This window comes from Gadus macrocephalus, chromosome 17 (assembly GCF_031168955.1).
Source record: "Gadus macrocephalus chromosome 17, ASM3116895v1".
Lineage (NCBI taxonomy): Eukaryota > Metazoa > Chordata > Actinopteri > Gadiformes > Gadidae > Gadus > Gadus macrocephalus.
In genome coordinates this window covers 10,695,634-10,766,045 of record NC_082398.1, presented here as the reverse complement: position 1 = coordinate 10,766,045, position 70,412 = coordinate 10,695,634, and the positions used below count along the sequence as shown (strand labels likewise).

Sequence of the window (70,412 nt, the reverse complement as noted above, 5' to 3'; positions counted from 1 at the left end):
GATTTAAACAAACATATAACATCTATCCATATCACGGTTTATGTTTATGATTGATAATAATCTTTTAGAATTTATTTGACTATTTTCTTTGATGGGAATTCACCCACAAGCAAAACGGGGTCAAAAGTAATTTTCCCATTGTGGAACAGGTAGGGATGATGATCTTCTTGCTGAACGATGCCCACAGAGAATCACCACACAGAGAAACACGCCCACTCCTCAACAGTTTACCATGAGCGACGGTCATAGTGAAACCTGCAGTTTAGGTTTTAGCTGTATCAAACAATCAACACCCTGTATCGTTAGGTGGAAGATTACCTTTGCCACACGTTTCGCATTCTCACACTGAGCTTCCTCAGATCAAGATAGTTTGCTCATTGACATCTGCGGACAAAAACATGCATCCGCAAAAGATCTACACACACACACATACACTGCCCACACACACACACACACACACACACACACACACACACACACACACACACACACACACACACACACACACACACACACACACACACACACACAGGCGCAACCATATTGCGCTCAGAGTATCAGAGAACATCAGTTACTATATTAAAATACTTTATTCACAGTTACATACAATCAATACTCATCATTAATCACATCTAATAAGCTATTTCACAGTTAATGTATGACTTTCAATTAGCTTGTTTATACACGGGTACCTGACACTGTCAGAGACGAAGAGAGGGAGAGACAGAGAGAATCTCACCCCTTCTCCCTAATTTATTTATCTATAATGAGTATTAGCTTCCTTACATAATAATCATCAAAAAATAATTATATATTCATATACATGAGTTTACAATATGATACAATTCATTACCACCTGCGTATTTATCTAATAATATTGTCAAGTTATCTTTTAATAATATCTAATTAAACATTCAATATTATAAAATTATTGTCAAATATATACCAATATATACATACATGAAAACATACACACTATGTTAAACACCTTCTTCATCCCTGTACCTCGTAAAAATCAATTCTTTGTATTTTATTTTAAACTGGTTAATGTTTGGACATTCCTTGATCTCCCCACTCAAACTGTTCCATAGTCTTACACCACATATTGAAATGCAAAACATTTTCCTGGTCGTACGGACGCTGTTCACTTTGAAATTTAATTTTCCCCTTGAATTATAACCCCCCTCACGATCACTGAATAATTTTTGTATATTTAAGGGTAATATGTTGATTTTAGCCTTAAACTTATCTGTGTGGTCTGAAATTACACCAGATCTGTGAATTGTAATCATTTTGACCGTATGAATAATGGGTTAGTTTGATCCAGATATCTCACATTGTGAATAATGCGAATGGCTTTTTTTGGAGAATAGTAAGTGAATGTAATGAAGTTTTGTACGTGTTGCCCCAGACTTCCGTAACTAAGGTATGGTAAGGCTAGTGAACAGTATTCGATGACAATGGACGTCGCAGACATGTTCTTCAGTTCCTGTCCATGACCTCAGTACTTCCTGCATAGAGCCTCTTCTTCACCACAAAGAGAAACACGCCCACTCCTCAACAATTGACCATGAGCAACGGTCATAGTGAAACCTGCCTCTTGTTTAGGTTTTAGCTTTATCTAATCAAACAATCAACACCCTGTATCGTTAGGTGGAAGATTACCTTTTTCCACACGTTTCGAATTCTCACACTGAGCTTCCTCAGATCAAGATAGTTTGCTCATTGACATCTACGGACAAAACATGCATCCGCAAAAGATCCACACACACACACACACACACACACACACACACACACACACACACACACACACACACACACACACACACACACACACACACACACACACACACACACACACACACACACACACACACACAGGCCTTGTGGAAATAAAGGCCAGACCATATTGCGCTCTACTGTTCCATAGCTGAAGTATAAGAGAACATCAGTTACTATGTTAAATACTTTATTCACAGTTACATACAATCATCACTCATCATTAATTACATCTAATAAGCTATTTCACAGTTAATGTATGACTTTCAATTAGCTTGTTTAAAAACAACATGGATGGACACAGAAGATGACGTAATGTATCAGAGATATTTACAAAACCAACAAGGGAAAGAACCGATTGAGACTCCTTCATCCACCGCCCTTGCTTTCCACCACACGCTCAAAGTAGTCGAAGGACTCATACACGGGTACCCGACACTGTCAGAGACAAAGAGAGGGAGAGACAGAGAGAAAGAGAGACGGATTATGTAATGTTCATATGCATAGAAGATAGTTTAAGAACTACTATGTATTCTCTGGGGATTTAATCCAACATGTTACATCTATTTATTTTAGATGTAACATGTTTATTTGACAATTTTCTTTGAATGGGAATTCAACCACAAGCAGCACGGGGTCAAAAGTAATTCTCCCATTGTGCAAAACAAGTCATGATACGCAAGGAGAAGTTTAGTCCGATTTAGGTTGTGCTAGGGGTGTTGGAGAGTACTGCTTCATAATGCGTGCTGTGTAAAGAGCACAGTCAGCAACATCAACTCCCCTTCCACCAAAAACTTGTGTTGGACGATGGACGTATTTTTATCCAGAATCTGACCAAAGGAGAACACAATGATGTAAGTTTTCCAACTCCTCCGATTATTGTTTTTTCGTTGCGTACGAAGCAGTACTGTTATATTAGTAACTAGCGAGCGTTGTGGTTTCTCTTTGAGGAACAGGTGTTATGATCTTCTTGCTGAATGATGCCTACAGGTTAGACTGGGGACATTGGGGATCAAACCCGGTACTTCCTGGCTGGGGGTGGAACCCCCTAGCCCTCCGACAGACTCACCCACTGGGAGGACCCTTTGGACAAGCTGGTGCTGGTTCCGTCCACCTCAGAGTCCTCGTGGGGAACCTCATAGATCACCCTTGCTGCTCGGTCCAACCCTAACACACACACACACACACACACACACACACACACACACACACACACACACACACACACACACACACACACACACACACACACACACACACAAACACAGACGCGTACATAAAGACACACACACATATACACAAAAGCATACATAAACGCACACACACAAACCGTATAAAATGTTTCCATGGACACAAAAATTAGCATTAAATGTTTTCGGAATTCATGATAATAAGCTGAAATCCGTTGACCACCTAGCATTTTTTTTAATTAGTTTTCAGACGTTTCCTTATTGCCAGGGTTATTATAAATAGTCGTGGGTTCATGCTAACAGGCTAAAAGCTACTGCACTCATAACATGTTATAAAAATATCCGCTCTTTCGGTTGTAGCGTTTTGTACCTCGTCTCTTCCGCAGCTTCCATAAACAGATCCGAGTGACGGGGAACGCGGCAGCCATTACTATAGCCAGTGAAACAACGACTGGGACCAGGGGCCACAGTGACGCGTCTATAGTCGAGTCTTTGGTCAGACAAAGGGGTTGAAAAGGGATTGACAATATTAGCCTTTAATCCATGGTCATCAAACACAAGCTTTTATCCAATGATATGTTAGGGTGCATCTTGCTCAAGGATGCCAACAGGTTAGGCTACGGACATTGGGGATCAAACCCAGTACCTTTCGGCCGGGAGTCGAACAACCGAAAACTCTAGCCTATCCTGTCATGTATTAGAATAGAAGACTAAACTCTGGTACCTAAGGAAAGTAAATATACTTTTGGTTTGGAAGAGAAACAAAACCAAACTTTGAGGTAAAGAAAACCTACTTTCTTGTGTTGTGCCGTTGGTGGGGCTCCGTCGTTCTGTGACGGTGATCATCGTGCCGTTTCCCCCAAACTGAATAAACATGGGCCTCACTTTGTTCACCTGGCAGATGTAACGCCCAGTGTGGTTGCGGGTGACATTGGGAAGGGTCAGGGTGGCACAGCCACAGGTACCGTTGTTCACAGGTGACAGGGCCGAACCACAGCCCTCTCCGTCATACCTCACGGCTGTCGGTTGGTGAGGAATTTTAACCTCACTTTTCAACCATTTCACTCTATACTGTTGATGGTTGACGGCTGTCCAGCAACAATGGAGTGTGACGCTGTCTCCCTCGATGACCTCCAAATCTGCCGTCTGATACAGCTTTATGTCCTTCCCTTGTACAATTTCTGGAACAAGACAAAAGTAGAAGGACGTATAATTGTATTATTTAACAAGTGTTTCCCAACCTTTTCTGTCTTATACATACCCCCATATCCTGATCAGCAAGATTCTGCATAATTTTTTACCAAAACTGATTTGTGGGTGCAATAAAGTAATATCTCAAATCTTTCCAGGTACCCCCTGTAACTGCTTACGTACCGGGCGTACCCCCAGTTGGGAATCCCTTTTCTTAAGGTCTTCATAGCAGCGGGAGGAAGATGAGTTATGAGCGGTACTCACCCCGAGCCAGCAGCGGCCCCAGAGAGAGAAGCAACATAGTCTTCAGTGGAAACTCCATCCTCCACTGATGCACCACTCAGCTCTTGTGATCGCTTTCTTACAGACATCGTACCTCCCACTTCCATCAGACACACACACAGACACACACAGACGCACACACACACACACACACACAGGCACACACACACACACAAACTCTTTCTCGATCAAACAGTCATACGTGAACGTACATGTAAGAGTCAACACGTCTGTATACGTTGAACGTCACCAGTTTAGACGTTGAACGACATAAGTCTTGCTTAGAACACGTTTGGAATAAGCAAGCATGGATGTGATTGAAATATAACCACTTCTTATCACGATGTGTTGCAAAGGATGCAAGTGCAAATTCTTTGAACTTTTTAATTTTTTTTAAAGAAAAGCCAGTCGACCACCAAAGGTAGCCTAGATGTCGACATTCGATTAGAACTACCAACATAGACATGTTGTTCACTTCCTTTCCCTGGCCTACTGCATTTAGCCTCTTCTTAACTGCACAGAGAAACACACAGACAGACACACACGCAAACATAGCAGAAGTAACAGAGAACATAAGTGACTATATTAAAAATCTTTATTCACAATTACATACTGTACAATAATTTTTAATTAAACCTGGCAAGGCTTCTTTGCTATTTCACAGTTAATGCATGACTTTAAATTAGCTTGTTTAAAAAACAACATGGATGGACACAGATGACAGAACGTATCAGAGATATTAACAAAACCAACAAGGGAAACAACAGATTGAGACTCCTTCATCCACCGCCCTTGCTTTCCACCACACACTCAAAGTAGTCGAAGGACTCATACATGGGTACCTGACACTGTCAGAGACAAAGAGAGGGAGAGACAGAGAGAAAGAGAGAAAGAGAGACGGATTAAGTCATGTTCATATACATAAAACACAAAGTTTAAGAACTACGATGTATTCGCTCTATATAAGCTTTTAGAATTTATTTTGCTATTTTCTTTGAATTGGTATTCACCCACAAGCATCACTTGATCAAAAGTAATTTTCCCATTGTGTAAAACATGTCATGATACGCAAAAATAAGTTTAGTCCAACTTAGGTTGTTGAAGGGGTGTTGGAGAGATCTGCTTCATAATGCGTGTTGTGGAAAGAGCACAGTCAGCAACATAAACTCCCCTTCCACTAAAAACTTGAGTTGGACGATTTTTATCCAGAATCTGACCAATGGAGAACGCAAACCAAATCCAAAACTAAATCCAATGATGTCAATTTTCCAACTCCTCAGATTAATGTTCTTGTTTCGTGCAAGGCAATATTATATTAGTAACTAGCGAGCGTTGTGGTTCCTCTATGAGGAACAGGTAGGGGTGATGATCTTCTTGCTGAATGATGCCTACAGGTTAGACTGGGGACATTGGGGATCAAACCTGGTACTTTCTGGCTGGGAGTGGAACCCCCTAGCCCTCCGCCAGACTCACCCACTGGGAGGACCCTTTGGACGAGCTGGTGCTGGTTCCGTCCACCTCGGAGTCCTCGTGGGGAACCTCATAGATCACCCTTGCTGCTCGGTCCAACTCTAACACACACACACACACACACACACACACACACACACACACACACACACACACACACACACACACACACACACACACACACACACACACACACACACACACACACACACACACACACACACACACACACACACACACACATACAGAAATGGACCAGTTAGGAATTCCAACACATCCAAACGGAAAGAAATGCACAAAATACACAGACTGACACAAGTGCAAGGAAATATATGTCCATGCATACAAAAAATACTATAAAAGGTTTTTTGATTCATGCTAATAAGCTGAAATCTCTTGAGTACTTAGCATGTTTTAAATTCGTTTTCAGACATTTCCTTATCTGTTTATCAGGGTTAGTCTCAAAAGATGTGAGTTCATGGGAACAGGCTGAAAGCTACAGGACTCATAGCATGATGTAAAATGTCCGGTCTTTCGATTCTAACAATTTGTTTTGTACCTTGTCTCTTCCGCAGCTTCCACAGACATAACAGAGTGACAAAGAACGCGGCGGCCATTACTATTCCCAGCGAAACGATGACGGGGAATTGCATTGCAGCGTGTTCAGCGGAATCTTTGGTCAGACAAAGGGGTTGAAAAGGGATTGAGAATATTAGCATTTAGTACATAGTCATCAAACTGAAGCTTTTATCCAACGATAATTACAGTAAATTCAGATACATGCCAATATGGAGCAGGAAAAGATAAAGGGCATCAAGCTCAAGGATACCCACAAGTTAGGTAATGGACATTGGGGATCAAACCCAGAAACGTTCGGAAGGGAGCTGAATAACCTGAACCCCTTGCCCATCCTCTCTGATATTACAATGGACCATTAAACTCTGGTACCAAACTAAACCAAAAATATTTTTTGTTTGGAATATAAACTAAGCCATAAGTTTATAAAAAAAATATACTTTTTTGTGTTGTTCCGTTGGTTGGGCTCCGTCGTTCCGTGACAGTGATCATCGTGCCGTTTCCCAAAGACTGAATAAGCATGGGCTTATCCATGGTCACCTTGCAGATGTAACGCCCAGTGTGCTTGCGGGTGACGTTGGGAAGGGTCAGGGTGGCACAGCCACAGGTACCGCTGTTCGAAGGCGACAGGGCCGAACCACAGCCCTCTCCGTCATACCTCACGGCTGTCGGTTGGTGAAGAATTTGATCCTCATTTTTCAACCAGTTCACTTTATACTTTGTGGGGTTGACGGCTCTCAAGCAACAATGGAGTGTGATGCTGTCTCCCTCCACGACCTCCAAATCTGCCGTCTCATACAGCTTTATATCGTCTTTGGTAAAGGTTTCTGGAACAAGACAAAAGCGGAAGCAAAAGAGCAGCAATAGAGTGCAATTTATTTCACTATTTACCAATTTAAAAGCCATTCCGGGATCGAACACGGTATCTTTTGTCCAAAAGTCAAACGGGTTACTAATACACTACATATAATCCTCATTTGAATTTACTCAGGAAAATGTTAATACTATTTTATGATGTTTTAGGATTAAATTACATTTTCTGTTAAATTGAAATATATACTAGCGTTTCCCAATCTTTCTGTCTCATATGTACCCCCATATCCTGATCAGTTACCCCCTCATCAACACCAAAGCACAAATGTAATCCTTAAGCTGATATCATATCTTTTAATTTAGCATTATGGTTCATATTCATTCATTCAGCAATATATTGAACACATTTCAACCTATATTGTAATTCTATAAGAATAAACATATAAAATTATATGTTTATTCTTTTTACCATTTTTACCAAAACTGATTTGTGGGTGTAATAAAGTCATATCTTAAAACTTTCCAGGTACCCCCTGTAACTGCTAACGTACCCCCCGAGTGCGGGTGTACCCCCGGTTGGGAATCTCTTTTCTTAAGGTCTTTATAGCAGCGGGAGGAAGATGAGGTATGAGCGGTACTCACCCCGAGCCAGCAGCCCCAGAGAGAGAAGCAACATAGTCCTCAGTGGAAACTCCATCCTCCACTGGTGCACAGCTCAGCACTTGTGATCGCTTTCTTACTGACATCGTACCTCCCACTTCCCCAATACACACACACACACACACACACACACACACACACACACACACACACACACACACACACACACACACACACACACACACACACACACACACACACACACACACACACACACACACACTATATTCCATATCCACCCACAACCAGGAACTGACAAAGGTCGTTCTCTCTCTCTCTCTCGTCAAATTATCGCATTTACAGATCTGTCACTGTCTGAAGAATGTGCCTTGTTCACCAAGCAGCCATCTTCATTCTAAAGGTGGGAACCAAATGTGGAAATTGGCCGCCCAGTCAGAAGGGCAATGAACCACCCTTCTCCCCCCCTCTGAGAATATATGTTCCCGGATTCTATGTTGGGAACCATGGGCCCAAACGATTGGCACGATGGCAGCCCTCCAATAGTGGAAAGCATCCAAAATAAAAACAAGTAAATATAGGTCTTTCAAATATGACCTAGAAGGTCTGGCCCGCCTTGTGCAGCTATCTTCTTAGTTAGCCAGCTTTGCTACAGCAGGCCGGCACAGCAACCAAGGCTGCTAAAGCATAGCGATCCAAGCAGTGCTCGACGGGTGACCGGTACTCACCGGTACGCAGTACCGGCACTTCTACATTTTACCCTTTGGCGTACCCGGCACTTTTTCTTGCGTACCGGCACTTGTCACAGGCTGCCGGTACTCTACTCTGTTTAAGTGCCTTTGCAGAGTTGGGTAAATAGCCGGTGGCTCTACTACCACTTGTTGAAAAGGCTATAGCGCCAGCTAGCATATCGGTCGGAGTCAGCCATACTCTAGCAATATACTAAAGTGTGACGTCACGTTTCCATAGCAACTGGTTCTACACAAACCAAATTAACAAGGGGAAATCTTATCCTATGCCACACAAACCTTTTAAAATGTATAATCGTGTGGCATAGGATGCTTGCCTCGGCACGTTAGCCTATCATAGCAAGGTGATGATTGAGCTATGATGTTTGTCCATTTATCTACACAGTAAATTAAGAAACGGGAAAGTAAAGTAATAAGTAGTGAAGTTACTTTTCAAATGCAGTAACTAGTAAAGTAATCTCATTAATCTCATCTCATTTTACAACTTTTTTAATTAGGTTAATTGTTTTATAATATTTAGTCAGTGCACAATCTTTTTTCTTGTTTTTAATCAAGATTGACATTCAATATTTCTGTTAAAGCTACAATTTTTGTTTACTTATGTATTTGGCTGTGAGTTAGTTATGGTTTATTAATTTACCATTAATAGATTACCTCACTGAATTCATTACCAAATTCACAGCAAAGTTATTGTCTACCTCTGATACCTTTCAGCCTCTCCCTGCAAAGGCAAGGTAAGATGAGGATGAAACAGCAGCTCCAGAACCTGAAGTTTAACCACAGAGCCTATGGTGCCATATGTGAACTAAAGCGAGTGTACTCCAATTATTGAAATGGTTGTCCCTTTAGTTTTTGAAGCTCAGCATTACCATTTTTTTTTTATCTTCTTATTTTTAACTGATTTGCACACGTCGCTTATATGTGAATAAGGGAGTACTGGCACTTATTTTTTTCCACTTCAAGCACTGGTTCCAAGGCATTGGAGAGTGCATCAATCGGAGGTCCACCTAGATGTACAATGGATAAAGTTAGGACTGATCACTAGGACTGGTAGACTTATCCATCCACCATACATCTGGCAGGGAACTCCCACTTGAGATGTCAGTAATTCCAAGGCCAGGGCAGAATTTTTAAATGAATAATAACATTGGGGCCGTTTAAATTACAACCTGTTAATATATTGGCTAACACCTGAGATGTTACGCTAAATCCAAGTGTTATTTAAATTGTACAGTGTGCTGGTGCAGTGCCGGTTCAGAACACACACACACACACACACACACACACACACACACACACACACACACACACACACACACACACACACACACACACACACACACACACACACACACACACACACACACACACACACACACACACACAAACACTTTTGTTCGATGATTTATGCAGGCCGATTTCGTCGTTATAAATCCATGCTGCACTACTGATCAGGCTTGCAATGCGTATCACTAACAACAGATGGCAGTCGTGCATCAGCAAAAGGAAAATATGACGCTTCAGATAGAACCAGGCTTGTTGGTCTGCCTGAAAATAAATGTCTGACAAAACAAACCCATTCAGTGTTTTTTGGCCAATTACCTACGGCAGGTGAAGCCCTTAAGTTCCCTTTTTTATTTGGAAATCCATTATTCCGGATGCTTTAAGTGTTAAACAAACAAAAGAAAAAAGCCAATGAGAAATGAGAAACAAGCCAATGAGAAACAGAGGGAGGGGCTTGGCGTAGTGTGGCAGCATCAACTACGGCTACGCGATGGATTACGTGGACGTCGCCGATTAAAATGAAGAGTCTACATGACCGCCCTCGCCACACGTGCGACGCGCGAAGAACACTCTTCGCTATCCGAATGCAAACGCGTCCCGGGTTTTTCCGATTCTGTTAATGTTATTGTAGCCCGGTATCGTTTTATTTTCTTGTTCGAGGTTACCCTGGATGTGTACACCGCGACATGACAACACAGTGACCGACACCCCTCCCGGATCCTCTCAAAGGTTAGTGCTATTAATGAATACGTGGTCCCGATGCTCTTCATTGTCCGGACAGCTTCGGCGAGTGGGCTGGTGGGACCTCTTGGTATTGTGAGACCACCGCATTTCAATAGTGCAAACCTCTAAGTCGTGACCCCCCAATGTCTCGGAGCATTTGAGGGTATCACCGATACCGGCAGGTGTTATTAGGGTGTCTCTCTCTGAAAGGACCGCAACCTGCCCCATTGGTTATTACCGCAATATAACATAGCCCACCCCACGCCACCTCAACCGTAAACCACTGCAATAAAACGATTAAAAGATATGTGCGTTGCTGTCGTTTTCTTTCACAGCCCCATGTTCAAGCCATAGCCACGCGTGTGTTCTGGTGGGGTATAAAGGGTAGTCCGCCTTCATCAAGGCCTATAAATGCGACATCAACGATTTATTATTGGTTGAGATTCAACATGGCATCTGTGGTGGAGAGCACATGGCTGGCATGGAGTTGTGTCAATAGCTACAGACGTGTTGCCTGTCTTGCATGCTGCAGTCTAGACTGCTTCTTGTTTTACAACATAATCACGGTACATCAATTCATAAGGATCTCTGTTTATTTCGAATGGTAAACACTGATTCATAGATGTAGAATTCTAAAGTAAATGGATCATGTTTTGAAACCTTGATCAATGTAATTCCAAGACTGGCCATAACATTAGGATGATCATAATAATATGAGAAAAAAAAATTGTACAGCATTTTGAAAATAAATAACGTACTTTAAAATATGTTTGGCATGATAAAATAATAAGTAGATTTAGTATAGTCAGACATAGAGGTCTAGATATAATATAATGTGTCATTCTAATTGCGTGGATCCAACTCTTATTTATTCTCGCTCTGGCCTTTATGAATTCGTTATCTTTACAATAAATTGACAGGTCTGATTTGACAGGTTCCCATATAAAACCGAAACATAGACACTCAAATATCTTTATCCTTCTGCTGATTCGATCAGTTGAGAAGAAGTTCAAATCAAGGTGCCCGTTTTCAAGTCCTTTTTCTTCCAAAAAGACCACAGAGTCAATACTTTGTTCAACACTTATTCCTTGGCTCATGCAACCCAACACAATCACCAGAGTCTTTCAGTGGTAACACACCATTCTGCGTATTCTTCCATTATTCTTCCTTGCTTCAGGTCCCATGCTTGTTCCCATGATTCTTCCCATGATCGATGTGCCCAATTCATCGCAAAACACAGTATAATAAAGCATATGACATGGGTGGGGCTCTCAATTACCTACAATAATTACCTGATTGTTTTTTTGATACCTGGGCAAGATGGACCAGCCACCTATTCCGAGGGGGATTCATTAAATCAACTAAAAGGGGGGTCAGAAATAGGTGTCTGTTGTTGAGCTGTACGACAAAAGAAGGGGCATTTGATCTTATTACCAACCCCTCAGTTGGTGGTTAGAGACATACGTATGGCAGGGAGGAGGATGAGAACAGGATGAAGATGACACATCAATAGTTTGACAAACTCAATTGTAGTGGAGGGATGAGACCGGTGTCTGGCAGGGAGGGTAAGGGGTAGAAATGGGATTGGGCCTTAATCCATTAAAAGTGGGTCAGAGAAGGGAATCTGCAGGGAGGGGGAAAGAAGCATGAGTCTAAACCAATATCTTACTCTAATTAATACAATCCTCAACACCAGATATAAAGTAATTGTAACTAATCTTACAATAAATCGACACGTCTGGTCATATATATCAAACCGAAACAAACGGTTTGATATATGAAAAAAAAAACATTATGATTCTGCTTGATTCGATCGGTTCCACAACAAGGTGGCTTTTCTGTGTCTGGTATCATGATGGATGTTGCCTTTACAAGTCATCACTGCCCTCACCTGTCAACTGTGAACTGTTGACAAGTGGGAAGGGCAAAGAAGCCAACGTTCAACATCACATACTCTTTAGGCTTGTTGTTGTTCTTTAATGTGAAGACATACGCCAAATAATGGCGTGGCCTGGGGTGCTAGAGATGTCCTACATTTATAATCAATATAATCCATCAAACTTCATTTTTGGGGTAATAATTTAAACGAAAACGATGACACACTGCCGGATCAGGTCTCGGAGGTCCTGGTGATTCAAGGTGCAGCAGGATGGTGGATGAGTTGTAGCCCGGCTCTGGGCTCTGACAGGGGAGCGTCGTACTGGTCAGCCCTGGGAGGGAAGCGGGCTCCTTCTAGCAATATTTGTAAGATCGATAAAGCTGGTAGTAGCATTAGTTACAAGCACTTTTTTGATTACGGATTTTTAATTCCTCTCCCAAGTAGTCTGTTTGTTCGTGAGATGTGAGTCAGAAGATACAATCTTACAAAAGTTTATCTTTTTATTTATTTTTTGGGGGGGAGGTTTAGTGTTATTGCGCAATACAACTCTGTTTGTCTTTCCCTATCGTCAAAGCTTGTTTTTTGCCTTGCCTTGAAGGAACTTGTTCAGGTTCACAGAATGCTGTGTTCAGGGTTCACCTAGGGTGCACTCACACTAGGCCATCTGGCCGTGCCCGTGGCCGTTTTCACACCTAACCGTGCTCAAATCTGCCAGTGTGGCCAGTCTGGCCAGGCCAGGCCAACTTGGCCACTTGGGAGAGGTGTGCTGCTACGGTACGGGCCGCCACGGTACAGATGCTAATGAGCCGACACGCGCACACGCACGGCTACGCAACCTGAGCTGGATGACATATAGTCCATGAGACAACCATGGACATAATAAAGGCGACGAGCCTTCTTTCCCATTAAACGGTAAACATGGCGTCAAGCGGTTCAACTGTTGGTTCACGTTGGTCCCATAGAGAAGTCGAGTGTCTGTTAGCCATTTGGGCAGACGATGCTATTCAGGCACAGTTGGTGAAGAACTGTGTTCTCTGTGTTGTTGTCCATTGTTGTTAAAACTCTGACTGGCGGCAGACTTTATTATGGTCCATGCAGCGGACGCTTGGTGATGACGTGTTACGACGTGATGACGTATGTACAAGAGCCTACCGTGGCCAGGCCACAGTTGCGACGGCCAACGGCCACGGCCAGATGGCCTAGTGTGAGTGCAGGCCAGAGAACAATGGGGCCAGTTGAGCACGGTTAGGTGTGAAAACGGCCACGGCCAGATGGCCTAGTGTGAGTGCACCCCTAGACTCTGCGTAGCCTCCCCCACACCCCTCACACACACGTATGTCGTATGTCCTTGCACTTAAGAATACTACTTAGAATTAAGAATTGTTAGTGCTTGTCCCTTCGTTCTATAAACATCCCTACTGTACTGACGGCGATGTATATTCTTTCTAGAACTGTACTTATTGTAAAATTATTTGAATGAACGTTTCTGCTAAATGTAAATGCTTTGAACCCGGTTCTGTGAATTCCAGCTTGAACCCGCATTGTAATTTGGTTGTCATAATGTTCAAAATATGAATATTTGTTTGCTTACCATTTGAGGTATAATATTTTGATATTTGTCACTGACAATATTTGTCACAATGAATAATTGGGTTTGTTTTGTTCGTAAACACACACAAGTTCTAAGTGTTTAGGCGACCTCACATTATTTGCCAACGTCAGACACGTTATATAATTTATGCGCAAACGGCTCAATGGAAGTAAAAAAAAGATGGTGCCTTGTTTACATTGTAGTGTGACTTTTTCAGTTGATGATTTCCTCATACAGGATCATTAGTTCTGCCCGACTGCTAAGAACCACAATGGTGGTTGGTTTTGAGTTAACTAAAGTTGGAAAACCATGTATGTTCAACCCATTAAAAGGAACTTCAAGTTTGTTTGTTGTTCCCTCCATGAAAGTAGCCTTTTTTCCCAGTGAAACGCAACCTTTAAACCCCGAAGGACATGGGTTATGGTTGAATCCCAACAGATAAGCTACTGCCAAACTGAAGGGATTTTTTGTGACCTGCATCAGTGGCTATTATTGTGGGAGGATATTTTCCATTTAATATTATTATTTAGTAGCTTACATGTTGGTGCTTTTATCCAAAGTGCTGTGATTCCTATTTGAAAGATGAAGTAGGGGTGAGGGTTGGTCATCTTGTTCAAGGATGCCTAGTAAAGTAAATATGCCTACTTTAATTGTCAATTAATCTATCTTTGGTTAATGGCGTTAATAATGACATACTGTTAAGCATTAAATCACTGATCTCTAGCCCCGGGACGTGGAAACCGTGTGTGTGGGTGTTTGTGGGTGTGGTCTATTCTAAGCCGATGTGGGAGTCGGCTGCCCGTGAACTGGTAGTATCTATATTATCAGGGTAAATGAGGTTGGAATTCAGTGTGTGTGTGTGTGTGGACTGCATGGATTGACCTAGTATGGATAGTTGTGTTAATAGCATCCAGTAAAAGGATTACTTTTTTCCACAGGCCATCATCAAGTCCCTGAAGTGCGCCTACTCCTGCAGAGAGTGTGTGAGTCATTTCCGGGACAGATGATTAATAATGGAGGGGTATTTGGGTATCCGGGTGGTGTTAGGACAGCTGTGTGTTGTGTGGCGAGGCAGGCCGATGAGGTGGAGGCTGTCTGATGGGAGAATCTGTTTTGAATAGGATATAATGCGTTGCCATTGGGTCTCTTTTGGATTGGATAAGGTTGGGTTGTGGAGGTCTGGATGTATTCAATGGGCATGGGACTGCCTGGGTGTACAATGACCCAGTACACAGATCGCTGCCAATATCCATGGAGGCAAAAGGTTGCTTTGTCGTTCCTCTGCTTTCATGAAACGTGTCACCTTTCCTCGTACATTGTAGAAACTTAATCAAGCGAATTTGTATAATGACGTGTTATTAGTCAAGTGTACATTTATATATAATGCACCTTTCATTTATTTTCATAAATGCATACACTTTCAGGACGTTTCTCCATTTTCCCAGAATTATTATTTTTTGTATTTTTTGCCTAGAGTCGTTTATTGTTTTTGCCTCATTTTATTCTATTCTCGTTCTTTAATCCTAGAGGTGCCTAATCACGTCATACGGTCCTCTCTGTATGAACGTTTAGTGCGATAGACATGGGGTCTATTACCCCCCCATGTGACACCCATGTGAGTCGAGCCTACGTCCAAGGCTTAGATGTAGGGAGCCGGCACGCGGAGAGGCCGAGGTGGGGTCTCCCCGCCAGCCTGTGGAGGAATGTGTTTTTCCCACAATGTACACTTGGTCTGTATGGTCTAGCTCAGAGCTAGCTGTAGCGCTTTGGCCCGGGAGCGCTGGGAGGCTCAGGGGCCGACACTCTGAGCTAGTTTGGGGCCGAACGTTTGGAGACGCTGATTTGGTTTTGTTTTCCCTCCCGCAGCTTCTCCAGAACCTTCTAGGACGGAATGAAGGGCCAGGCTGACGCACCGCGGGACCGGTGAGTTGTTGTTGTTGTTGTTGTTGTTGTTGTTGTCGTCATCGCGCTGATGCGTCTAACGCCTCGTGCCCACTGCGTCCGTCCGGTGACTGATCCCCATTGACTTTGAATGGGGACGGACGCGCAATGCATTGTGGATCCGTGCGCTCCGTTCGAAATGTTGAAAAATTTTCAACTTTTTCGGCAGCGAAGGATCCGTCATCCAATCAGATCGCGTATGACAATGTAAGCACTGTGACAATACTCGGGCTCTGACGACCCTGGAAAGCTCCCCCAATCGACGTCCTTTGACGGACGGTGCAGTGGGCACGAAGTACGGGGCACTACTCTCAAATCAACCACAGTTTCTACCGACTCTTTTTCTGACAGTTTTGACCATTTATGGACAATGGCAGAAACGACTTGCTTTCTCAGTGTGGAGGTGGGGCGGCGTCTGGCCTGCAGGGGGAGTATGGAGCACCGGGTCTGCTGGGGTGATGGGGTCTGATTGCCGACAGGTGTCTGCAATCTGACCCCATCAGGCAGTGTGTATTTATGTGCCTGCTTGTCTTTAAGGCCACGTTTATACGTAGCAGGGTATTTATAGAAACGAATATTTCCCCCCCTCCGTTTTCAAAAATAACATTGTGCACACAACATCGTTTTCAAAAAAGTTGTCGTTTACATCAAAACGGATAAATACGCCGTTGGGACATTATAACTATGCCAAACCTATGGGCGGCAGTGTAGGGAGAAGGATAAAGCCATGCAAGCCAATCAGAATCCTCAGAATCAACAACAACGAATAACACGAGCGTCTTCCTGTAACAAACAAACTGTAAACATAGGGCGCTCATATGACGTTAAGCATTTCCTGGCGCATAATGTGACGTTTCAGAACCTAAAATTTTCGACCGCCCTCATTAAAGTTGTAAACGACATCCGTCTTAACACAGACTCTGGCAAAACCTCAATACTAATGCTACTAGACCTCAGTGCTGCATTCGACACTGTAGACCATACAATACTTTTGGACAGGTTAGAAAACTGGGTGGGGCTTTCAGGCACAGTCTTAAATTGGTTCAGATCCTACCTACAAAATAGGAACTACTTTATTTCCATTGGCGACTTTGTATCAGAATCAACCAACGTGATGTGTGGAGTCCAACAAGGTTCGATCTTGGGACCCTCTTTATTCAACATCTACATGCTCCCACTAGGGCAAATCATGCATAATAACAATATTGACCATCATTGCTATGCTGATGACACGCAAATCTATGTATCGCTATCACCAAATGACTATCGGCCCATAGATCTGCTGTGCCAGTGCATTGAGCAAGTGAAAGACTGGATGTGCCGAAATTTCCTTCAGCTAAATGAGGATAAAACTGCGATAATTGTATTTGGTGCTAAAACGGAAAGGCTTAAAGTAACCCAACACCTTCACTCTCTGTCCCTGAAAACCTCAATCAAAGCCAGAAATCTAGGGGTTATCATGGATTCTGATTTACATTTCGAAAGTCACATCAAATCAGTTACAAAATCTGCATATTATCACCTTAAAAATGTAGCAAGACTTAGAGGGCTCATGTCCACCGAAGACTTACAAAAACTTGTACATGCCTTTATCATTAGTAAGCTTGATTACTGCAATGGTCTCCCTACAGGTCTCCCAAAACAAACTCTAAGGAAGCTTCAGCTTGTTCAGAATGCTGCTGCTAGAGTTTTAACAAAGACCAAAAAATTTGAACATATTACACCAATTCTTAAATCGTTACATTGGCTTCCTGTAGGTCAGAGAATTGATTTTAAAATCATGTTGCTAACCTATAAATCCCTACATGGTTTAGGCCCAAAATAGTTAACTGATATGCTTCCACTACATAAGCCTTCTAGAACACTAAGATCTTCTGAGACCAATCTGTTAATTATCCCCAGAGTAAACACGAAACATGGGAAAGCAGGATTTAGTTACTATGCAACAAATAGCTGGAATAAACTCCCTGAGGATTTAAGACTTGCCCCAACTCTAAGCACCTTTAAAACAAGATTGAAGACTTTTATGTTTGCTTTAGCTTTCTGCTAAATCTTAAATACTTTACCTTTATTTTACTAAAATGCGTTTTTAACTTTCTCTTTTATTTTCTATTTTTACCAGAAAAATACATGATCTGATACCAGAGAGAAAGGTTGTATAAGGGTTAGAGTCCTGAGTTTGTTTGTATAAGGGTTGGAGTCCTGAGTTTGTATTTGTATAAGGGTTAAGGCCAATTTCCACCGGAATCGGCACGGAAGCGCCACGGCAGCGAAGCGGCTGTGTTCCGTACTGCAATCCCCACTGGAAGCGGCACGGACACGTTCCGACAGATGGCTCAAGACGTGAATAATTATAATAAGTATTCATACAATATTATTCACGAGTTATATTGAAACCATATATATTATAATATACATTATAATATATATATATACATAGGCCTACCTTATAATCAACCATACACATGACATAACCCATTAAATACGGTAGACCTATGATTTCTAGATGTCATGGCAACGTCCACTCGCGACACTGGACTTGCGAGGCATCGACGCAGACTTTCATTTCTTCTTTGCCACTGATTAGCTATTGATACCATACCATAGATAGACTGTATAATATATAAATACCCTGTGAATTGCATAGGGATCGATGTGAGCTCATGAATATTCATGTGCAAAGGCAAACTGATTGGCTGTAGTCGTGTTCTGAGACACGGCAGCGAACCGGCAACTTTCAGAAATAGAAGAGACAAGTATCGTAAACGAAGTGCCGGTTTGGGGACGGTTCCGTGCCGTGCCGGTGCCGTATCCAGTGGAATAGCCTACGTTCACTTGAATGGTTTCTATTATTTTCGGCGAGCGATTCGCTGCCGTGCCGCTTCCGTGCCGATTCCAGTGGAAATTGGCCTTTAGAGTCCTGAGTTTGTATTTGTGTAAGGGTTAGAGTCCTGAGTTTGTATTTGTATAAGGGTTAGAGTCCTGAGTTTGTATTTGTATAAGGGTTAGAGTCCTGAGTTTGTTTGTATAAAGGTTAGAGTCCTGAGTTTGTGTGTGGGTGGAATTCTGAGACCGAGCTCCGTGGGAGACGTTTCCAAGTTCTGTCTGGGTTAGAGTCCTAGAATCTGGATTGGAGTTCCAGAGAAAGGACCAAGTACCTTTAGGTCGGGTTGTAGTCCCGACTTGGGTTCCAGAGAGACTGTTGATCTGATCTTAAATACATTGCACTTTCAATTTTACTTACTAAAAAGCCTTTTTAACTTTCAATTTAATTTTCTCTTAAATACATTGCACTTTCTATTTTACTCATTTCTTGCATGTTTTCTTTTACTTATCTATTATTTTATTTTATTGTATGACAATGTTTATATGTGAAGCACTTTCAGTCTGCCTTGTGTATGAAAAGTGCTATATAAATAAAGTTGCCTTGCCTTGCCTAAAAGAGTTTTTAGAAATGATCGTTTTCTGTGACAAAAACAGCGTTTTCGTGTAAATGAGAGGCCAAACCGTGAGAAAATATCTGCGTTTTCACTTCGTGTAAACGGGGCCTCAGTGGGGGGTTGGAGAGAGAGAAGGAAGACGCTCTCTGCGAGCCCGAGAGAGCGTCGGGAGAGCACGATCCGGAAGGAAAGAACGTTTTGTGCATTTGACATTGTGTTTGTTTGCTCCGAAAGAGAAATAAACGGGAGTTCGCTCCATTTGCACTTGAGAACTGTGTCCTCCGGTGTGTTTTGTTCCGGGTCCAGCCACCTCCTCGCCTGGTCCCGCAGCTGCTGGGCGTAGGTGAAGGCCCGGTCGCCGTCGGTGAAGGCCAGGGCCCGGAACCGGCGGCGATGTTCCTCCGGGTTTAGGCCCAACCGGTCCCGGATAGCCCTGGTCGACGATGTTGAAGTCCTTCTGGGCCGCCGCTGGTAGGCTGTGGTCCGAGAGCTGGGCCTCTCCCGTCAGCAGAGGCAGGAGACGGTGGGCCCACTCCTGCGGTGGCCACTCTGAGACCTCGGCCATCCCCCGGAAGGTCTCCAGAAAGGCCTCTGGGTCGTCCGCCTCCCCCATTTTGGGGATATATATTTGTTGACCCGGTCGGGCTACCCCGCCGCGTTTTCCGGAGCCGAGTAGCTCCCGCATGGCCTCCCGGTCGGCGCCCAAGGGGCGGGCCAGCTCCACCAGGACCTCGTTCTGGGCCTGCTGTAGCTGGGTCTGTAGCTCTGCTGTTTGCGCCAGGTGTCTGAGGACACTGGCCAATGGCGATTGTTCCATTCTTGACTCGCCCCACATTGGGCTCCACTGTAACGGGTTCCAACGAGTCAGGACACAGTTCTCAAGTGCTTGTTGCTGTAACCATGGTACCCAATTTCATTAGTAGCTGGACACCAAACCGAATTGCAGTGATATGAGACGCATGTAGGGGTTGGGGATGCCTACCATTAGACCATCCGGCCTCCTGTAGCATGTAACACTCCTCCTCCTCCTCTTCTTCCTCAGAGGAGGTCTGGTGGGCATCATCTTCTTCATCCTGGGCTTGGGAACACTGTTGCCATGGAACTTCTTCATGACCGCCTCCATGGTAAGAGACACCCAGTCGCACTGCCTCCACCTCCTATTACACCTCCTCCGCCACCTCCTATTACAACTCCTCCTACTCTTCCTCCTTCTCTCATTTAACCTCCCATTACACTTCCTCCTCCACCTCCTATAACTCCTCCTCCACCACCTCCTCCACCTCCTATACCCCCTCCTCCTCCAGCTCCTCTCCCACCACTTCCTCCACCTCCTATTCCACCTCCTCCTCCTCTACCTCCTATAACACCTCAGCTGATCTACCCATCATGCATGTGGGCGGGGGACACGCCCACTTGTGATGTCACTAGATGGTAGATATGAAAGCCGTGCGATAGGAAATCCCCTGCAAAGGGCCCGCAGGAACCACAAGCTAGCGGTAAACAGACACGTTGCCTCAAGGAGATCAGTGAGGCAGTGAAACGTGTTGAGACAAACACTAGGAGGTTTTACTGTGTAGTCCCTGGTCTAAAGACACAGAGTCAATAGTGTGTGTTGTATTTCAGTAACGGTCTGCTGCTGCTGCATAAAGCATCGAGTCATGAGTCAATTAAGTCTGTGTGTCTGTGTGTCTGTGTCTATGTGTGTGTGAGTGGGTGTGTGTTTGTGTGTGTGTGCATGGTACCTTTCCGCGGGGGTGTGTGTTTGTGTGTATGGGGGCGTGTTTGTCGAAACCAAATCCGTGCACGCACTTTTCCGAACAAGTTCCTCCTTTCATTGCTATGTGAGGCTATGGAGGTTAAAAAACACGCACACACATGTTTTGCGCCCTTCTACCTTACCTAACCCCACCCCCCCCCCCCCCCCCCCCCCCCCAGTATTTCCAGGGCCGCCTGAACACGACAGAGTGGAGTGACGGGGAGGTGGTGGTCCGCAAGGAGTACTACTTCAACAACTGGATGACCCTGCTCTCCCAGCTGCCCCTGCTGCTCTTCACCCTGCTCAACTCCATCCTTTACCAGAGGTACGCACCAGGCGTACCCCCCCCCACCCCAAACCCCCCCTCGGGCAGTGTTGGGTCTGTGACCTATGAGGAGACACCACTAATGGCGCGTTTCCACCCGGCGGTGTAGTGCGGTGTGGCGCGGTACGGTACTCGGTTCCACCGCCAAAAGCGGGCGCAGTCCGGACTTTAAGCCGTACCTATCTCTCAGTCCTCCTCCGTTGGGGTACCAAGTGGTCTGAAAGGGGGCCGCCGTCTGTCCATGGGTCGACAGAATCGTCACTTCCGTGCGACAGGGGGATAATAACAAACAAACGCAGTACCCGCGAGGTATTTTCGGACACCGGCGAAAACTTTGTTTATCGAAGAAATTGTCGCGCAAAATTTTGCCGTCCTTTTTGGACGCCCTACATTGTTGCTCTTTGTTCATTGTGCTGCGTTCTTCTTCCTCCTTGGATTCATTAGCAGGCTCCACTGTGTCGGGCCGCTATGAGGTCACGATGCGTAGCTGTGTATAGCCACGTAGCTGCCGTGGCTATCGCCATCCGGCTTAAACCCCGCCGTACCATAAGGGTACGTAACTGAGACGCACCTAACTACTACAGCGACCGCACCTCATCGTTCAGGACATAACCGCGCCGCTCGGTGTAAAGGGTGGAGGGTCATGAGGGCGTCTCACCGTTCAGGTTTGATAGCTCGGGGAAAGCGGGGGGGGGGGGGGGGGGGTTTACAATGTGTTCTCAGTTCAGTGCGTGGCGAGGCTCATTTTGAGGAACTGCTCCAGTCCGCTGTGCACTAGGAAAGGGTTTGTGGCATTCACACACAAGAAAACACACAAAATGCAAACGACAAAAGGAGAAATTATATGATTTATTTTTTCATATATATATTTTTTCTTTTTTTCTTTCAACCCTACCCCACGACCATTATAAACGGGACGTCAACTGAAATAAATGTTGCTTCATCTTCATCAAATAAGGCCAATTTGTTGTTTTATTTTCCGTCCCATGATAAAGGTTTTTGAGCGGCTGGTTTATCTCCGTAAGTATATTGTGAGCTCCTGTTTGCGGTGGACTGCTACCAATGATAGCAGAATAATGGCAAACAGAAAACGGACGACGTAGCGCCGCTCCGTCCACACGTTGTAATCTGCTGAAGCTATTCAAACAACTCCCTTTCCCACAACATTTTACGTATGTTCTCCTGCAGCGCCCTCTGTTTGTTTAAATGTTATTACAAAAAAAAAAGTATACGACGCATAAAGTGACGTGTGTTCTCGTGAGAATGTTTTAATGAAGTACGCTGCGTTTGTGTAAGATTTATTTTTTTTAATAAAGTCACGTGCGCTCTCCAAAAGGGTACTGCGTGTTCATGTGTTGTCTATGACCATGTATTGATGAAGTCACGTGCGCTCTCCTGAAGGATACCGCGGGTTCATGTGTTGTCTATAACCATGTATTGATGAAGTCTCGTGCGCTCTTCACCAGGATATCGGAGGCGGTGCGGATCGCGGGAAGCTTTGTGGCCATCCTCTTCTTCTTCGTCTTCACAGCCATCCTGGTCAAGGTGGACATGGGGATGGACCGCTTCTTCTCCGTCACCATGGCCACCATATGGTTCATCAACTGTAAGCGACCACCCATAATAGCTTTAGTAGCTCAGTGTTTTGAAGACGAGTCCTGATCGGTGGATCAACGTGCATGTCTTTAACCCATTTAGGCCTAAAGCGCCTGGAAAAAATGCCTGTAAAACCTATAGGCGATTTCAGAAAAGCCCCCAAAACCTGAAGTTTTTCTAGAAATTCAGCAATTGTGTCAACGCCTACTAAATTACTGATTTCTCAGCCCCTGTAACAGATAGGAACACAATTCAAAAAGTATTTGAGAGCTGACACCTGTGGCTTTCATGGGAAATTTGAGTTTTTATTTACAAATATTTACAATATTTACATACAGGTAGAAAAGTAAATAAAAAAGTAAAAAAATATGTAAAAGTGCAGGAACAGCACAAAACTGTAAAAAAAATAAAGTATAATAAAGTGAAATAAGTATATAAGAAAGTAATAAAGTATATAATAACAAACATGGGAAGGGGAACAGACTGGGACTAAAACTGTAAACAGTCTGCGTTTTAAATTACATGCACTTGTATGTGATGACTACTGAATAAAAGTATTATGCATAATACAAATACAATTGCATTCCATCCTAAGAAGTAGCGTAATTAAAAGATACAGGCTATAATTTGGGAATGTATAGTAGCCTTGGCCTTATTGTTCTGGAGATCGCAGTTAGGTGTGAAATCCAAAGAAGCTCTATTCTTTGGAAGAGCCTTGAACATCCTGCATACGGGCCCGTCGTTGCCTTGTTACGCCACTGGTGGTGACATTCCAGAGAAGCTTATCTGGTTTTACGGGTGCTTTACGCATCTCCGGGACAGTAATACATCTCTTACATATAAACTGTCGTCATTTCTTATTACAGCATCATCACAATCAATAAGTATTACTATTGATAAGTATAAGTGACATTCCAGAGAAGCTTATCTGGTTTTACGCACCCGGGTGCTTTACGCATCTCCGGGACAGTAATACATCTCTTACATATAAACTGTAGTAATTACTTATTACAGCATCATCCCAATCAATAAGTATTACTATTGTCCTTGCCTCCAGATGGCCGCAAATCTGTCCCGGGACATATTTCTGGCGAATTGCGTCCGAAAGAGATTCTTACTCTGTCGCCAGTAATCTCTTCGCACCGGCAACACAAGCAGCCCCATTCCCATAGCCCCATTCCATACTTCTTCTTCCTCGTCGTCATTCACGAACATGTGCCTTAACCATAATTCCCGGTCAATCGGTTCGTATTCGTCATCAAAGGACTCGGCCTCATCAACATCTTCGAAGCCGAGAAACTCGAAATCGCTACCGTCAGAAAAGTCTTCAGTCTCAAATTCCGCCATACTTGCTTGAAGAAATTTCTGAACTAAACTCACGAGGAACAAGTTGACACCTATATGTGTCTATTCTGATGCATTTCATTGACCCAGAGGCCGACACTTTGGGCAAAAAACCCCCTTTTACAGAAAAACGACGCAAACGCTTTCCCGTCCTTAAAGGTAGAATGACGCAACAGCGCCCCCGGCTTTAAAGGTAGAACAGCGGCAATGCTTTCCCGGCTTAAATGGGTTAAAGAGGATCATCACCTCAGCCCCCCACCTCTGAAACTCTCTGCCTCATGACATCCAACCCTCCAGCTCCATTATCACCTTCAAACCTCACCTGGAAACGGATCTATTCAGATGAGCCTGCTCCCTTGGAAGTCAGCTGCATTACTCTTTTCTCTTGTACACTGTTTTATTATGTTTTCTCTTTATTTTTTTTCTTTATCTTAGTACTGTTTGTACTTGTAAGGTGACCCTGAGTGTCAAGTAAGGTGACCCTGAGTGTCAAGTAAGGTGTCAAGTAAGGAGTGTCCAGTCCTCACACTTTACAGAAATCTCTCGACGTAACTCGACGTAAACCATAAAATGAGGGAGTGAAAATAAAGCGCTTCATAGGAATCCTGCACCTTTGGGGTAATAGTTAGGCTGATTGGAAGTCAGAGCATTTTGCCGCCGTTTAAGCGAGGAGAGTCATCCCAGCAGAGGTTGACCATGTCTCCTCCCCCTCCACCTCCCCCACCCCCTCCCCCATCGCCGTCTCCCCCCCCCCCACCCCCCCAGCGTTCGGGGCGGTGGTGCAGGGCAGTCTGTTCGGCCTGGTGGGCCAGATGCCCCCGCAGTACAGCGGCTTCTTCATGAGCGGCCAGGGGCTCGCCGGCACCTTCGCCGCGCTCGCCATGATCTTCGCCATCGCAAGTAAGGGACACACGCACGCACAAACACACGCGCAACGCACGCAACACAAAACGCTCTAAGACAAACCCACTCATTCATGTTTATTTGTATACGTCCTTGTTTGGATAACCAGTGTTTACAAAGAGTGTTAACATGGAAAACAGAAACAAATAAACATGTTGTGTTCACTTGCATTTGTATTTGTGCTCTGTTAAAAAGATACATTTAGGGCTTTGTCCTGAGAAGGTGGATGATATATCTGTACCAATAATAATCCTGATAAAATCGGAGATGGAAGATGCTACCACCAGTAGTAATGATAATGAATAGCTACGTGATTACAGGCTGCTATGGATAACATGACGTCTGAGGTTTTAGTAGTCAAACAGGTTTTCTAATGTTTCGTTTTTCAAAACATCAGTGTATTGAGAATGCACACCCACTTGTCCTAATCCCCTTCTTCCGCGTTGCTGACATTTACTTCACTATTTCATCGCGTGTGCATCAGTGGATGTTGATGTCCGCGTCCAAGGCTTCTAGGACACTGTGTTTGTGTGTGTGTGTGTGTGTGTGTGTGTGTGTGTGTGTGTGTGTGTGTGTGTGTGTGTGTGTGTGTGTGTGTGTGTGTGTGTGTGTGTGTGTGTGTGTGTGTGTGTGTGTGTGTGTGTGTGTGTGTGCGCGTGAGAAAAGGGCATGTTTTGGTGCAGTTCATATACAGCATCGCTCATTGCCCTCGCTCATTTGGTTGTATTCTGAAGCAACTCTGATCACTGTTCATTTGCTGTGTCCCGAAGCTCTCCATCTTATGTCAACTCTAAGCTTAGTTCATGAAGATCCTAACATTAAAGCCCCTTTCCACCGACAGTACCAGCTCACTGGGCGAACAACGATGAGCGCGACGTCCGCGATCTTTAAAATACTAGCATCAGCCGTTCAGTCAGCAGTAGTGATTGATGATTGACCACGGCAGGATCAGCGAGCAGCAGCACGCCGCGGACTGTGACAGGGGCGGAGACGTCCACATGACGCACAGGGGGCGGAGACGCCCCTGTGCGTCATGTCTGCCGCACTAAACCGTGGCGATCTGAGCGGGGACCGTCGGTGGAAAAGAGGCATAACCGAGCTCTCGTGTTCGGTCAGTGTTGGGTTTGAAGGTCTAAGTGGGGGGAGGAGGTGCTTTTAGGGGGGGAGGAAGAATACCCTCTTAACACACTACTTGACTGATATTGTAATAAACATTATCCGATGACGGTTATGAAAAAGTACGAGGTGATGTAGATGTTGGCCATGTCGTCCAGCCCTAGTCCAAACCCATTTTAGTTTAAGCCTATGGCACACAGCTGTACACACTAGGGATCGACCGATACCGATTTTCTCGAGCCGATTTTTTTTTATTTTTTTTTAAAGGAACATTTATTGAACTTCAATATAAAAAACAATATTTAACAAATAGTTAAAACAGGTGAAGTAGAACAAGTAAGAACAAGTAGATGAACAATATTTAACAAATATTAAAAACAGGTGAGGTAGAACAAGTAAAAAAAAAAAAAAAAAAAACGGCGAAAATCAGCCGCGTATCGGCCGATACCGATACACGTAAAAAACGCGAATATCGGCCGATAATATCGGCCGACCGATATATCGGTCGATCCCTAGTACACACACAATGGCACTAACTAAAAATAACAACTGAAAAGAAACAAAACGGTCGCCTAGCCACAAGCTCTATTTGGATGGATGCCTTCGAGCAGCGAGGAGGAAGTTGACCACACACACACCATTCTGGAGCCAAAAGGGCATGGGAAATCGTTACAGCTGGCTGTCCCGTGGTTTCCACGGTAACGCGAGTGTGTTTGCCAGGTGAAGCCGACTCTGAGACGGCGGCGCTGGGGTACTTCATCACGCCCTGCATCGGGACGCTGGTCACCCTCCTCAGCTACGTGCTCCTGCCGCGCCTGGTCAGTGGCACTACATTTCCCAGAATGCTTTGCTCTCTCTCACCCGGGGGACCCGAAAGCCTCGGTGCTGTGATTCCAAAACATAAAAAAGGATTAAAGCCGCATGATTAGATAAGGGTAGTGTAGCAGATTACCTTGAGCAAATGCACAGAACCTTTTGACTATGTCAATGTCATAAACAGTGTTATATTGTCGTAATTAAGTCACATTAACAACCAATATATTTTTGACTTCGCATGATATTTATTCAGGACAGGAGGAGTGCCCTGCAACACATGACAAAGAAAATGACGATGTGCTGATTAGAAACACAAAAGAAAACCGTAGTTAACATGATCATTAAGGGTGTGTGTGTCTGTGTGTTTGTGTGTGTGTGTGTCGTGGCAGGAGTTTGCCCAGCACTATCTAAACAGAAGTGGACGACACGAGACGGACGCCAGCCATGAACTACTGGACGGTAAAAGCGGCTTCTTTTTACAATGAGACTACATTTCAGTTATGTTTTCGAACGTCAGCTTGTTTGATAAATTCCCCTTGTTGAGGTGGAGAACCCACATCCAAAAAAATCCCCAAACACCGTGCGTGTGCCGCGAGAAAGTCAATGGTCTGAGCTAGTCGACGGTCCAAAACCAATTGACTTTCATTCATAACGGCTTGGTCAAGCGGGCTGTGGAGTTTGGGGAGCTAATCCCGTTAGCGGTGTTTACTCAGGCTTATTTGATTAGGCGGCGGTCCAGACACAGCCCTCCTCTGTTAGCGTCCCCGGGGGGGCCCCACGTGCAGAAGGCCCCTCCGTGGCGTGACCACAGCCCAGCGGCGTGCGCTGGGCTCGCCTGCTGGGCTGACTCGCTTCCTTTTGTCTTGGTTCTTGTTCCTCCTTCCGGCATGTGTATCCTTCCTCTGCACAGGGGTCCATTATTCAGACTGGATTCAGAGAGAGAGAGGGAATTGTACACTCCTCTTCTCTCCGTTTGTCCCCCCCCCCCCCCCCACCCCCCATCTATGGTTCTCCTCTCTGCGCCCACCAGCGCAACCTCACTTAGAGACCGTTTTCTGTGGAGTTGTAATATTCAGTTCAGTTTTTCAGGCAGCGTTTTGTAAAGCAGCGTGTCGGTTCAGTGTTTGTGTCTTTCATGCTGATGTTCTTAAGCTCTCTGAATTCTGTACATTTGTCCGAGATACATAAATGTGTATAGATATCTACATAGATGTATATATGTAGATATAGGGGTGTATCTCATCAAACATAAACAGAATCTATATATTCTTTATCTTTTGATGTATGCATCTATCTAGATCTATATCTAATATAGACCTACATAGATATATTTAATTCATTCATTAATTAAATGTTGTTACTGTGTCCAGAGAGCAGTTTGACGGAGAAGAGCAAGCTAAATGCTAACGGCGGCGTGCAGGCCAACGGTGCCGCGGCGGAGGACCCGGGAGCCTCCCTGGAGACCAACATGGTCCTGGTCGTGGAGCCCACCAAGCAGGCCACCGTGACCCTGGACGAGGGCCGGACCGACCCCAAGAAGGCCTCCGTCATGGAGGTCTTCAAAAAGGTGAGCCCGGGTCGTTCACGTTGAGGCCGATTCAATTCAATTCTGGAAGAGTTGAAAAATCCTGATGCCTTGTCTTCTCTCTCTCTCTCTCTCTCTCTCTCTCTCTCTCTCTCTCTCTCTCTCTCTCTCTCTCTCTCTCTCTCTCTCTAAAGAGAGGGAGAGAGCAGACTTGTCTGCTCTCTATCTATCTAAAGAGAGGGAGAGAGCAGACTTGTCTGCTCTCTATCTATCTAAAGAGAGGGAGAGAGCAGACTTGTCTGCTCTCTCCCTCTCTCTCTCTCTCCCTCTCTTTATATAAAGAGAGGGAGAGAGCAGACAAGACATCAGGATTTTTCAACTAAATTATTCTCTCCGCAATTTGGAAGTCTTGCATTTTTCGCACCTAGTGTTGACAGGCCGGATGGATTCCCAAACCCAATCAGGGAGGAGATTCCCTGATTGCGATCAACTCAAAACTGATATTCTAACAGCGCAACTCACCCTCTAATAGCTGATGGGTGTCTCGGCCGTTAGAGCAGCAATCGACAGTCCCAAAGGAAGTTGTAATTGTTAAAGTGGCCTAACATCTAGGCTGCGTTTAATTGAATTATGAAATGTGTTTTCGAGAGTGTGTCCTCGTGTGCCCTTCTGTCTGCGTTCATCCAAAAAAAGGTTAATAAACTTTTAATGACAGGAACTGGACTGGCACTTCCTGTTTACTTCCTGCTCTCTTAAGAGATGGTCCGGGCTGCATGGGATATATGTTGGCAAACCACTCGGTGGCGAAGGCTTTAAGCAGCATTACTCAGATGATCTTGGCATGTGTGGCCCCAGGAAGGGTTGTAACCCTCTTACACTGGAACGATTAAGGCCTAGCTCTATGAGTTACTACTACTACTAAAACTACTACAGAGGATCGCTGTCTACCATTTCTAAGGGTTCATTGTAGGCACACATCAATGCATTGCTTGTGCTACGGGCCCCTAAGCTAGTACAACAGAAACAAACGATTTAGGTTAAATGCCTTTTTAGTTCCTGGAAAAACACAGATGAAAGGGTGAAGGAATTAAGATACAAACCATACTTTACTCTTCCCAGTATGCCCCCGGGGGGTCGGACCCGACGAATATCTAGGGAAGTAAAGAAGCGAAACATGCTCATTCGCATGCCGCAGAGTGACATCATTGTAACATGTCTGCGTGAATATTGTTCATCAATGCAGTCATCCTTTTTTCAGTCTACATTAACAAACTAATGATCTATATTAACAACTACAGTTATAGCTAAAGCGTTTTGAGCGATAAACGCCCGTTCACTTTCTATTAGACATGAGCGATAAAGCGATTGTGATAAAACGCTTGTGATAAAATGCTTGAGCGATAGCTTTAAAGCTGTAAAGCTGTAAATGAGAGTTGAAAACAGCTCAACTCTATGCAAATGAGCTCGTAGCGTTTCGGCTGTAAATGACCGCCAGCCAATCGGAATGTGGATGTCTCTCGCCGGCGTGGGTCCCAGTAAACATAGGCGAGAACTTCACTTCCTTGTTCCTACCACACATTTGTTCCTTCATCATGGTGCATGAGAGAATAATTGCGGCTATTGCAGGGCCTCGTATTTGTCCGCGATGCATAGCCAACGTGGTCTTATAATAGCCCGATCATTAACTAAAAAACACATATAAAAATAATAAAGCATCCAGCATATGATTTTCAACAATGTATGAGGGCATGCGCAATCCGCATTACGGAACAGGGATGGTCGCACAGTGGAATGCTGATGGAAACCAGCGGACGAGCGGTGGGTGGAGATGTCCGCGCACTTCAGAAGCAGGGAGATACCGCACAAAAATCTATTTCTAATTTGTCAGTTTGCCGTGTGTCTGCCTGGCACAAATGCTCCCGTTGAGCGGATCTTTTCCATAATAAACAATACTACGCGCACAAACGCACGTACGCACGCGCGATAGCGATCAACTAAGCTATAATCTAGCATATAATCAATCGCTCCATTAATTATTTATTCGGTGTTTCATATATTTATGCTTATTATTCTTTTTCTATTGACTAAACGTATGACTATCTTGTGTTTTTGTGTCTCGGCATCAGCAGCAGCACTTGCCTCAACTACAAGCATGCAGGCAAAAAGCGCCCTTTAAATGGAAAAGCAAAATCGCAAGAGCGATATGAGCTGTAAATATTTTCGACAGCGTTGCGTTTTGAGCTATTCTGCGATTTTGCATCTTTAACAGCTTTTGGTGTGAACGTACAGTAACACTATAAATAACTTCAGCAATGGTTCATAATCCTTTACAGTTCTAACTCTAAAGCTAGATTTTAAACGCGATTGTTCGATGCACATTTTATTCCAACGGCAATAAACAACGGTTAATATCAGTTTAACCAATCACAATCCGGGATCTTTGTCGTAGACCCCTAGCCTGTCTAACGCCAGAACTCATCTCAAACTACGTTGAGATGAGGTCTAGGAACCACACATACATTTTCTTGTATTTGAGGCGTGGTTTACGATTGCCCGGAGCCGTTTATTGGGTACTACGAATGTCTATCATGTGAGTCTGTACGTAGCTCATAGCCAATCAAAGCCTGTTGGTAGCAGGGCAAAGACATCCTTCTTGGTAATGAAAGAGTTTAACGCCGAAAGTTTCTCTTTTTTTCAAAATAAACTTGCGTTCTAAACTACTTAAAACACTATCTAATGCTGCATCGTAAGGTAACGCGTCTGCTGCCATTTTGGATCCGTAAACTACATGCTTCGGTGTGTCGCATAGACGACGTCATCGTCTTGCCGTCCCCCCCCGTTCTGTGATTGGTTCCCTATCTCAAGCGAAAATTGGATCCATGGAATCCAGGCTGCCTAGCAGCGCAAAATGTGCATGGCAGTAGTCCGCGCGTCCTTAATAAGTCCTAAAAAGTCTTAAATTAAAAAAAAGTTTCTAAATTTAAGGCCTTAAAAAGTCTTAAATTCGTTACAAATGTCACATGCTGGTCTTAAATACTGTAACTCAAGGTCTTAAATTTGTCGGGGCAGCACTATTTAGTTTTTTTTTTTTCTCGTGGGACTTTTCAGGAAAGACATGTAGAGAGGCTTCTTTCTTGCTAGTGTTGTAGCATTAATAATAACAACTTATCTAATTCACTTCAACTAGCTATAAGCAAAGAGGAATCGGAGAGTCCAGGTCAAGTATAGATGGAGAGTTTATTGCCACCCGCAAACGAGAGACAACAAAGCCGAATGGTATTCGCGAATACACTCCTGAATGAATCCCGGACAGCTCCTTATATCCCCAATTCTTACACAATACAAAGTTGGACTTTCATCAAATATTGATGTGCATAGAATGTTTTTCTGGGTCATACTGTGTGGATGTCAGCATATTCTCATGTCTTCTGGATCCCAATGTGACCTTAGAACATATATTATCCTTATACAAACAGAGATGATGCACACGTGTGAATGTTAGCATTGTCTTCAGAGAATACATCAGATGGGAATAGACTGGACCCACTCACTGGTGTCACATGGCACATAACATCTAGGCTAAAGGTGATCAGCTCTTTTCCACCATTAAAGTATATATATGATATGTAGGCCTAATAATAATCATAGTTTAACATAGAATGTAAGGTTAATTTCTACCACACTAGCTGCATATATAAACAATTATCTGCGTGCTTGCTAGCTAGTCTGCGACAATGGGTAGTTGCAAATTCAAGGACAGTTGGCTGGAAGACGTCCGTGTCCGAGGTTGGCTCACGTCTGTTGCCAACCCCCACCATTGCGTGTTTTAGGTCTTAAATTTCATTCAAGTTGGTATTAAAAAGGTCTTAAAAAGCCTGCAGATACCCTGCTACAAGCCACGGTCAACTAGCGAAATGTTAACTATTAACGCATTAATCAAACAGAGAAGACCGAAAAAGCATTAAAGAACACATGCCCTCACATCCTGACCTCCCTCACCCTAAAGGCTATTCACCTCTCTATGTTACACTTGGATAGAAAGTGGCGTTCCATTTTGAGGGAGGCCTCTTATTACAGGGGCTTTCTGGGTGAAAGGTCAGAGCCTAAGCCCGTCCTCACTAGGTTTTATAGGTTAAGTAGTCCATATGGGTTTTTCCCTGGCGCGATTAGTATGGGAAAATGAAGTTCAAGGTATTTTTGACTTTACGATTGTTATTTTTGCTTTTTCCCCCCAGTTTATTAACTATAGATCTGATCTAAAGTGACTTTCTATCTTAATTGAATAGCTGTTGCTCTATCTGTGTGTGTGTGTGTGTGTGTGTGTGTGTGTGTGTGTGTGTGTGTGTGTGTGTGTGTGTGTGTGTGTGTGTGTGTGTGTGTGTGTGTGTGTGTGTGTGTGTGTGTGTGTGTGTGTGTGTGTGTGTGTAGATCTGGGTGATGGCGTTCTGCGTGACGTTTGTCTTCACCGTGACGCTGTCCGTGTTCCCCGCGGTCGCCGCTGACGTCAGGACATACTCACCCGAGGGCACCTGGGGTGAGGAGCCTGCACACACACACACACACACACAGCTCTACACAAACACACACCACTCTACACACACACACACACACACATACACACTGCTCTACACATCTCTATACGCACACACACCTCTACACTTCTCTCCACACACACCTACCTCTCTACACACACACACACACACACACACACACACACACACGTCCACCTCTACACATCCAACTCTACACACACACACCCTTATCTCTACACACACACACTTTTTTTTTAACAGAGCGCCAAACTACAACACAAAGAATCCAAAGAATCCAAGGAATCCATCTCTGTGGCCTCTCGCACCCTGAACCAGAAACGGGCGCAGGGTGAAGCCACGTTGATCGCTGAAACACGGGGGGGCTAATTACCCCGCCACCGCTCAACCGGATGAGGAATGCCCCCCAAGAACCGGTCGGGCCCCAGCTGATCGATCCCCTCCTCTCCTCTTTGTCTCCAGAGCGCTACTTCCTGTCTGTGTGCTGCTTCCTGGTGTTCAACGTCAACGACTGGCTGGGCCGTACCGTCACCACGTGGGTGCACTGGGTGAGTCCTTACCGCAGGCCTATTCAACTAGCGGCCCGTGGGCCAAATGCGGCCCCTCTTAATTTTTTTCCTGGCCCGCAAGAGGTTGCATGCAAAAAATAAATAAAATAAAGGAGAAACATAGTTGCATGCAAATCAGGTTTCTGTGTGTAGCCGATGATACTAGCCAGTATCAGTACCCCACAATCAGGAACTGGCATCACTTATTCTGACAATGTTTGGCTCAACCGATACGTATGAGTCTAGCTTTTCTCATATGAATGCCATCAGAACAAGGGCACGTTGCTCGATGACCTATGAGAAGCTGCATGTGTCTCAGGATGAGGCAAACAAGGCAGTGCAATCTTTCTCACTGATTCACTGGCTCAAAATGTCTAATATGTACAGTAGTTCTGTTTTGTGATGATTCAAACAACATTGTTGAATTCTAAATACGTGTCCAAAATATGTGAGAATGAAATCTTTTATAATGATACGATTTAAAAGTGAAGAAGGAAGGAATGCGTCTGACAAGTTTATTCCATGTAGTAGTACTATATATATTAAGTTAACACTACTTTAAGTATGATTTATTTGTAGCGATTCATTGATGTAGTTTTACTCTGTGTGGCCCATGACCCCCAGTGGTTTTCCTTTTCGGCCCACTTGTTAAGGAGGTTGATTAGCCCTAAGCGGACGGGGGTCGGTCGGTCGGTTTGTTTGTTTGTTGTTCCCGGGGGGAAACACCTCAGACACGTTTAAACTTGTTCAACACAAGGAGGCATTTCCTTGGTCCAAAGACGAAACATGCATACCTTTTTTTAAGTTTGGAATCACAGTGGCGAAGAATCATGACTCTCGACGCGAAATCGAATCTCGGCTGTGATGGCGAGGCGGCGGTTGAGTGGCTGTTGGAGTGGCAGCTGGGCTCAGAGAGGCGTGGCCTGGGGAGGCGTGTGAACTCGGCGGGGCCGGTTCTGCGTGCGTGACGGGTTTTGCGGCTTCTCCGGCTTCTCTCGGGCTCGGAGAACAACAGAGGAAGGGTATGGCGGTACTTTGGCCTGGCAGCAGCGGTGGGAGGGGCTGGAGGACATTAAGTCCTTTACTATGTGCAGATGGCGGATAGTCTTTAGCCTTTTGTCTACGGTTTCGAAGTGAGCTATTGTCCGGCGTAAATTCGAGATAATGAAGCTGTCATCTCCTCCAATGGGTTTGGTGAATGGTGAGGCAGGGATAACTGGTATCGATTATTAGCGTTTCTTTAGTTTTCCTGGCAAAGAAGTTGACGTGGCGACGCTCACTCTGCTGGAGTGTACTGCGCAATGAAGGTCCAAAAAGTTGGCGGTTCTCCAGACAATTTGTGCGGTCACAGCAGATCATGCCCTACACCGCAGTGCATGCTGGGAGCAGCAAATCAAAGCCCAGCCACAGAACTTCAGTCTCTTGCCACACAGATGCCTGACAATATAGATTAGGAGCGGCTATTTCCCCCCGGGTTATAAAAAGATATTCTAAGTGAAAATAACGTGTTGTGTGTTTTATATTTGTGTCTGTTGTTCGTATTCCTTAGAAATGTATTATTTATAATTTTCTAATTTTAATTTTTTGGGATAATTATCACCATCATAAATGGTAAATAGGCATTTGTATTGCCCTTTTATCCAGAGGGCTGTTGCCTAACATTCACCCATTGGTGCACCCATCCACACGCCGACGGCGGCGTCGGGAGTGGTTAAGCTGAGGTGCCTTGCTTCAGGGTCACCTCGAGCCTCAGCTAGGAGGAGCCCGAGATCGAACTAGCAACCTTGCGGTTGTTGAGCTACTGCAGCACCCCATCACTGTCCTGTACTTAGTGCCGGGACTCCCGCGCCTCCCGTCTGGGCTAACTCAGGTACATCTCATCGTCTCTCCCCCCCCCCCCCCCCCCCCCCCCCCCCCCCTTCCCCCCAGCCGCGTAAGGACTCAGTGGTGTTCCCGGTGCTGGTGGGCTGCAGGGTGGTGTTCGTGCCGCTGATCATGCTGTGCAACGTCCAGAGCCGCTGGCTGCTGCCCGTCTACTTCCCCCACGACGCGGCCTTCGCCGTCATCATGGCGCTGTTCGCCTTCTCCAGCGGATACTTTGTGTGCCTCTCCATGACCTACGCACCGCAGTGAGTGCACACGCACAGACACACACATGCGCACACACGGACAAGCCGACACACACATGCCGACACACAGACAAGCAGACACACACACACACACACACACACACACACACACACACACACACACACACACACACACACACACACACACACACACACACACACACACACACAATCATGCAAAGACACGCAGACGGACACAGACGGTATACACACACACAAACCAACCACAAACATGCACAGACACGCACACAAATGTCTAAACTCTTGGCTCACGGTTCTGTCTTTGTGTGTCCATCTGTCTGTCCATCTCTCTATCTGTGTGTGTGTGTGTCCGTGTGTCCGTGTGTGTGTGTGTGTGCAGGATGGTGGCAGCGAAGGACGCAGAGACGGCCGGGGCCCTCATGACCTTCTTCCTGGCCCTCGGGCTCTCATGCGGAGCCGCCCTGTCCTTCGCTCTGAGAGCCCTGGTCTAACACACACACACACACACACACACGCACACACAGTATTAATACTGTGAACCCATTACACACACACACACACACACACACACACACACACACACACACACACACACACACACACACACACACACACACACACACACACACACACACACACACACACACACACACACACACACACACACACATCGTATTAATTAGGGATGGGAATCGAGAACCGGTTCTTGTTCAGAACCGGTGCCGAGTCAACCGATTCCTTGGAATCATTAGCAAGCCTGCTTAACGATTCCGCTTATCGGTTCCGGTCGCGGCAAATGCGTCATGACGTCACACACACGCGGCTTTGTTTTGGTTCAGAACGCAGCAAACATGGCGCCGCCGAAGAAGAAGCGCATTGTGCGTTCACACCAAACGCGACGGGGCGACAAGATCCCATACAAAGTGAACGTAGAGACGCGAATCGGGCGAATTTTTCACGAGAGAAAACCGGCGACAAGTTTTGATTGTCGCGCCACACATCCGCTGTGCACAGGGAGCGCGTTCACGAGGATCTGTGCCGCGACAAATTCGCTCGAGTTTAAATATTTTTCAACTTTGAAGCGAATTTTGCGTGATGACAGCCAATCAGCGTTCAACCGTCGAACTCCGGGGTGAACTGCAGCATGGAGGAGAAAGTGATTGTTGCCGTTTGCGACTCCCGGAGCTCTATATATAATAGTATATAATATATTATAATTGTATATATAATATAATGGCCAACAGCTCTGTGCGCCTCCGGATGGCCGTAGCGTGGGGAGCTCTCATAGGGATTGGGCTTCTCGGGGTTTGTTTACCGGCATTGCTATGGTTTCCGGTCTTGTGTGTTCCAACGGTTTATTAGGTTTATTAGGCTGTTTTCAGTCTGTGTTTTTAGTTTTATGGCACATAATGATGGCATTTGGGCTTAAAAGGCCAAACATATTTTTTTGTCTAGACCAATTGATTTGAAAATGTACAATTTAATACTAGACGCACTTCTGATCAGATATTAAAGAGATTTAATACAAACAAACACATTTGTACTTATTTTCTCACCCAATGAGAATCGATAAGAGAATCGATAAGGAATCGGATCGATAAGCAGAATCGGAATCGTGAAATTCTTATCAATCCCATCCCTAGTATTAATACTGTGAGCCCATTACACACACACACACACACACACACACACACACACACACACACACACACACACACACACACACACACACACACACACACACACACACACACACACACACACACACACACACACACGTGTGCTTGTGGTTTTTAGGGATTTTGGATTCATCAAACGAACTGACTGAAATGTCGGCCATCTAAATGAAATGTAGTGTCATTGTAAAAGCCATTGTATAGAACCCCCAGTGAGGAAGATTGCTGCTATGCGCTACTTGACTCAGAGCCAACCTTGATCACCATGATGAGATTAAGTATAAACTGTTGATGACCACAGAAAATAGGAATCGTCTATCCATCTGGTTTCGTTGGCGACCGCTGGATCTTTCCCTCTTTTAGTTGTAGTTGTTTCCCGGTTTGTAGCGAAGCGCTTATTTTTTTTTTAAGGCGTCTTAGAACTCTAATATATTTACTTTTTTATGCCTTTTTCTGTTGTTGCCCCAAACAATAAGTATTTCTAATTGCATCTCCTTCTTTCCTTCTATTGAAATGCGAACCACCTCCCTTTTTGTTATTGTGAAATGGGAATGTTTTCCATTTCCTCTGGGATTTGCTTAACACGCGTAATGTTGTAACTTTGTGAGTGAGTTATTATTACGTGTTTTCAATTTCCCCTTGTATTTATTGCCTTCTAGCACGCTTGTGAACTTGAAGAATGTGTACTTGGCCCGTTTCCCCTGTCCTGGAGATTGAGAAACGGCCAAATTCGATACACACACTCAATGAGTTTTGATCGACTCATTTTATGAGTATGTAATGCCCTCTAGTGGCCAAGACTGGAAGCGCACCTTGAACAGCGCTACCCACTTTATTTTCTTACTGACAGATCTAAAATAAGGGTGCAACCCACTAACACAATCTAACAAATTGTTACTGATAGCTAATGAAAGCCATAATTAGCAGAGCTCTAAACTAATCTTTTACATGACAGCCATGTTTTAAAGTGGCAAAACAAACCAAGGATAGTCAAATATATCCTGTGATATTTGGTTTCTCTCAGTTCAACAGGAACGTACTAAAAGTGTTATATTGTTCAAATGAAATTGTTTCCTAGGACTTTTCTGGAAAATTACTGTAAACCAATAGACGGCATGCATTGAGGTAAGGGATATAGGAACAAATGGTTGAATGCTGATATAATCTAAGATGTCCACACCTGTGAACAAGACCTGTGTCTCAAGAGAACACAAGGTTCACTTATAACAATAACAAACCCAACTGGCTGTGCCAGTGAACCTCAATAAGGCCTTAAATCATTTTAAGACTGACTTATTGCAGAAGCCCACTTCTGCTACGCTGGGAACACACTGACGACTGACAGGGAACAGTTTGTTTCAATTTTACATTTTTTTTAAAATATGTATGCGAATACAACATTGTTAGCCGTGTTTTAGTTACTGAATGTGTGGGTTGGCCTTAATGTTGTAATGAAACAAAATGTTGTGTCCTCAGTTACACTGTACTAATTTTAAAGGGGAAGGGGACTAGTGAAGGCCTTGTTCTCCTCACCGCCGTTGGGGGAATCTAGTGCCAAGGACCTAGCGTTTAGAGACAAGATGGCCGCCAGGGACACAAGGCCCGCTACGTCATCCTGACAACGTCCTCCTCAAAAAGACAGCGACCTCATCATCTCGTTACAGTTATGGGAAATGTGTCATGTAATGCATTGACGAATTGAGGCATTAAAGTTTTCTACAGACGCTGGTGTCGATGTGATTCATTGAAAAGTTTCAGTTTGGAACTTGAAGATATTGTGCTGTGTAACATTAGCTTGTTTAGACATGGAGGCCGAACCCTTACCGTGGTTCTTACACCTCACTTCTCCTGTCTCACTTTGTCAAAGGGCTCACTATTTTGCAGCGAACTGATAGCCGAACAACGTTGAAAACATTGAGGATACACTCTACCCACTGCTTTTCATCCGAGGTTTATGGCTTGTGGTATGCTGTGCATGCCTATTTATAGAATGGACAGCGGATTCATATTACCGGGCGCCAATGCTCCTTGATGTCTCAGGGCAACATCAAGGAGAGATTTGCTTCCGCATCAAGGGAGCCTAGCCACGCCCTAGATCATGACGTACCGGATGCAGAAATATTCTTGTTTTCTAGCATTGCTAGCATCGTAGCATCATAAGCGAGAGGTCTGACGCCTGTTTTCCACCGGGGACGTACGCACCGCGGAACGGCTGCGAACTCTGCCCTGCGTTAATTTCCACCGGGCGCGTAACGGCAGCGTAGCGCTGCCTTGCGAGCCAGCCGTATTCACGCGAGATCACGCGATAATCCTAAACCTAATGGACTCATCTTCCACTCCCAAAACTACTGCAATTAAATGCCAGGCTTTGTCCTTTCTGACATTGTCCTTATAAAAATTATGATTTATTTCCTAAATTATTTTATGTTGCGTTATCTACTTCTTGGCCCCAAGAATCGAGGGACCCGTCCACAGCCCGCTTAAACAGCTGCCAGGCTTGGCCGCTGAGCACTGGTGGATTGCGGAAGTATGCACTGCTCCTGGGGCTTGCGTCTTTGGCCACCAGTCAAGTGAGCCCTCTGGTGGCCGCAAAGTGTGTTGTTCCATGTTCATCTTTTTTAAACGTTTTGGGTCAGGATTAGAAGTAATGAAACGGGCAAAATGGAATTAATAATTTATTATTAATCAAACATGTCTGTGGAGGTTCTGTTTATTTGTAGGTTAAGAAGGTGAGTGGGCCATCTAAGGTGAAAGCCATCTTAATCCCGTCAGACGCATAAACTGTCCATTTGATTCAAGCACCCAAATAGTTAGTATCTTTTACTGTAACGGGCAGCTATTATACCACCAGGTTGATAAGGAGATCACAAGTGAGAGGTTATATATTCTGTATATAGATAAATATATTTATATTTATACAACGGGTGGCTTAAATCCACCGATCTGATTGGTTCCTAACTGTTGTATAATGAGCGTATACATTACTGCTATGACGCCCAATCATTTTGTGAAAGTTTGCATATCACTCCATGCCTGGAAGTAGAAACGGTTACAAAGTATAAAAGTAGTTGTATAAAAGCAATAGCACAGTTCACTGAAGCCTAAAAATATGTTGAATAAGGGGTATGTGCTCATTATACCACTGTGAAGGGGGTCGCCGGCCCGCCGTTGCGCATCGGGCCGAACAACGCCCCTTAACAGTGGTACAATGAGCACATACCACAGCCTGTCGTGATCTATTGCTTAAATCTCTCTCTCGCTCTCTCTTTTATAGGCAACACCTATGCACTTAGCTCAGTGAAAAAATTATTAGATGTAATAGCAAATATATTTTGCATAAACATACCCTTAAAGTCTTTGTTCCACTACAGCAAATTATATAAAATAGTGCACTTTCAGGGAGACTTGGGCCTAGCACATTCAGCCAGTTTGGACAGAAGAACGCACACCAGAATAGGCCTGTTTAGTAAGCAGGATTTGATGCCTCATTCCTACACTTATAAAATGCAATTCAATGTAGAAGTAATCCAAGTATTCAGAATACAATACTCAATACAATACAATTGATTGATGCAACGGAATGCGTAACATATTACATTTTTGGGCATGTATTCTGTAACTGGATACATTTTAAAAGTATCCTTCCCAACACACACACACAAATTTTACTTTTTAAAGTACTTTTACAGTATAACATTTGATAGATATTTTGGAGAGAGAGAGAGAGACTATATAATATAATATAGATCTGGATGGATCCCAATGGGCTCTTCCCATCAGATCTGGGCGGACTCCCTCTTGTGATGTCACTAATGGATCCATTTTGATAAAGGCTTGCCATGGCCCGTCCACATCAAACCCACCTGGTCGTCCAATGGGTTCCCCTTTACCTCATGAAATAAGTGGAGCATCCAGACAACAATTATTCCGCAAATTATTTATTGAAAACGCAGCGGGTGTCATTAACAATCGTCTGTACAGATGAGGGTGGGGTAGAAATGTGAGAGGCGAGTGCAGGAACGAGGCTAGGCTAAACTAAAACAGGAACAGACACGGAGACTCGTACTGCATTTTGATTTCCATTTAGTTTTTGCCAGTTTTTTTTCCACAAACATTTCAGGATCAAAACAAACGTGTCGGCAGAAAAACATACTCGATATGACAGGCCATGGTGCACAGAACAGTTTCCCGATTGGTTTGCAGTTGTATAAAATAAGACGGCGTCCTGAACAAAGTACCATCGCATCGGTACCCTACCCCCTGTGGGGGTCTGAGTAGTGGTGGGGGTCTGAGTAGTGGTGGGGGTCTGACCTTTGTTCTTTACAAATGTTGAACTATGAAAAGGGTGCCGAGTTGGCGGGGATTACCGCTCACTCAAAACAAAATCCTTCCCTTGCACGCCCGTCCGTACACACATCCTTCCTTCCTTCCTTCCTATCCTAGCTTCCTTCCTTCACCGTTTCTTGGGGGGCTGGGCTGTGCGCGGGGGGGTGATGGGGCGGCTGGTGTTCATGCCGCCATATTGGTACTTGGCCTTCTTCTCTGACGGCTTCAGGATCTACGCAAACAAAGAGATCGGGTTGAAATCGATCTCATTCTTCTCATTGACTTACACACACGCATGCATGCATTGCACACACACTCACACACGTACACACACTTGTACCCGTATACACACACACACACACACACACACACACACACACACACACACACACACACACACACACACACACCTGGAAGGAGCACATCAGGGTCTCGTCAACGCTCATCATGCCCCCTGCGTTGTCGAACTCGCCGCAGTAGTTTGGTGCCGAGAACAGCGTCACCAGCTGCCTCTTGGCGAAGAACTCATAGCCGTCCTCCACCACCTGGGGGCGCCAGAGAACAGGCTGATTAATATAACCCTTAACACGGTGACTCAAAAGGGGCTCAACAGGCCCCACATTGTTCACCACTAACCCCAACACTATGAGCCCTCTTAGGGGCAGAGGGGAAAGTCCAGAGGGGAGAAACCTGGAGGAGAAACACACAAGAGGGATCCCTCCTCACAGGGAAGGTTAGGAGTGCATTAGCTGCCCAATGGGCAGTAGCACAATAAAACGGCAGAAACTAATATTAAGTAAGTTGAAGTTGTGAGAAAATAGATTAGTAAAAACACAAACAAGGCGACACAATCTAGCAATATTTTGCCTGACAAATGTACCGCAAGAGTTAAAAACACAGACACTAAACACAAAGAGACACAGGACTGGACGGACTTGTATTTAACGCTTCAACAGGGCACCGTTAAACAGTTATTTTGTGGTTTGACATATTACATATCTCCTAACAAGGTTGTGTGTGTGTGTGGCTGATGCCACTCTCTGTATCTCCTTCGCTCTCTGGCTCACGCGCACAAATCTAGGACTCACCTTAAACCCTGTTTTTGGAGTGTGTGTGTGTGTGTGTGTGTGTGTGTGTGTGTGTGTGTGTGTGTGTGTGTGTGTGTGTGTGTGTGTGTGTGTGTGTGTGTGTGTGTGTGTGTGTGTGTGTGTGTGTGTGTGTGTGTTGTAGGGGCCTGGTACCTGGTGGGCCCGACAGATGAGGTCCAGGTCGTGGCGGTTGAGGAACTTGCTGACCACGTCGGCGCCGAAGGTGAAGGAGACGCCGCGGTCGTTCTCCCCCCAGCCCTGCACGTCCTTGTCCGGATCGGACCACAGCAGGTCACACAGCAGCCCTGGTACACACACACACACACGCACACACACAAAATAGGTATCTTATTTAATGTCATGCATAAGTTTTACATTTACATTAAGGGCATTTAGCAGATGGAAGTACATTTGTTAGAAGAAGTGATACAATCGATTGCACAATGTCGAAATTACCGTTTGCCATGTTCTCTCATGTCTATATACAATATGTAATTATTCTTTAACGATTCAATTTAATCAGATTTGTATTCTTTATTATAATTATTCTTCTTGCGTTTTTTTGTAGCAAACTTTACAACCTTATTTTCTTACGTTTAGCTAATGTTCCTAACTTCCGCTAGGTAGCCGATCGTAAGCCTTTTCAAATGTAATAATTTTGTTGAAACAGGTAGGTTGGGGTCCAACAGTTCCCTCATCTACCATGAAGGAAATCTCGTTCTGGCCTGTGGTATGAAGCTGCAAGTTCAGTGCCCTGTAGGGAGTGCCTATGTTAGGGAATGTTATAGCGTTGTGCGTTGTGCGCTGTGCACACACACACACACACACACACACACACACACACACACACACACACACACACACACACACACACACACACACACACACACACACACACACACACACACACACACACACACACACACACACACACACACAAAGAGGGACCCTGAGAATGATTGCCTTATTTAGGCATGTGTTTCCCAGTAATAATGTTCAAGGACAGAAGGGGCTCGATGTAAATCATAACTTCATAAAGCGTGTGTGCTTGCACCTGTGTCAGGCACGTCGGTTGGTCTCATGATGCGTCTGATCTGCTCCATGGACTGGAGGTCAGGAGACAGACCTGGTGGTAGAGAATCACAGAAGGCATTAGTAACACAACCCTAAATCCAGTGTAAGATGCCTTGGGTTTATAAGACAGATATGCGTGACACAATTAAAATATCAAAAAACGTGTGCAAAAGTTTATTAGCTTAAACTGGTTAGCCAAAAGCGCTAGGTAAAATGGGAGAGGCGGGCTAAAGATCCCTAGGGGAGCAGTTTGAGTTGTGGGGGTCACCTCCGTGGCAGCAGAAGATCTTCTCGTCCACGATGGCGGCGATGGGCAGGCAGTTGAAGCAGTCGGTGAAGGTCTTCCAAAGCTTGATGTTGAACCTCCGTTTGCCTGCAGAGCAGAAGACGGGCGTTCATGAGCCGAGCGAAGGGGGTGTGGGGGGGGGGGGGAATTCTGACGTGGGGATTGTAGCTATTAATACACTCACACTTTTTTTTAACAAAACGACACAAAAGTGTCACTTGTTAAAAACTGCCATTTCACGATTCCGATATGGGCATTTATGTTCAGTGTGTGTGTGTGTGTGTGTGTGTGTGTGTGTGTGTGTGTGTGTGTGTGTGTGTGTGTGTGTGTGTGTGTGTGTGTGTGTGTGTGTGTGTGTGTGTGTGTGCTTGTGCTCCCGTGTCTGTACTTGTACGCTTGCTAATAAACACACGCATCCACACAAAGCGCGTTGCTAGCTGCGGACCCACACTCGTCGTAGAAGCCGTAGATGCGGTTGATGGAGGCACACTCGTGGTTGCCGCGCAGCAGGAAGAAGTTCTCGGGGTACTTGATCTTGTAGGCCAGTAGCAGGCAGATGGTCTCCAGGGACTGCTTCCCCCGGTCCACGTAGTCCCCCAGGAACAGGTAGTTAGCCTCGGGCGGGAAGCCCCCGTACTCAAAGAGCCGTAGCAGGTCTGTGTACTGGCCGTGGATGTCCCCTATCGGGGAGGGAGGGAGGGAGGGAGGGAGGGAGGGAGAGAGGAAGTTACAACAGCCTCAGCCATGTAAACGGCTGGTTCTCAAGCAAACTAACCCAACCTAACCTCACTTTGGAGAGGGTTCAACCCAGATGGAGGAAGGATAGGAAGCCAGGAATGGATATGAAATTAAATACATGATGAAAATTAACAAAGAGAAAGGTGCGAAAGAAATATCGAAATACAAAGAATACCACAAAGACGGAAAGTAAGAACAAGATCCAAAGAGAAGGATACAAGAGATGTGAGAGGGAATGATGTGTGTGTTAGAGGAGGTGGAGGAGGAGGTGGGTGTGTTAGAGGAGGTGGTGGAGGAGGTGGGTGTGTTAGAGGAGGTGGAGGAGGAGGTGGGTGTGTTAGAGGAGGTGGAGGAGGAGGTGGTGGAGGAGGTGGGTGTGTTCGTGGAGGAGGTGGGTGTGTTAGAGGAGGTGGAGGAGGAGGTGGGGTGTGGGGGGTCCTGACCACAGATCTTCAGGGGGGCCTCCAGCTCCAGCAGGATGGGCTGGCTGAGGAAGATCTCCCGGGACTTGATGCAGAGGCCCCGCACCTCCGCCTCCGTCATCTGGACGATCTTCCCGGGGCGGCATCCTCGCACTAGGGGGGTGAGGGGGAGGGGCGGGAGAGAGGTTACCATCACGCCTCTGCACAGAAGGCCCCGGGCGCCCAACTAGATATCCCGGTTTCCCTGGTTACCATTTAGTATCTCACATTTAGTATCCACAGCGTCCCGTCTATAAAAAAGTGAATCATGGAATATATAGGTCATTAAGGAGCAGGTAGGGGTTAGACAGTGAATACAGAGACAGGTCATTAAGGAGCAGGTAGGGGTTAGACAGTGAATACAGAGACAGGTCATTAAGGAGCAGGTAGAGGTTAGACAGTGAATACAGAGACAGGTCATTAAGGAGCAGGTAGGGGTTAGACAGTGAATAATAATAATAATAATAAATTTTATTTATACTGCACTTTATATTCAAGAATCTCAAAGTGCTTCAGAGAAAAAAAACACCAAAAAACTATTAAAAAAGGGGGAACCTCAAAGAAAGTTTAGCTGAATGCTCTTTTAAAGAGATGGGTTTTGAGGTTCCGTTTAAAAAGAGCTGTAGTCTGTGGAGCCCTCAGGTGGTCAGGGAGGGCGTTCCATAGTCTAGGGGCAGCAGCAGAAAAGGCCTGATCACCCATGGTGCACAGCTTCGTATGTCGGGTTTGGAGGGTGTGAGTGGATCCTGAACGGAGTGTACGTGAGTTTGTCGGGGGGGTGAGGAGTTCCTGAAGGTAGAGGGGGGCAAGTCCGTGAAGGCACTGGTGGGTGAGGAGGGAGACCTTGTACTCAATTCTGAGTGAGACAGGGAGCCAGTGCAGTGATTTCAGGATGGGGGTGATGTGGTCATGCTTGCGCACCCTCATCAGGACCCTGGCAGCACTGTTTTGAATGTATTGGAGCCTCTGGATGCTCTTGCCAGGGATCCCAATGAGGAGTGCATTGCAGTAGTCCAACCTGGAGGAGACAAAGGCATGGACGAGCTTCTCTGCATCAGCCAGGGTGAGTGATTGGCGGAGTTTGGCGATGTTCCTGAGGTGGTATAAAGCTGTCTTACAGAGGTGTTTGATGTGGGTGTCAAAATTAAGTTGTGGGTCCATTTTAACACCGAGGTTGGTGACGGATGTGGAAAGGGGGACGTTTTTGCCAGAGAAGGTGATATTGGTGATGGTGGGGGAGCGGAGCTGATGTGGCGTGCCAACAAGGATGGCTTCCGTTTTATGGCTGTTAAGTTGTAGGAAGTTGAGCTTCATCCACGCCTCTATCTCCTCCAGGCAGGTGGTCAGTGTGGATGTTGGCAGAGGGGCAGAAGAAGTGGGGGTTGTCCTGATGTAGAGCTGTGTATCATCAGCATAGCAGTGGTAAGACAAGCCATGCCTGCTAATGACACTACCCAGGGGGAGCATGTACAGTGAGAACAGTGTGGGGCCCAACACCGAGCCCTGGGGGACACCGCAGGTGACGTTGTTGGTGTGTGATTTTGCTTTGCCCAGGGCAACGTGCTCAGTTCTGTCAGTGAGGTACGAGGTGAACCAGTTCTTTACATTTCCTGATAGTCCAATGGTGTATTGCAGGCGGTGAAGGAGAATATTGTGGTCAACCGTATCAAAAGCAGCTGTTAAGTCCAGGAGGATGAGGAGAGATGGGGAGCCGGTGTCTGCTGCCATCAGGAGGTCATTTGTGACCCTGACCAAGGCTGTTTCTGTACTGTGGCCATAGCGGAAACCAGACTGGAATTTTTCAAACAAGTGATGTTGTATGAGGTGATCCTGGAGTTGTGCTGCAACTGTTTTTTCCAGAACTTTTGACAGAAATGGGAGATTTGAGATGGGCCTGTAGTTGGAGAGGACTTCTGGATCAAGGGTAGGTTTTTTTAATGTTGGTCTGATGACAGCAGTTTTTAATGCAGATGGGATATGGCCGGCCAGGAGGGAGTGGTTAATGATATTGGTGATGAGTGGAGAGACAGCAGAGATGTTGGCCTTCAGCAGAGCTGTAGGGAAGGGGTCTAGTGCACAGGTGGATGGCTTCATTTTCCTGATGAAGTCCTCCACCTCTTCCTTTGTGATGCTGGAGAAGGAGCAGAGGGTCTGGACAGAGTCAATCGGTGGGTCAGCAGTTTGAAGGGGCAGGGCAGTAGTGATGGAGAGGTGTGAGCGGAGGTTATTCACTTTTTGTTTAAAAAAGTTGATGTGCATGTTGCACCTCTCCGTGGTGACATCAGATTGGGATGGTAAAGGGGGTTTGAGAAGGGGATGGACAGTTGAAAAGAGCTGTTTGGAGTTACCAGGGCTATTGTTGATTATTGCGGAATAGAACCTGGACCGTGCATTATTCAGGGCTTCAGCATATGCCCTCCTGTGTTCCCTGTATGCCTGTTTGTGAACGGTCAGACCAGAGGCCTTGAGTCGCCGCTCAAGGACACGCCCAGCAGCCTTCATTGTACGTAGTTCACTGGTGTACCAGGGTGCGGAGCGCGAGAAGGAGACTGACCTCGATGTTAAGGGGGCGTGGAGATCCAGGAGACTGCTCAGGGACTGGTTGTATAAGTCCACTGAGTCAGCAACAGAGAGGGAGTCAGTTGAGCCAGAGGAGAGATGTTGAAGGTCCAGGGCCAGGGCATCCATGTTGATATTTTTCACATTCCTGAAGTGGATCTGCCGCTTTGGTTTGGTGTGGGAGGAAGGAAAAGGGAGCTCCATTGACACAACTCTGATCCGAGACGCCAAGATCATAGACCTGTAGGTTGCTGATGGGGGCGGAGTTTGAGATGACCAGGTCAATTGTGTGTCCTCTGGAGTGTGTGGGGGCATCAACATGTACAACATAAATACAGAGACAGGTCATTAAGGAGCAGGTAGGGGTTAGTCAGTGGATACAGAGACAGGTCATTAAGGACCAGGTAGGGGTTAGACAGTGGATACAGAGACAGGTCATTAAGGAGCAGGTAGGGGTTAGTCAGTGGATATGGAGACAGGTCATTAAGGACCAGGTAGGGGTTAGACAGGGAATACAGAGACAGGTCATTAAGGAGCAGGTAGGGGTTAGACAGTGAACACAGAGACAGGTCATTAAGGAGCAGGTAGGGGTTAGACAGTGAACACAGAGACAGGTCATTAAGGAGCAGGTAGGGGTTAGTCAGTGGATATGGAGACAGGTTGGTAGGGGTTGGCTGAGCAGTGGAACACTCTAACCCCCAGACTGTGCTGTTCAGACTATCATGTTGCTCCTCAAGGGTTCCTCCCTCTGGCTTTGGGGACTTTTCCCCTTTGGCCTTTAGAGGGATTAGGGTTTGAAGTTTGGAATAATGTGGGCCTGTCAAGCCCTTCGAGACTGTCGCTGTGATTAAAGGGCTAAATAAAACAGCATTTGACTGGACTTGACAGAGAGGGAGGAGAACGTGCAGGTTCTTATGTAAAAAAAGAGACCAGAGCAGAAGGTGATGGTGTGTATGGATGGAGGTGGAAACAGTAGGTGGAAGGTAGCATGCTCGTCTTGTCAGAAGCCCCTATGACACGGAGCATTGGTGGACTGCAAGACGACCTTTAAACCAAAATACAGGAGCTAAAGTTTAGCCAACAAGTCTGGCTGGAAACAGAACACGGGCGTCGCTAGCGTTGAGATCTTACAGAATAAGACCTTGGGATTAGTCCAACTTTCAACTTTGTACTACAAATATTCATTACAACTCAAGCGAGCCAGCTTTAGACATCTGGCTTATATCCATCATCGTTGATGGTGAGCCAACGTTCAAACCAGAAATGATATTAAAAGCGTATAGGCAACCCAAGCCTTCAGTACCCAGATTTAGTTTCGCCCTTATTTATCTTGTGAAAATCTTAGGAAAAGGAAGAATTACTTTTCAGTCCTGCCAAGATGCAGGAGTCTTGATTTGACCCGTACCTACAGTATTTCATGTCTGATTGATGTCCACAATGCTTTGATCGGATGGTCCCTTTAAAAGTTTGTCGGTTAGCCCTTGGTCTGTCAGTTACTTCAATGAGGCTTTGCGGTAAAACATTTATGATTCCCTCCAATGTTTCTTGCTTTATTGCCGTATGTTAAAGTCTGATGGATTTGTGATGACCCCATCAAGATTCATAACCATATACATCAGGGGGCCCAGTCCAAAACCCCAAACACATTGAGGGCCTAATTGGTTGAGATCAATGGTGGCTCCGATATCCTACTCAAGGCAGGAAGGCTTCCTCCATTGTGCTGTCCGGGAAGAAACCAGATATCCCGAGAGTTGAGTGTTGAGAGACCCTCTGACTTCACTCCCCTTGAGTCCGTCATGTCTCGCCAGACGTGTTTCCGCGTCGCTAGTGTTTCTATTCGTCTGTGGGGTGAGGTGCTTGAGTGACCTATGGGGACGTTCGCTTCAGTCCTAAGGCTTTCAGGAAGGCGTTGCCATGTGTGCGCGTGTGTGTCACTCCAGACAGCGTCTGTGTATTTGTTTGTTTGGGTGTGTTCACTATTTGACTATTAAGTCATTTATCAGGCGGGCTGTTGTCCAGAGCCACACAGTGAGTTCTCTCCCAGAGCCCGGGCCTCACACTAGGGTCTAGGCAAGACCCGGAGGCCTACGGCGTGTGTGTTGTATAACGCCCACATGCCACACACACACACACACACACACACACACACACACACACACACACACACACACACACACACACACACACACACACACACACACACACACACACACACACACACACACACACACACAGTGGGGAGCAGCAGTAGCTCTATATTTAGCCTAAACTTCCCCCATTAAGCATGCAACAGTTTACAACAGTTTACACAGTGACCAGGAGGGGGAGGGACGCTGTTGGTGCGCTAGTGGGTACCTTAGTACTGAAGCCCCGGGACACATTAGAGGAATGGTACTGGGTTCAAACCCTGAATAACCACAGCCTAAACCTGCGTGTACACTCCTCCCTGCTGTGATGTGTTGACGTGACTGTATTAACTAGGATTGGATTCCTCAGCACACACACACACACACACACACACACACACACACACACACACACACACACACACACACACACACACACACACACACACACACACACACACACACACACACACTGTTTAATCAAATCTCACAGGCGCACACACAATGTAATCTGGAATGCAACACAGTGTACACACACATCATTGTCTTTCATGGAAGAAATCCTTCAATAAAACAGCTGGTTTATCTGGAGCTGAACTTCATGTTGGCCATGTTCAAGGTTGTGTGTGTTTGTGATAGTGTGTGTGTGTGTGTGTGTGTGTGTGTGTGTGTGTGTGTGTGTGTGTGTGTGTGTGTGTGTGTGTGTGTGTGTGTGAGAGTCAGTAGTACAGTAACAGTCTTACGGGAGCCAAGAAGGGCAGAATTGTGCAGGAGCCATTCCATGGGAATCCCCATGCTGTGATCCATCACTCCTAATTTGGCAGCGTTACGCTTCCCTGCTTACAAGCGTGTATGGTCTTCTGGGAAGTGTGTGTGTGTGTGTGTGTGTGTGTGTGTGTGTGTGTGTGTGTGTGTGTGTGTGTGTGTGTGTGTGTGTGTGTGTGTGTGTGTGTGTGTGTGTGTGTGTGTGTGTGTGTGTGCTGAGGAATCCAATCCTAGTTACTCTTCATTGAATTCAGTATTTCAACTTTTATCCAAGGTGACTTCAACGTGGATTAGGATCCATGTCATAAAGGCGCAGGTAGGCGTTGGCGGGCAGCTTGCTCATGGATGACTATAGGTGTACTGTGGTGAATGGGTATCGAACCCAGAACCTAAGAGTACCCCAGTACTGCACTATCTGGTCAGTAAGGATGGCACTCGATGAGGCCAGAGAGAGCGAGCAAGTTGATAGAAAAACAAAATGCCAAAAAGACCGAATAAGAGTCACGTGAGTTGGGCATCATTTGTGGGCAACGATGGAAAGTTCCGGTCCGTACGTTCCGCCCAACCTGCCAGAAACGTTTTTTCCTTTTTAAACAGAGACTCTGTATGAACAGGGCCAAGTAATAGTAGATATTTTCTTTCATCTGCTCTTTGCATCTCAAATTACAAATCCAGTTTAACTTTAAATGTAAAAGTGTAGTTCAAATGTAGCAGGCTGCCATGTTGTATGAATGCCTAAATTAGGCCCAGTGTCTCCTGTTGTTGTAGAACACTTTCCCCCTTCCTCAGGCCGGGCTCAGGGGGTCACCAAGCCCACAGTTTTCCGATCATTAACAGACGAAAAAAAAAACCTCCTTAAATAGAAGTTTCTTAGGACAAGCAAGTCCCGAGCCAAGAGAAGGAAGGAAAGTCTGGAGAAAGGCAGAGATGTGGAGGAAAAGAGAGAGAGAGAGGGAAGAGATAAAAAAAGAGATAGGGAGAGCAGAGGGGCGGGGGGGGGGCAGTAAAGAGGGGACAGAGAGGGAGAGAGGGAGGGAGAAAAGATGGGTCGAGGGAGAAAGATAGAATCACCATCAGGCGGGTCTTGGGATGCATTACCATATATAGGCGCTGCTGGTTGGAGGAGGAAGGAGCTGGGCCTGTCACTCAGAGCCGCCAAAGAGCTTCTTGAGGAGCTGCTTAGTCACTAAGGAGCAACGTTTATCCAAAGAGTGACCTGCGGTGGGTTCAGAGCCAGGCCATTAAGGACTCGGAGGGGGTAGGGGGGTCAGCAGGGGCCATCTTGCTCGAGGATGACGAGGTTTGACGGTAGGCTGACGAACCCAGACACCCAAAGCCCCCCCCCCCCCTAGTGTGCGTTCAGCCAAACGAAGCGAAGCTGAACCATGTTGCATCGCTCCCGTCAAGGACGCCCCAGAAGGACACACTCAAAACTATGCAGGCGCTGTCTCACCCACTGGAGGCGAGGGTGGAACAGGTACGACAGAGAGGGAATGTGAGCTGCTGCAGCATTACAGTTAAATGGGTTTGGACAAAAGCCGTAAAAGAAAAGGACAACCAGCCACACAGCTGTGTGTGTGTTCATCTGCGTGTGTGTGTGTTCATCTGCGTGTGTGTATGCGTGTGCGTGTGTGTGTGTGTGGGCTTCATATGAGCGGGAGAATGACTATCAGCCACCACATTTTTTAGCTCTATCCTCGCTAATAGAGCTAAAACGCTAATCTGCTTAGGGTTTGGAAAACATTCGGTTGAAATGGACCAACCACAAGTCGTGTCCCTGAAACCACACTCGCTCTGCTTCTCTGTAGTCATGGGGGTTGGAGGAGCTGGGAGAGGGTGTGGTGAATCCTAAAACAGGTGTGACTCTGCATCTTTTATGCTCCGTGTGGTCCTCTGACCCGTCAGCAGACACACCTGCGTCGTCAGGATCTGGGCTTTGACCCCGCCCCCAGCCCCCGAACCCGTTGGTCCTCCACACCAGAAAGATAGTGAGGTTGAAACCAGGCAACCACCCAGCCATACCCTCCACCCTCCAGCTCCAACCAACACCTGGAGCTCGGAGAGAGAGAGAGAGAGACAATGCAAGCCTCTCTCTCTCGCTCTCTTTCTCGCTCTCTCTCGCTCTCTCTCGCTCTCTTTCTTGCTCTCTCTGAGAACGAGGAAAGTGGAAAATGTTGACCCCCAAACCACCACCATGAATGTTGAATAGCGAAACACTGAACGAGTAAAACCGAGGGAAAGGGGGGAGGAAGGGATTGAAGGTTGGAGAGAGGGAAAAGGAGGGAGGGACGGAGGGGGAGAAAGAAAAGGAGAGGGGGATGGGACTAGGAGGGAAGCCTGGAGGGAGAGAGAGGAGGCGAGAAGAGGACGAGAGAGGGGAGGAGCGGGACAGAGGGAGAGAGGGGGCGAACCATCCCAGCGATGCGATCTCAGAGCTGCGTTTTCTCTTTCTGTGGGCACATTTGTTTCGCCCCCCAAAATGTCAAGCGGCATAAATGGCGGCCTTTGTGTTGAGAGAACGAGTGAGAGACTCGGGTAAACACAAAACAGGCTGGTGAAATAGGGACAGGACATAGAGGACGGACAAAAGACCGAAACAACAAAGAGCGAAAACAGAGAAGGCGATGAAGAAAAGTTAAAGTAAAAACGATCAATTCAATCCAAAATGTTCACCGTCTTTCGGTCCAAAGCTGTGGTGACAGTTGTGCCTTTCGTTGTCCCAGGGGTGGTGTTGTGTGTGCTTTGGGGCAGGGGGGGGAGATGTTTGTATGTGTGTGGTGTGAATGTTTTGCCTGAAGATGCTCTGCCATTATTGTTGATTCCGTGACACACACACACACCTGTCTCTTTGAGCCCCCCATCGTAAGGGTGGGGGACTGAATCTCTCACACACAGTACATCATGTGCTCTCTAGTAACGCGAGAGGGCGTTATCATCAGCACCGAATTCTCTCTCTCTCTCTCTCTCTCGCTCTCTCTCTCTCTCTCTCATTGGCTGCACAGGTTCATGTTGGCTCATGGCTTTGGCCAACAAGAAAGAAACTTAAATGGCTGAACTTTCCATTTTCATTCATTGTCTGTCCCTATCCAATCTGTTTATAGGTCCATCTCTCTATCTCTCTCTCTCCCTCCTCTCCTTCTCTTGTCATCTTGCATTCTCATTCCCTCCCTCTCTCCTCCTTCTTCTTTTTCCCCTCCTTCCTCCACTCTTATTCCCTCTCCCCTCCAGCCTCCCTCCCTCCCTCCCTCTCTCTCTCTCTCTCTCTCTCTAGAGCCAGGGGGCTGTGTGGGCGGAGCCCTACAGAGTCCTGCCCGCCATGCCAGCCAGGACACAGAGCTGCTGTTGTTGTATAGCTGCTGCTGCTGCTGCTGCTGCTGCTGCTGCTGCTGCTGGTGGTGGTGGTGGTGGTGATGGAGGAGGAGGCGGTGGCGGCGATGGTGGTGCTGGTAAAGCTGGCCTTACAAAGGCTTTGCGTTCAGGGGCCCGGGGACACGCACACTGCCTGCTGGGATGCGCTGAGGTGCCCGGGCTCCCCGCCCCAAACCAACACCGACGTGAGGCCCGTGAGCAAGGCACTGTCGCAGGTGGTAGCCGGAGGAAACGGTAGGTTCGGCTTAGGCCAACATTGTGCAAGCAGACCACACACACACACACACACACACACACACACACACACACACACACACACACACACACACACACACACACACACACACACACACACACACACACACACACACACACACACACACACACACACACACACACACACACACCCCGAAATCAAATATAAAAGGGAATGAGCTGGAGTTCAATAAATGGGCGACTAACAAAGAAATACATAGAAATTCAAACACAGGTCATTCCCCACCCCACCCACACTGTCCTGTCCTTCAGTCGCCGACTGCAGTCTTTTGCGCCAGTGAGTGTGTTTTGAGTGATAAAGCCTTCGAATAACTTTAAAGCACGAAGCTCTGCTACAATGCACTGTGCAGACAGGAAAAGATTCAAACAAACTGTTAACATTGGGTTGTTCCCCAGGGGAGGATCAGATTAGGTACTAATCACACACACCAACACGCCGCCAAAATCAGGGTTTAAGGTGAGTCGTGGATTTGTGTCTGAGCCAGAGAGAAAGAGAGAGAGACATCAGCCATCACCAGAGAGGCTTGCGTGACAGGAAGGGGGGGACACACACACACACACACCCACACCCACACCCACACACACACACACACACACACCTCTCTATTTCCGATTAACACCTCTTGCCCACTGCCCCGTCCGTCAACGGATGGCGGAAGGCGTGGCTGACGGATGGGGGAGTGGTCTTTGCAGAGGCATCCATCAGCCAAGCCCGAGCATACGCGATCTGATCGGATGACGGATCCGTCGCTGCCCGAAAAGTTGACAATTTTTCAACTTCTTGACGGAGCCGACCGATCCAACGGAACAGATGGATCCACAATGCATTGCGGCTCCGCCCCATTCAAAGTCAAAGGGATCCGTCAACGGACGGATGCAGTGGGCAAGAGGTGTAAGGGCTTCTAATATTGTCGCAGAGATGCTACAATATGCTAGTATTAGCCGGTATGCTAACCTCATATAGAGCACAGATAACTAGACACAGCAGTGATTCCAACAAATAATGGTTGTTCCGTTCATTCTAGGTCAGAGGAAACAGCCATAAAAGGGGTCACCATGTGACAGAATAGATAATATATTAAAAACTAAAACATGTATCAGCAATGGATTGGTGATCCATCGATGGATACTGGGGGAATTCACCAAGGTTGAAAACAGCTGCTTTCTTGAAGTCTTTGTAAAACATTTCAGTAATCACCAGTAATACACACTCTATTGAAGGGCCACGGATGAGAATTGTCTTTTTCTTCGTTGGAGTTACAAAAAGTATTCATGCATCAATTATTTACAGCATTATCATTAATAATTGTAAAAATAAGCCACATCAACACAACATATAACCTCTAATCACTAATTAGCTGAATGAAATATGCTAATTCTCTGTTGATCTGACAAAGTTTGCTCATTCGTGTGGGCTGCAAAAATGTATTTTTCCATTAGAGAGTGTGTGTGTGTGTGTGTGTGTGTGTGTGTGTGTGTGTGTGTGTGTGTGTGTGTGTGTGTGTGTGTGTGTGTGTGTGTGTGTGTGTGTGTGTGTGTGTGTGTGTGCGCCGCACATAATTCCTCAGACAGAGAGTACACTGTCTTGGTATTAGACAGTGGTCTTCGAAACACTGTTGGCTAAACCAAAGACTATTAACCGCATTGTGCTCTTAAAACAGGCTCTTGAGACTAGAATACATGTTTAAAGAGAGCTTCTCCCAACATTGTTCCGTACAAAATGTAATCCCTCATAAGCAGCCTACTTCTGAATTCCATCTTTACACCATTAGTGCAAACAGCTGACCAGAAACCAGAGATTTCACTTTAGCATTCCATATACACACAAAGCATTTTTTTTATTATAGTTACATCTCTAAGTTAGGGTTGTCAATGTGCAACTTTTATATCCCCGGGAAGAGACATCATAGGAACTATATTTAAAGATGACATTAAGGCTGAAGGTTTGGGAATTGAATCTATGCCCTGTAGAGACTGTTCCTGTGAGACTTAAGTCAGGAACTTTCTAACCAGGACTGATAGAATGCAACACTTTATACTAAATTCAATAATTAAACCGTGTCTCAATTATCAACATTCTTGCTCCCTGTTATAATACACTGTTGCCATATAGAAAAACGACATTATAACTGGAGCGGTGCGAGGCAGTGGTTGGGGCGAAAGGTGTGCCTATGTTTGGTATTGAGAGACGGGACTGCCAGCTTCAACACCCCCCCAACACAGCAAGCCTCCTGTATCCCCGATCGGTGCCCTCAGTGAGGGCCCCTCACACCCCCGCATCCATGTGTACATTTTCTCCGGCAAACAATTCAACGTGAACACAAGTAAGTGAAACTCACCCTCTAGAAGCCTGGAAATCAGCGAATCCACGTCCAAGTCCCCCTCCGCCATTTGTGTAGTGAGCCGAGCGGTAGGAGCCGGTGCTGCCAGCAGGGGGCGGTGGGGAGCCGCTTCCGTGTCCCGGAATGCACACACACTGCGGAGGAGTGCGTGTGTGTGTGTGCGTGTGTGTGTGTGTGTGTGTGTGTGCGTGTGCGTGTGCGTGTGTGTGTGTGTGTAATTTTGTATGTATTATTCATATAATAAAACACAATAGAGCTGAATTGAAATACAAATATCCGATGTGGAATGGTAAACCTAATACAGCTCTTATTTTATTAACTCCCGATGCAATCATGCTCTATTTTAATGTAATGTATAGAACAGAAAATATTGATGGCCTTGGACTGGTGATATTATGATATTTGGACTTTTGGCGCATCCTTGTGGTTAAGCGATAGTACTGCCGGACATGATTTTTGTATATAAAAATTGGATAGTAACTTTTTAAATAGGTTAACTGACATCCTATATTACCTTTATAATATACCTCCATACTAAGGTCAATTAGACCCTGAACAAATCCAATCACATAGGCCTTAATCAAGAATCGACTCTTATGATATTTATAGAAAATAATCCAACTGTCTAATAAATCCACATTTCTGATTGATCACATTCATACAAAGGCCTCCCCATGTATCCTATCGGGTAGGGTTAGTGCTGTCGGTAGCCTCTCCCCAAACATGACTTTTATTTCTCTGCTCCTTTAAAGTGCGTCATAATCGGGGTATTTCCGCAAAGCGAGAGAGAGCGAGGTTGGGTGGCGGGGTTGCCAGATTGGGACATATTTCCCGCACAATCTGGCAACCCTGGCTGCAGCGCGCTTTAGCCAGATTGTGCGGGAAATCTGTCCCAATCTGGCAACACTAGTGGGCGGTGGTTAACTTGTTGCGCTCGTCTCGTCCGAAGTGAAGGCAAGGAGGCTTCAGAAAAACCCCACTGTCAAAGAACTTTGTGGAAACTTGTTTTTGTGTGTATACGAGTGTGCGTGTGGGTGCGTGTGAATGTAGCTGCAGTGGTTACATCACCTATATACCCCAAAACGACAGTCGATCGGCTGATTCACTGATTCTCCTGGGATAGGATTCAACCCGGAGCTGAGCTATGATCACGGACGGTAGGTGGACATAACGCGCTGTTGCATGAAGAGTTTGGGCATGTTTGGTGAACGCTTATTTGCGCGAAACAAGACCGAGATGAGGGGAAGCCCCCGTTGGCTTTGTGTTAAGTGGCGCAGGAGGAGTCCGTTTCAAATGGAGATCACTTCTCGGTCTTCTGCCTCCTTGACAGACAGTCGGAAGTTTGCGTTTATGTGTTGACCATAAAGTTTGTTAAAATCAACGACGGTTCTCTATCGGTTGTTGCCGTAAGTTACCAGTGACTGCGCCGTGACACCTGTCTGGGGTACTTTGCTGAACAAGCAGAGGCGGACTGGGCAGGCCTGCGTGGCTTGGGACTAACATGCGCCTATTCTGCTGCTACTGCCTCACAAGAAGGCCAATATATAAACAAACCACCACAATCTGGCTCCAAATTCACAACATCCGTTTTGCGCCCCTATAAGTGTTAATACGGCCTATATTTAATGCCGAGGCCTGAGAATGTAATGATGGTTCTACAAGCAAAATCTTTATTCTCTCCATGTTAATATCTCATGTCTCTCTTATAAGTTGTGTTTAAATGTGTCTTTATAGATGTAGAGAGAGTGTTTGAATCTGTATTTACTGACAGGTTAGGCAAACTGTTTACTCTGTTTTGAGGTGCAGTGACACACATCAGTCACTGCACCTCCACATGCAAGCAAATGGCTATGTATCTGCGTTTGGTTTTGATTTATTCGGATTGTACTATGCCAAGAACATCGCCTTTATTCTGTTTATTAATATGAATGAACAAATACTTAAAAGATACAAGGAGACCGAAATGTTATAACTTGGAAGTTAATTGTTTTTTGATTGAATAGGAAATCTTGACTGAGGTTTTTATATTCAGCCAAAAAGGGTACCTTTTAAAGAAGATAGTTGGAAGGTTGGCCAGGTACAGCCACACCAACACACCCACCCACACAGACATAGAGTGTAACTTTAACCAGTCGGGAGCACCCTCACATAAACCGAAAGTACAATGGGGTACTGGATCGTTTTTCCTAAATAAAGGGGAGGTGACACCAATATGATTACACCCTTTGTTTAGTTTTCCTACCTGCCATTATTCCTGCCTCTTATTCTTAGTATTTCATTGAATTTGAGGAGAAAATATGTGTGTATGGGACGGCTAAGGCTCGATTTCTGCCCTCCCTTTTTAACCTTAATGACGGCCTCACGACCAAAACAAGAGCAAACTAATATCAGAGATGAAAGGAGGGCTGTGTCAGAGCTTGGATAGCATCAGATATACGATACTTGGTCAAGTGTCATGACACTCACGACGACCCAATACCAGTTTGTATTTGGTCACAGCCAGATCTATGACTATTTAAGTGTTCATATGTCACTTGTTTTTTTCCGATGACTCGTTTAGTGTCTGTCAAATATTTTGAGTCATCAGAGTGATACACCGACAGTGTGAAGTCTGGGAAAAGATTCAAGTATGGTTTTTGATAATGGTCTGAAACCGAATCACAATTTTGCAGCAAACTAGGTGCAATTTTACTTGGCAAGGAAAAACCATGATTAATCCATTATATTACTGCAGGTATTTTAAAGACACTAAAAGATTCATCGCGCAAAAATACAAGCAACAATTTAAAAGGAACTACAATAAAAACAGTTTGTAATATCCCTGATCGTGACTAACATAAAAAATAGGTTATTGAATGTGTAATGTAGAATCTGCATTACTTAAACATATTAATATTATTCATACTTTGTCCCCCTCTCCACAGCGGTGTATGGTTGGGGTCAGCCGTCTCCGATCAGCAACCAACAACCAAGTAAGACCAATTTGTTCAAGAAAATGTTTTCATAATATCTGCTACTTGTATTGAGCAATATTGTGTCCTATTTCCAAGAAGGGTAGGCTTTCGTACAAATAGTGGCCTTCTCCTGCCAGTGTATTTTTTAAAACTTTGTTGTCCTGACTACACTGTAACTGACTGAGTCAGATGCTTCTGGATAGATGACAACATTTCATAGTTATGTCGTGTTTTTTTTTTTTGTGGGTCAGTCTGACAAATGAATAGTGAGATATTGGGTGAATTAATGAATTCCAGCATTGATAATAAATTACAGAGTTTTCCCCCACAAAGACCCTCTTTGCTGTCAAGGATTTCTGGAATGTGGCACAAGCACACACACATGCACACACTCATGCACATGTTTGGCATCCTTTTCACCTACTCTCTGGAGTGCGGAAATGATGCATTGCAATGATTTGCCCTGAAGTGAGTTCAAATAAACATGACGAAGCAGCATTTGTTTAACTCTCAGCACATTCGCTAACAACAAACAAATAAACGGAGCTTGATGTACAAAAATAGGATCCATTGACCGACTGAGTCACGTGCAATCACAGGTCAGGTCAAACACTTGGAAAATCTCGATCTCGTTCTGTCTGGCCTGGTGTCTGGCTCAGTCTCGCTTCGTCTTTGTCTCCGTCTCGTTCTCTTTGTGTCAGAGAGCAGTAGTGAGGAACCCTCCCGCTCACTCTTGTTCTCTCTGTCACTGCTCTCTCTCGCTGCAATCTGAACACCGCTTACTCTCTCTCGCCCTCTGCAATAGGATTGGGATAAAATATAGATGCAGCGATATAACGTCGCCCTTTTCGTGCGATGTGTCAATCGATATGCTGACGCCGAATATCGATATTTTAATCATCCAATAAGGCGCTCTAGACTTCCCTGCCCCCATTGCCACTACCTAATTTCTGCTCGAGGTGGCGCTCAACAGACGAAGGGAGGGAAACTTGAACGGAAGTTAACTTACCAGACGAGTAACGGAAAAACTCTGTTTGCACCATGAATAAAGACAGAAATCCAGCGCCTTACCTTTTCACATCCATTTTGTATTAAGAGTTGGACGTATCGTGATGCATCGTTATAGGATGGTCCAACAGTATACTGCTTGTCGCAGAATCGCTGTATCGCGATACCATCAGAATCATGGGCAATGTTTCTCGAGTCATGAGGTACCCTGTGGTTGCCCACGCCTACTCTGCAATCAACATCCTTCCCTCTTTTGCCCCTCTGCAATCTCCACATCACTTTCTTCCTCTCGCCATCTCTTCCACCCCCTCTCTCTTGACTTGACCCATTTTCACGTATCTCTGACGTAGCTTTGGTGTATCTTTGGTGCAGCTTCGCCCTAACGGGGGACGTAGATTCTGCATGACGTTGGCTCAATCTTATCTGAAGACCCCCCCCCCCCCCCCCCTCCCAGCCTAACCCTGACCCCTCACCCCAGGTAAGCCCTACCTGGAGATCATTGAACAGCCCAAGGCCAGGGGCATGCGCTTCCGCTACAAGTGTGAGGGGCGCTCGGCCGGGAGCATCCCCGGGGAGAAGACCAACGACACCACCAAGACGCACCCCGCCATCAGGGTGAGCCCCCCCGTGGTTGTCTGTTGTTTTTTTGGCACAAGCTTCATTGTTGAATGTTAGGTTACATTGGGGTGTGTGTGTGTGTGTGTGTGTGTGTGTGTGTGTGTGTGTGTGTGTGTGTGTGTGTGTGTGTGTGTGTGTGTGTGTGTGTGTGTGTGTGTGTGTGTGTGTGTGTGTGTGTGTGTGTGTGTGTGTGTGTGTCTCCCTGGCAGGTGAACAACTACAGCGGGCCGCTGCGTGTCCGCATCTCCCTGGTAACTAAGAATGCCCCGCACAAGCCCCACCCCCACGAGCTGGTGGGGAAGGACTGCAAGCACGGCTACTACGAGGCGGACCTGCAGGCCAGGCGCGTCCACAGGTAGGGTGGGGAGGGGAGGGGAACGCTCACACAGGCTGGGGTAGCCACTAGTGACATCACAAACGGGCCACCTGGGGTCCCCTCACCCTACTGTCGGACTGTACCAACCGGTAGGCCTGCCGTCGGACTGTACCAACCGGTAGGCCTGCCGTCGGACTGTACCAACCGGTAGGCCTGCCGTCGGACTGTACCAACCGGTAGGCCTGCCGTCGGACTGTACCAACCGGTAGGCCTGCCGTCGGACTGTACCGACCGGTAGGCCTACCGTCGGACTGTACCATCCACTTGTGATGTCACTAGTGGATCGATTTTGAAAAGGAAATAAGGGCCCTTTTACAATGTGTGTGTGTGTCAGTCAAACGCAAACAAACAAAGTGGGGAATAGTATAGTCGATTTTATTTGGACATGGACATGACAATGTCATTGGACGAACCAGATGCATTGTTTACAGTGTATTAGCATAAATGCTAGTTTACAACACCTGTCCACAGGAGGCTTTTCAAAAACAACAAAATAAACTAAACAAGACAGAAACAAGATCAAATACTGATAAAAAAACTGATAGTGATAATTAAAAAGAGTAAAAATGCAGTATACAGTAGAGTACAGAGCAGCAATATAATGAGTCGAATATATATATATATAGGCTACGTAGGGAAAAACAAAGGCAGCATGATCAAACAATAGTCACCTGTCACCTGTAGTCATCTACAAATTTTGGCGTGACACTAGAGGTCCCTGTTAATCAATGTCTTTTATATTATGTTGACACAAATAATTTACTTACAAGGAATTTGTCTTGGTGCCTTGGCTCTAAATTGCCCGTGATTTCATGGTTAAGTTATTGTTGCCTCACCGCCATTTTGTTTTTCTGTTGTATGGTTTCAGTTTTCAGAACCTGGGCATTCAGTGTGTGAAGAAGAAAGATGTGACGGAGGCCATCACTTGCAGGCTGCAGACCAACAATAACCCCTACAACAGTAAGGGCTCACATGCATCATCTGATTCATTATCTGATTCATTATCTGATTCATTCCCTTTACTGAGCGGACGTTAGGCGCTGAGAACAGTCGAATCGTGCCGTCGATATTGAAGCAACGGATACCATTCAGTGTGACAAGCGGTCATAGAGATGTAGGTTTATTCTTTTTGTTAAATCAGTTGCTTACATTAATTTTAAAAGCTTATTACGTACTGTAATTTCCTTCTGCTGTGACACTCAAATTTCCGGTGTGGGATTGATAAAGATCATCTTAACTTAAACAGGTATGGATAGTGAGGGTGAAGTCAAAGATGTTGTTATGGAAGTTTAGTCATGAGCTTAGGAAGGGTGGAGTTGCAGTGTTAAACCTTTTAGGTTACAGTTTCATCACAGATTTAATCTGCTGGGGTTGAGGTGTGTTTTAAGGAACACGATGACCTGGGTGGCATTCCACAACGTTCTGCACCGTTCATAAAGTTAACACAAGAATAACTTCCAGCCGACAAGCCAAAATGACATTTTCTCTCGCCACACACTGACGAATCTAGACACACACAGAGGAGAGGACAACACACAGAGGAGAGGACAACACACAGAGGAGAGGACAGTAACTCCAATGGACCCTCCCTGTGCATCCATTGACTAAAACAAACTTGGCTTTCACTTTTCCAAAATGTCCCACTAAAGAGACCGCTGGGAACGTGTCCCTGAATGTTTTTCCCCCCAATTGACCTATTTTAGCCTTTTCCTCGTCACTGCTTACCAACAGCCTTGTTATTGCAAACAAAAGGGATTTCCACTGTGGTTTTGGCGGAAGGATACGATGATTACCGTAGAATTTGGCGAACCTGAACTCGGGACACGCCCAGTTGTGGTGGGCCATGTTTCCCTCCTCTGTGGCTTGTCTGAAAGCAGCCACTGGTTTCGCTCATTCCTCAATCCCCCGGGAACTTCTGAACATGATCCCTCTAGTTCCCTACCAGGGTATGATTTTGGACATTAATGATCCGGAAAGTGAAATGAGCCGGAAAATTGATCGCCCGTGTATCGGTCGCTTAAACATTGCGACACGCGTGAGATGTCACCTGATGTGGCGATTTTGAATCCAAGGAGGATGAAAACCACCGTGCATCATGGGAAGTGATAGTGAAGGGGCAGTGTGGTATGTAGTGCATTATATAGGGGAACCAGATGTGTAGACTCTTCGAACAGCCATTCAAAATGGTGAGGCCCTGAATAGCGCACCATATAGGGAAGTGTTTTTCAACCTTATTTAGATGGGACGGTACGGCAGGTGGTATGTGGTGTTTTGATCCTGGAATAGACGGTACAGTACAAAAAAAAGAATAATGATCAATGAAAATAAATGTATTATAAATATTGTTCAGTAAATATTTCGGCTGGCTATTATTTCTAAAATAGTGTCGCTTTGTGCATATTATTGTAATTTTCGATTTTATGTTTTGGGTTTTGCGATTGGACTTTAGCACTGCATTGGTGACTTTATCTCCAAATGCTTCCCACTGGCCACGACCTTCTTGCAGGACTACTTGTGTATAAAGGAGGTATTGGCGCTCTTTGCTCAGCCGCTGCATGTGTATTATCTTCTGTTCACTGTTTGCGTATGAGGTGCCCAGCGAGTGGTCCAACGGTCACTCGCGGTCCAACGGTGGGAACCACTGATACAGAACCACTCAGTGCACCACACGTCGGTGTTGAAAGGGGCCCGTGCCGCTGATCAAGTGAGCGACGTCCGACACGTTTCTGTGTGTCTCCCCCTGCAGTTCCGGAGGCTAAAGTGTGGGAGGAGGAGTTTGACCTGAACGCGGTGCGTCTGTGTGTCCAGGCCACCGTCACCCTGCCCACCGGGGAGACGCTCAGCCTCGAGCCCGTCGTCTCACAGCCCATCTATGACAACCGTGAGCGCGCGCACGCACGCACGCACGCACACGCACTCTCACTCTCATGAGAAGAAAAACTGTAAATGTGCCCACACAGATACAATGTGGAAACTGAAACTTGCACACACATAAGAGTACAGATGTAGTCTACACCCACACACAAACACACAGCATGGAAACTGAAAATCACATGCACAGACATACACACGGACATACACACACACACACACACTTGGAAACTTAAAGTACACGTATAGTCTACGCCCCCCCCCCCAACCCATGAATGCTTACAGACACAAACATACATGCGCACACGCTGAAGCAAAGAGGCCACTGAAACTCGCAAAACACACCTCAGGAAAGTGAAAGTACAAATAGTCTCAATCAACACACACTCTTGAATGCCCACAGACAAACAGTTACATTCACACACCCACACACACAGCACCTACTGAAACGTCTCTCTCTCTCTGTCTCTCCGTCTCTCTGTCCCCTCTGTCCCCTCTGTCCCCTCTGTCTCTCTGTCTCAGGTGCCCCCAACACAGCAGAGCTGAAGATCTGCAGGGTTAATAAGCACTCTGGGAGCTGCAAGGGAGGAGATGAGATCTTCCTGCTGTGTGACAAAGTGCAGAAAGGTGAGGCCGCAGCTCAACTCGTGGTTAGACTGAGGGGATTGAACCCAGAACCTGGGTCAACTCGTGGTTAGACTGGGGGGGATTGAACCCAGAACCTGGGTCAACTCGTGGTTAGACTGGGGGGGATTGAACCCAGAACCTGGGTCAACTCGTGGTTAGACTGGGGGGGATTGAACCCAGAACCTGGGTCAACTCGTGGTTAGACTGGGGGGGATTGAACCCAGAACCTGACTGGGGACACTGGGGGGGGGGGGGGGGGGGGTGGGGGTTGACGCCAGTAACCTTTGGCCGAAGAGTCCAACACTCCGGCCAAAAACACGAGGCTGATTTGATTTCACACCTCTTGGCACTCTGCCTTCTTTGCCAGATTGTGTTTACCTCGGCTTTTAGGAAGTGACCACACAATGGGAAGGGGAAGTCGCTTCTTAGCGGCCGTTCGAAAGCAGAAAAAGATAAAAAAATTGGGGGGGATCAAACGCAGACACACCATGAACCCTTTAAGAAACACAGAGGAAGTTGACTTATACGGACAAATATGTTCGAACCCAGTGACGATTAAAATGCGTAACAAATAAGTAATGGATGGATTTACTGACGTTGACACAATTAAACGTAAAATAAGCAACGTTCTTCAGTTTGAAACGTGCTCTAAAACCCATTCTGTCATGTGGACGCTAACTTTAACACTACGGGGGTCTAGGGTTACTGCCCCGGCACCACTGCAGCGTAGAGAGATTGAGTGTAACGTTGTTTTAACAAAGCTTGGAGAGGAAGGATGAAGAAGGGGTGAGGAGCCGAGCTAGCTAGCCTGGAACCTCAGACCTCACGTCACGTCAAATCACAGAATGAATTCCTTCCTCTCCCCAGAGGACATCGAGGTGCGCTTCTTCAAGGACTCGTGGGAGGGCAAGGGCAGCTTCTCGCAGGCCGACGTCCACCGGCAGGTGGCCATCGTGTTCCGCACGCCCGCCTACCACGACGCCAACCTGGGCGGGCCCGTCCACGTCAAGATGCAGCTCCGCCGGCCCTCGGACCGCGAGGTCAGCGAGCCCATGGACTTCCAGTACCTCCCCGCTGACCCCGGTAAGACACCCCCCCCCGCCCCTCCGCTGACCTCTGACCTCTAATCACCCAGTCAAGCCTCCACCTCGCCCTAACCCTCCATGACCCCTGTATGAAGATATATGATGAGTAATGAGGATGTGACGAAGGTTTCTGGAGGATCTTCACGTTGGGTTTTGGATTTGTGGTCGCTAAGGGATCCTTTATAAAATGTGTTACTTATTAAAATTCCTTGCTTGTTCTCCAGATGAGTACCGGCTGATGGAGAAGAGGAAACGCACGGGAGAAATTCTCCAGAGCTTGAAGATAGGCAACATAATGCCCATTGGTATGTTGTCTTTGTTTACTTTAGGACAGCGGTCCAAACCTTTGACTTGAGTCCTATGAGGCCCACCTCATATGCACACATGAGATGGCTGAGGGTGCCAGCGGCCCCTATATACCAAGTTATTACTGCAAGAAGGCCCTGGCCAGGGGGAAACGGTGGAAAGAAAAGTCAGCAACGTTCTATAAGCAAACACAAATGAACACAAAACATCAGTGGAAAACATTACCATGGAAAACGTGTGATGGAATGCTCAAAGCGACAATATTTTAAAGAGAAAAAACAAGCCCTAATTCTATATTTACTGAAAAATATTGATCATATATTTATTTTTCAATTATCTGCATTATTATTTATGTTATTGTAAATGTTTGCTTCCAGAGTAAAATCATTTTATAACACCTGCAGTACCCTTGCATGCCACTGAAGGTAAACGTGGCCCAGGTGAAAAAAACGGCAATTGAATATATTCCCTCATCCATCCTCCGTTTGTTTCTCCAGTCTCCAATCCCCAGGAGAGACGGCAGATCGCCGCGCCGAGGAGAACGGTCCAGGCCAAAGCGCCCACGATGGCCGTAGCTTCAGGTGGGTCTGTGGGCCCGTGTCAGGGGAGAGAGAAGGACTCACGACGGTCAATAAGAGCTAAAGGGGTGTGAGGAGGTGTCATACTTTGTTGGAAACCAGAGAAAGCAAAATGCCAAAGGTGTTGAACCGTCTCTGGTCTTCATGTGCTCCAAGAAATAAGCCAATGAGCCACCTAATGCTACCATTGTGATTTTGTACTCGGTCCAGTTTTTGTTTTAAGAAGACCAATCACTTCGGTTTCCTTCGTTGCCACTCTAAATTTCTATTATACTATATACCAATGGTTATAATGTGGCGTTGTGTTCTCCTCATCCACCCCCAGGCATGAACCCTGTGGTCCGTCCCATGGTCGGAGTTGCCAAGCCCCCCCAGCAACAGCAGCAACAGCAGCAGGCCTCCTCCTTCTCCTACATCCAGCCGGGACAGCTCTTCTCCGTCCCCCCCAAGGTGGAGTCCTCCCCGGCCTCCGCCTCCTCCGTCAGCCAGCTGTGGAACACGGCCCCCCTGCCCAAGGTCCCCCTCCTGCTGCTGCCCTCGTACACCACCAGCTCCGCCCTGTGTCAGCCCTCCCCCTTCTCCGCCGCCGCCAACACAGAGTTCTCCACAGTCAACCTCTCCGACCTGGTGGACATGTCCTACCCCACCTTCTCCGACATCTCCACGGCCGCCGCCGCCGCCGCCTCCTCCTCCTCCACCTCCTCCACCTCCTCCTCCTCACAGCAGCAGCAGCAGCAGCCCGCCCCCTGCTCCTCCTCCCAGTTCCGGGTGGAGGACATCCCAGAGTTCCCGAGCTTCAGCAACGGGAGCATCCTGGACGGCATCATGGACGACTTTGAGGAGCTGCTGAGCCAGAAGCTTCAGGCTGAGGGGGGCATCGGCGGGGCACCCGGCGGTCCTGCCCACCCCGCCCTGCCCCTGCACCAGCACCAGCACCAGCACCAGCAACAACAACAACAACAACAACAACAACAACAACAACAACACCACCACCACCTGCAGCACCAGCAGCCCGCGGGCCCCTCCTCTTCCTCCGCCTCCTCCACCTCCTCCCAGAACAACAACAGCACTCCCAGCAGCAGCCAGACTCCCACGGACCCCGGCGCCATGCCCGGGTGCACGTGGATGAACTACCCCAACAGCATCGTCAACCTGCTGCAGAGCGAGGGCATGATGCCCGGCTCCCCGGGCCCGGCCTGCCAAAACCCCATGCTGCTGGAGGACTTTGACATGCTGACGTCGGCCGACGAGGAGCGCTTGATGTCCCTCCTGAAGGAGTGACAGCGGCGTCGTCCAATCACGTTCTTTTGCCATGGTTTTTTTCTTTTTTTGGACGCGAGCGGCCTGACCACACGGTCATGGCGGTTAACGAAGACGCAAACATTGGAAAATGTTCGGCAAGACTGAGTGTCAACAAACATGGCCGCTCCGGGTTGGGAGTAGGGGCCGACCGGATGGACTGATGCGCCGTAGACGCTTTTGTAATCGTCAATAAGAGGTTTCGGCAATCGGAAAATAATTACTGGTTATAATCAAGATTCATTGATTTGCAATATTCTGTATTTTATCATTTTATTCTTACCACCTTGATTAGCTCTGGTGGATATAACTGTAATACTGTTATCTATTTAGGTGAACGCCTATGTTAACCAAAAATGGGCCTAACTGCCGTGTTTGATATTTTCTAAATGTAGGCAGAAGCTGCACAGGCTCCTGGATACAGTGAATCCCATAGGCGCATGTATGTACTATATATACATTTTTAAATGTGGGCTGTTAAGTCATTTCTTTAATGCATGTCCTCGTCTTTAACGTGGTTGAGATACTCCGAGGGAAATGCAGTTTTTACGGCATTGGACAAGGATGAGTGTCCATTTTGTAAATAATTCCATCTGTACACACACCACACAAAATGCCGGTATTAATGAATTCAGTTAACGGTGTTAGCTTTACATTTTTAATGTATGTTCATGTATGTGTTTGACATGTTTTTTATGTTGTCCCGTCGCTACTAATTCAACCTCACTTCTGCATCACATTCTCTTAGCAGTAGCTGTAGCCTGCCTGTCGCTCAAAACACCTGCCTCGTTGAAAAGAGATTAATGTAAAAGGGTCATATTTTGTATAAATAAAAGCAAGCGGTTTAAAGTATGCATTTTCTTTATTATTCGTAAACCTAATCACGTACAACATGGGTCGGTATTCTCAAGTTGGCATTTTGTAGAAAGGATGCCAAACTCAATCCATCATCATAACAGAAATAAATGCTTGCAATGCTTGTCTTTTCTTCAAACATTTCTGTAGAAAATATACGAATTTCCCCTCCAAAATATATCGGCCCTGTTTTAAATGGAACATAAAATTTAAAAAACCAACAATCTCCAAATGTAAACATTGAGGAAATGAACATCCACCATAATTTCTTAACTTTCTCTCCTTCCAAAGTACAACCAAAACGAAACGTCTGGGGACTGTCCGACAACGGCCCAGAAGACAACATCCAACAGTGCCTCACCCTTCCCCACGAACCCCCGCATTCCTCCCTCCTCCTCTTCTTCCCTCCCCCTTCCATCATGTCACCTCCAGATTGGTGACTTTGTTCATGATGAGCGAGCGTCGCGGCACGCACTCCAGGTTGAACTTGCTCTCGTAGATGGTGGGGCAGAGCTTCCAGCGGTTGTTGCGGTAGATGCCCAGGTAGGTGTACACGTCGGGCTTGTACGACAGCGAGCACTTGATGCCCGTGGAGCGGATGGCCGTGTCCAGCCGCATCACCTCCACTTC

At 46.0% G+C, this 70,412-nt stretch overlaps 5 protein-coding genes and 1 long non-coding RNA gene across 12 annotated transcripts in view; 3 read left to right on the top strand and 3 right to left on the bottom strand.

Moving 5' to 3' along the window:
* Positions 1-1,740: 1,740 nt before the first annotated feature.
* On the bottom strand, positions 1,741-8,321 carry LOC132475934 (uncharacterized). 4 transcript variants are annotated; one of them, XM_060077341.1, is made up of 9 exons: positions 7,947-8,022; positions 6,932-7,318; positions 6,475-6,588; positions 5,919-6,016; positions 4,428-5,293; positions 3,767-4,153; positions 3,343-3,462; positions 2,852-2,949; positions 1,741-2,220 (listed from the first exon to the last, which is right to left on the bottom strand). In XM_060077341.1, the coding sequence occupies exons 5-9, from the start codon at positions 4,483-4,485 to the stop codon at positions 2,152-2,154; spliced, it is 732 nt and encodes a 243-aa protein (XP_059933324.1). In that variant the 5' UTR covers positions 4,486-5,293; positions 5,919-6,016; positions 6,475-6,588; positions 6,932-7,318; positions 7,947-8,022; the 3' UTR covers positions 1,741-2,151. The 4 variants fall into 4 exon arrangements, 3 of the variants coding, with proteins under 3 accessions (XP_059933324.1, XP_059933325.1, XP_059933326.1); XM_060077342.1 differs by having other exon boundaries at positions 5,919-6,001; XR_009530026.1 differs by lacking the exon at positions 3,343-3,462 and having other exon boundaries at positions 7,947-8,321.
* A 2,108-nt stretch (positions 8,322-10,429) lies between these two features.
* Positions 10,430-37,897, top strand: LOC132475914 (equilibrative nucleoside transporter 2). Of its 2 annotated transcripts, none has more exons than XM_060077303.1 (13): positions 10,430-10,684; positions 16,015-16,071; positions 20,572-20,653; positions 21,465-21,610; positions 23,077-23,216; positions 25,316-25,450; positions 27,290-27,387; positions 27,775-27,844; positions 28,756-28,952; positions 33,339-33,444; positions 33,923-34,008; positions 35,938-36,137; positions 36,499-37,897. In XM_060077303.1, the coding sequence occupies exons 2-13, from the start codon at positions 16,040-16,042 to the stop codon at positions 36,608-36,610; spliced, it is 1,404 nt and encodes a 467-aa protein (XP_059933286.1). In that variant the 5' UTR covers positions 10,430-10,684; positions 16,015-16,039; the 3' UTR covers positions 36,611-37,897. The 2 variants fall into 2 exon arrangements, with proteins under 2 accessions (XP_059933286.1, XP_059933287.1); XM_060077304.1 differs by lacking the exon at positions 10,430-10,684 and adding an exon at positions 14,985-15,131.
* A 3,820-nt stretch (positions 37,898-41,717) lies between these two features.
* Positions 41,718-57,361, bottom strand: LOC132475923 (serine/threonine-protein phosphatase PP1-beta catalytic subunit-like). The gene is made up of 8 exons (XM_060077319.1): positions 57,203-57,361; positions 45,751-45,882; positions 45,019-45,249; positions 44,552-44,656; positions 44,264-44,335; positions 43,363-43,514; positions 42,532-42,666; positions 41,718-42,353 (listed from the first exon to the last, which is right to left on the bottom strand). The coding sequence occupies exons 1-8, from the start codon at positions 57,252-57,254 to the stop codon at positions 42,249-42,251; spliced, it is 984 nt and encodes a 327-aa protein (XP_059933302.1). The 5' UTR covers positions 57,255-57,361; the 3' UTR covers positions 41,718-42,248.
* LOC132475962 (uncharacterized) lies at positions 46,050-48,942 on the top strand. The gene is made up of 2 exons (XR_009530041.1): positions 46,050-47,251; positions 47,288-48,942. It is a non-coding gene; the product is annotated as an uncharacterized LOC132475962 (long non-coding RNA).
* A 759-nt stretch (positions 57,362-58,120) lies between the features above and the next one.
* rela (v-rel avian reticuloendotheliosis viral oncogene homolog A) lies at positions 58,121-69,779 on the top strand. Its single transcript, XM_060077299.1, has 11 exons — positions 58,121-58,362; positions 60,130-60,177; positions 61,646-61,782; positions 61,995-62,140; positions 63,030-63,121; positions 64,908-65,042; positions 65,555-65,659; positions 66,527-66,742; positions 66,969-67,049; positions 67,548-67,631; positions 67,954-69,779. Exons 1-11 carry the CDS (start codon positions 58,350-58,352, stop codon positions 68,907-68,909), a joined length of 2,013 nt encoding a protein of 670 aa, XP_059933282.1. The 5' UTR covers positions 58,121-58,349; the 3' UTR covers positions 68,910-69,779.
* The window catches only part of c17h11orf68 (chromosome 17 C11orf68 homolog), a 1,887-nt gene continuing 1,245 nt past the window's right edge, over positions 69,771-70,412 (bottom strand). For all 3 annotated transcript variants that reach the window (XM_060077331.1, XM_060077332.1, XM_060077333.1), the window contains exon 2: positions 69,771-70,412. This exon is cut by the window's right edge and continues 579 nt beyond it. In XM_060077331.1, coding sequence (XP_059933314.1) covers positions 70,200-70,412 — 213 coding nt within the window. In that variant the 3' untranslated portion in view covers positions 69,771-70,199.

Excerpts from the sequence above, each read along its gene's own strand:
- LOC132475934 (XM_060077341.1), bottom strand. The coding sequence starts at position 4,485 with ATGGAGTTTCCACTGAAGACTATGTTGCTTCTCTCTCTGGGGCCGCTG. Across the intron at positions 3,463-3,766 it reads CAACGGCACAACACAAGAAA|ACTCGACTATAGACGCGTCA; the intron begins GTAGGTTTTCTT and ends GTCTGACCAAAG. Across the intron at positions 2,950-3,342 it reads GAAGCTGCGGAAGAGACGAG|GGTTGGACCGAGCAGCAAGG; the intron begins GTACAAAACGCT and ends TGTGTGTGTTAG.
- LOC132475914 (XM_060077303.1), top strand. The coding sequence starts at position 16,040 with ATGAAGGGCCAGGCTGACGCACCGCGGGACCG. Across the intron at positions 20,654-21,464 it reads TCTTCATGACCGCCTCCATG|TATTTCCAGGGCCGCCTGAA; the intron begins GTAAGAGACACC and ends CCCCCCCCCCAG. Across the intron at positions 33,445-33,922 it reads CTCACCCGAGGGCACCTGGG|AGCGCTACTTCCTGTCTGTG; the intron begins GTGAGGAGCCTG and ends CTTTGTCTCCAG.
- LOC132475923 (XM_060077319.1), bottom strand. The coding sequence starts at position 57,254 with ATGGCGGAGGGGGACTTGGACGTGGATTCGCTGATTTCCAGGCTTCTA. Across the intron at positions 45,883-57,202 it reads GATTTCCAGGCTTCTAGAGG|TGCGAGGATGCCGCCCCGGG; the intron begins GTGAGTTTCACT and ends TCACCCCCCTAG. Across the intron at positions 43,515-44,263 it reads AACCGACGTGCCTGACACAG|GGCTGCTGTGTGACCTGCTG; the intron begins GTGCAAGCACAC and ends TGTGTGTACCAG.
- rela (XM_060077299.1), top strand. Across the intron at positions 65,043-65,554 it reads ACAGCCCATCTATGACAACC|GTGCCCCCAACACAGCAGAG; the intron begins GTGAGCGCGCGC and ends TCTCTGTCTCAG. Across the intron at positions 65,660-66,526 it reads GTGTGACAAAGTGCAGAAAG|AGGACATCGAGGTGCGCTTC; the intron begins GTGAGGCCGCAG and ends TCCTCTCCCCAG.